Source organism: Odontesthes bonariensis, chromosome 16 (genome assembly GCF_027942865.1).
Source record: "Odontesthes bonariensis isolate fOdoBon6 chromosome 16, fOdoBon6.hap1, whole genome shotgun sequence".
NCBI lineage: Eukaryota > Metazoa > Chordata > Actinopteri > Atheriniformes > Atherinopsidae > Odontesthes > Odontesthes bonariensis.
In genome coordinates this window covers 16,572,039-16,633,319 of record NC_134521.1, presented here as the reverse complement: position 1 = coordinate 16,633,319, position 61,281 = coordinate 16,572,039, and the positions used below count along the sequence as shown (strand labels likewise).

Here is a 61,281-nt window from a genome sequence, read left to right as displayed (position 1 = left end):
AAAAGAAAAACTAAGATGAATATTTTGGTAAATATGTTCCTTGGATGTTGTTTGTCCTTTTTAGTCTCAACCTGCATCTTTTCATCAAAGCAACAGAAAATCAATAGCTGTTTTTTCATCTAATAATGTGGATCAACCTGAATGCTGTTACAAACTGTGTTTGTTTCATACAAATCATACCTTGGCAGACATTTGTTTAGCATGTATAAGCTGAAAAAAAGAAACAATAGCCAGGTTTTCATTCACCAAAAAAAAAAAACCCTGAAGCAATCTCTTGAAAAGCCACAAAAACTAAATATGAATCAGGCAGATTTCTATTGACTGGTTTGAAACAAATAAACAGGGCTGTAGACTGTTACCAGACGTGGTGGTATAAGCTATGTTGCTTGTGGTTGTAATTCAGTAGAAGAAGTGGTTGTCATAATAGGAAACACACCTTGATGAGGAAAATAACAACTGTGACGGCATGCACAAAAGGAAAATGAATAGAACTGTTCTTCGAGAATAATGGGATTTCAGATTTAGATATCTGGGAAGACACTTTGTGGTTTGCTCGCTCATTCTTACCTTTGCCACAACCTTCGTAGAACAGGAACTACCCTTAAATGGGACATATCATGCTTCATAACATATATTTGGGTGTCGGAAGTCGCTACCAACTCAGAAACTTGAAAAAAACGCATCCCTTTTTGTTTTGGGCTACCTATATCTGAAAATGCCATTCAATGAGCCAATCAGATTTGAATAGGAAACACATGTGACCCCATAAGGTTATCCAGCTTCCTCCCTTTGTATCTCAGCCTAACGTCTACCTCAGACTTAGGAAGTTGAAAATGTTTTGCTCTTGATTTATTTTTCCTTCGCTGTTAACCTCACATTTCATCATCAGTTACAGAGTTCATCTAACTGAGTCAATAAAGTCCAGTAAAGAAATCTGACTTCTAATTGATATTCTTAAATGGAAAATCCATCATCCCATTTGTCGATGAATGCACCGTGAGTACAGTACAAGTCACGGCTGTACTGTAAACAAAAAATAAACACTGGTGACATACTGGCGATATAAGCAACATTTTTTTTAATGTTAGCTTCTAAAACTTAAATAAAACACAGAAATAGGGTGACAGGGGAGCACAGAATTTGGAGCCAATATGTGATTAATACATTTTGATGCGAGTTCTCAATGGTTTTACATTCTACCATGCACATTTTAACTGTTTGGACAAGTTCAACATATGACTTGCAACAACACTGTGCCTAAAAGAGAGATCAGTGTCCCATGGTCTAGATGCACAAGAGGGAAATGTAAGTAATTACACATTGAGTTGCCTGTGGTACGAAATGCGCTATGCTATATAAATAAAGATTGATTGATTGATGATTGATAATTGTGAACAAAATTGCCAGTCAAGTATTTTTCTATCAGTTTATTGTGTGGTCTGAGCTCTCAGGCTATTTACTATATTCTCTCACACCTTGATAACATAGTGAAAGCTTTATTGAGTACTACAAAGCTCAAAAGAGGGCCAGTGCGGAGTCAAGTGCGTCAGTTCACGTCCCTTAAATGATTCTCTTGAATAGAGCTGTAAATTCATGGACGAAAAAAGCAGCTGTTGTATAGTCTTTCTATGTTATTCTAACCCTTTTGAGAAAATGGGCAGCAAAAACCACATTATCGGTGCAAACATTTGTCTGAATTGGTAGGATGCAAAAGACTTCAGTGTAACTGCTCTGAGTTTTTAATAGTGAATGCAAAGTCCAGCTCTTTAATTGTAAAGGTTCAGACAATTTTGGAAATAGAAAGAAGTTTAGTTTGAAGTTTAATACTGGTTAAACCAAAAGGCAAATATAGACTTCACTAACAACTAAAAAAGGATTGAAGGACGTCAGAGGAGTAGAGTGAATGCTAAATAATTTATGAAAAATGTTCCTCAAGTTCTAATAAGCCTTTTTTTTTGGGCCAAGTGGACATTCTATGACAATCTTGCATGTAATTATTTTCAAACCAGCAAGTGAGCCAAGCTATACTTAAATCAGCGCGGGCAGCAGAATAAAATCACCTCAAGCCCCCACTTGTATTATCGTGACAGAATGAAACATTTGCTAACACAAGGACTCCAGAAAGCTTGTTCCAAATAACAAAAATAATTTTAAATACTTTTTCTGTTGTGTAGTTTGTAGTTTTTACAAACTAGTAACAACTTCTAACTGGTGAGTTAATACCCCTTTCAACCCGTTAATAATGGTTTGCGTTTCTCTGATCCTTTGCGATTGTGAAGAAGCTTTAGTCATAAGTAGAAGGTCTCGATGGTCTTCACATCCAATACAACTTGAGATGATACTTTGCCCTCATGAGGACCAAAAGGTTTCACGAAAGTTGTCATTGTCCTGATGACCTGGTGACCTGATCCTCCACTGAAACATGGCATGTTAGCATCAAACTCATTTTGAGTGTACCTCCAGTTTTTGTAATTTCTCTAGAGAATGTACTGGCTACCTCTGCCTCCCTATCACCTCCATTAATAGTTTTAAGTGAAATGGCTCAAAACTATTAAATGATTTTGGTATAACCAAATAACCAAGAATGGATGACTGAGGTTTTTTAAGGATGTATAATGATGGGCTGCACAGTGGTGTGGTGGTTGCCTCAAGAGGGTTCCTGGTTCTACTGTCGGCTGGGGCCTTTACAGTGTGGAGTTTGCATGTTCTCTCAAGGTGCTCCAGCTTCCTTCCCCTGCCCAAAAAAATGCATGTCCGGTTAAATGGCGACTCAAACTTGTACCAAGGAGTAAATGTGAGCATGGATGGTTGTTTGTGACTATCTGGCGACCTGTCCAGGGTGTAACCCCGCCTCTCGCCCAAAGACAGCTGGGGTAGGCTCCAGCCACTCAGCGACCCTGAGTTGGATTAAGCGGGTATAGAAAATGGATGGATGGATGGAGCCTCCAGCTTGTGTTGGAGTCTCTAAATTTGAAAAATGCTGTAAACTGGAAGCCCATGTGTAATTTGTTCCATTAAACACATCTGCATGTCTCTAGAAGCCACTTGAAGTTAATGTTTCATGAATGCTGCTGTCATGTCTCTCTCTACTTTATAAGCAGGTACACAAACAAACTTGGAGCTTAACTGGAAAGAGACCGTCAAAGATACAGGCTCAATTCTGAATGCTATAATTAGGCTCAGTTGTTAATGAGAGTTAGCTGTGTCGTGTAATCTTGGCTGTCACACATGCTCCAGTTATTTCACTGGAACTGTGGCATCAGCTTTGCCTTGACAGGAAAGAAAAATCTGATGAGGACTTAAAGCATTTGGTCAACAGTACTTCTTGTCATTGTTTAGCTTGTAAATATTTAACACTCACGCTTTTGATTAGAGCTAAATTAACTGGATTGTCAGCTCAGCTCCCACCCCTCCCAGACACCTTTTCCTGCCTTTGTTTCTTTTGCCTGTCAAACACGTCCTCTCCGTTCTCCTTCTCTGCACCATCTCCTCACATATAGCTGAGAGGATGCCAAATGAAAGTCAGTTCAGGGAGTGTATTTAGAGGGATTTCTGCTGAAGGAAATACATATTTTATGACATCTGCAACATGTCTGTTCTAACCTTACCCCTTCAGCCACCTCATTTCTTACTCCTTCACCTGTTTGGGGATGGAGAGACAGGTTGGAAGGGACATCACCCTCCCTATCACTTGTGAGTGGAGGGCACTCATGTACTTGCCTGTTTTACAACAAAGGCTTTAGCAGCAGCACACAAAATGCAGGAGCCTACGTCCAGCTTTTTGCAGTGCGCCTTTATTTATTTATTTATTTGCCTTTCAACAACTGATTAGTCTCCCATGGCCCTCGGAGTTTCATGCTACACTTAGCATTTCAATTCAGCACACATCAAGCTTTATCCCGGAGCCAAATAAGTGTCTTACTCCAGTGGGAGTTTCAGCCCACAAGAGCGCAACCACTTCTGAGCATGGTGGAGGGGTGTGTGAGGGAGACGGGAGGGAAGGCAAAGATGAAAAATGACAATGAGTGATCATCGTGAGGGGACCGAGGTCTTCTGGTGTATACGGCAATGCAATTACAGCCGACAAACTTGACAACACATAATACCGTTCCCTTTTTTTGTGAGCCACATGCAACTGGAGAACCAAGGATCTTCTCTTCTTCTGCTCTCCAAAACACGGGCTCAGAAGCAGCAGCAGCAGCAGAGACCAGAGGCTAAGGGAGCTGAGAAAGGCTATTTGTAACAGGAAAACACCTTACCAGTACATCTTAATGACAGGTGACAAATGAGCCTCAAGTTCGGCTGGGTTATTCCCTGTTCATAAATCAAGGCAAACTGCAGACAGGGGTGTATGTAAGAAGATTGGTTTACTCACTGCTCCAGAACAAACCTAAATGACACCAATGAAGCAAGCAATCTAGATCACAGATGTAGGCAGGGGAGATGTAAAATTCTGCCTGTAAGCACTCTGTCACACCAACAGTAGCTCACCTTTTATGTCCCACAGAGTGCAGGCCCAAGTAAAACACACTGCATATCCATTTAAATGTTCTCATCATTACAGTAAATGGATTGCTGCCGTCATGAATATAGGCGTTTCTTCAATTTCTACAGTCTTCTGTTTTTTTTCAAGCTAGAAGAAGAAAAATAATTTCTTCTGAATCACACAGGAATTAACCCTTTTTTTTAAGGATGGGTTGTGGTTATGCACATCTGGAACACACACTTCTGTAATATGCAAAGACTTAGAAAAAAAATGTGAGAGAAAAAGCTTGTGATTTAAAGCCTTTTCGTCTGGCCATCTATCCTCCCAGAGTCCCATTTTTACACCTCCCTTGTTCTCTTACCTCAGGCTGTGTTGGATGAGACGGATTCTTTTTGCTGGACTTTTCATTTGCCAGTAAGCTTGGCACAGGAATAATTACCTGTCTCTATGATCAATTACCTGATTACTCACTAGAGACGTGCAAGATGTCTGAAGAAGAGAGTCTGGGTTGTGCTCTAGCAGAGGACGGGATTTCTGCACTGCATGCATGCGCAGAACACATGAAAAATAAGCACATAAAAGGGTCCTACATGTATATTAAGCTTGAATGCACAATCTATATAGACACCTCTCTCATTTGCAAACACATCTCTCTCCCACACACATACAGCACAGGATCACAATCTCTTAATGTTCACCAGGAAACCAAGGCGCTGACAGAGTCAAGGACGCACTGACTGGTGGACCACTGAAAACACAAGGAAGTCATTATGAACAATCCTGACACACATCGCTGCAACACCGTGTCCCTATGCGGAGCAAAAATATCCCCAAACTGCCTTGTTATGATGAGAAATGTTTACTCAAGGGCAATACATAAGAAGAGAATAAGTTGTCAAAGGGAAGCCCTGGACGATGTTATGTGATATTCAGATATTATACCCATGGTCTGAATTCAAATCAGATTACCATCTTGTTGTGCAAGACCCAAGCAGTCTCACTCATGATATACAGCTTAACCTCTAAATAAGATGCATTGTACATACCCATACGTAACTCTCTTGATCTACACAACGCAAGCAGGGTCACCATGACATCTCCTCCACCCACCGCCATGTCACCGCTAATCCCATATAGAAGTAGCTTGTCAAAGGCTCGCTTTTGAAGCGAAAGAGATGGGCTTTTCCCTGACAAATATAAAGGAAAATATTTGTTCATGCGCTGTGCACATATTTATCTTCTACTTGTCATGTGGTGCACCACACAGTCTGTTTCTCCATATCAAAGTTAATCCAGTCTGTCTTTTATCGAATTTACCATACCTCACAGGAAATGTACAGCCAAACATCAGAAGAACTTGGAACGGTACAGCAAATTTAAATAGCGTAAAGCATTGTTTTTTTCCATTTACCCTACATTTCGGGCCTGCAAAATATTCCAGAAGAAATTGGAATGAGGGGAATTTAGGGTAATAAATTAGGTAAAAAATATTAAATAATGATGTTTCAAACAGATTATGTCAATGGGTAATTGTATTCATTATTTGGTATAAATGCAGCATCTACAAAGGCATCAAATCATCCCGACTTTTTGAGCTGGGATATTGATTGAGTGTGAGGTGAAAATGTGCCTTAAAAAATTTCAACTCAAGTTCTCTTTGGATCTGAGATTGGCATTTGAACTGCAGTACTTTTATAGGAGCTGAAGCATTTATCTACAGTGGGTCACCAAATCAGAATGTTATTGTAATATTCCATTCACCTCCTTGGCAATGGGTGGACAAAATAACAGTTTGCAATCCAATGACAGCTTCAAAATTGACAATGTAATATTTGTAAGTCCAAAATAAGATAGAACTGTGCTGTGGTTCTTGGAAAAACTTTCAGTTTTTCTAAAAATATTTCACTACTTGTTCACATCGGTCCTGTTTCTCCCCATATGAGTGCCTGAAGTTCAACAATGAACTAAGTGCCAGATGGTATCATTTCAGAGCTGCTATATTGGATTAGCCTATATTCTCATTTTGTCTTATTAACTTATCCAGTCACTGCACATGTGCACACATCATTAAAACTATATAGCTCATTCAAAAACATAAATAGACTCCCAGGGAGACAGCACTTTCACACAAAGAAAATAACTAAATATTTCCAATCGATTTACTTCATATCAACCTGAAATGAAGACTGGCAGGTTTGAAGACAACAGCTTTCTTCCAGTCAATGCTGAGCAAAAAAATCCCAAGGCCATAGTGGGAATGCAGAGCAGCATTCACAAAATACAGCCTAACTCACTTTTTCTGGCTTTGACAGCGAGCCTTGCTAAAAAACTTATGTTATCTTGCAGGGGTGAATTCACGTCACTCCAGATTCCTGAAAAGAATGACCAGAAATGAGTGATTTTTTTCTTTTTAAAGATTTTCCTCAACCAAACAAACACACAGCCTGTCCTCAGACATATTGCACTGTTTGCTAAGTCAGTCATACAGACAAAGCTCAGCTCAGGGGCAATCACAGCTATGAATAGCTGTGGTTAGTAGGCAGAAAGTGAAAACCTTGAAGCTGACTACTTTCTTGAGAGGCAGGCTGAGTGGAAAAAAATACTATTCCACAATATTTTCTTCTCCTCTAGTAGACACCAGATTAACATAATATTGCCTGCTTGGATTCCTACGTCTCCACACAATTATGACTCCCTATTTAGGCTTGTACGCTAGTCAATAAATCCACGGAAGTGAGTCAGAGCTACCCTCTCTGGCTCCTAGATATGCAGAAGTTATGAACCAGAGGTTCTCTTATTTCTTTCTATGGGAGAAGCAATTGACATTTTCCAGTCCCTCAATGCAACAATGCAAACAACAACAAAGCAGTAAAGGCACTGTGCCCCCCCCCCCGAAGCCTGTCATCATTCAGGGGCTAATCATAGAGGAATTTAGAGCACAATGAGGGTAGCATGCCTTTATTAGAGTCAAGAATATAAAAAAATATTGGAGTCAAAGGTTTTGTTCAGGGATGTGAGAGCAGACTGAGTGAGCAAATACAAGAAACAGAAGAAGAAACAGCCTCAGGGTGAGACAAGAGGCTTGTTCAATTCCAAGGATTTCTCCAGCCTTCTATCCTCTGATGATCCCGGACTGATGGGACTGGAGCTGTCAATCTATCTAGATTTTATAACAGTCAAATTAAAGAGCCATGCTACATAAAGAAATTCAAGATCCTGAGACAAAGCTGTCAAAAGCCTGTTGAGTGGGAGGTTACCATTTCTGTTCTGTAATAGGTGTACATTTCCAGTCAACTACTGGATCACACAACACAAACACAAATTCTGGATGTAGGCTGCAGTGATATCATAGCAGCGCTGCTTATTTTCTAAATGTAAGTTTTGAAGTGGTTGAAGGTTTGCTTTCATGTCTTAACTGGCTTCCTTTTGTCTACCCAAATCCACATGCAGCCCCAGTAACCAACCTCACTGTGAGAGTGAGGTGTGCTTCCAATAACCATCAGAGTAGGTGGTGCAGTTCTATGGATGCTGTCTCTACAAGCAGCGTGAGTCACTGCAGTTCCACTGTGAAGGTGGAGATGCTCAATTACACAGAGATTCAGGAAGGGATGGGGATGGGGATGGGGAGGGGAAGGGGGAGGGTTTGGCGCCTGTTTCACTGCACGCCGCACGCCTTCCTGGGAGCTTTCCGCCTGCTTTGATTCTTGACACTGTGAGATGCCAGTGAGAACCCCCCATTAGGAAAGAGGAAGAGAGGAGGGGCCAGGAGAGAAGGAGGTGAGGGAAATGGGAACGTAGATAGTGAGAGAAAAGCTGACAGGGGGGTAAAGACAGGCAGAGATAAGAAGAGGGGAAGAAAACCCCCTTTTGCGATACAGATTGTCTCACCAATCAGAGCGCTAATAGTCATCTAATTATCACAGAACGTCTCCATGGAGAGCAGAAAGCAAAATGCAACTCTCAAGATGTACTTTCCTCTTGATTAGAGCTGCATAGATTTTTGATGCTTTGCACAGTTTGCATCCCTGATTGTATTTAGTTATAGTATAGATAGTAGATATAGTTCTGTTGGGCCTTTGGTCCCAAGGAGATGACCCTTGTACCCTTGGTAGGAACCTTTGTACTTGTACTTTTAAAATATAATCAGATCAAATGATCTCTTCATTCAGTCACTTGATCTCTAAGTTAAGGACTTTAAAACCAATTTCACAACTGATAATTTCAGCCACCTTTTTTTTATATATATTTGTTTAAACATGGAATAGAATTTTGATGTTTACACTGTAAAAACCTGTTTTTTTTTTTTTTTATTTGTTTTTTACCCATGTCCTGTCCAGCATTATGGCAGCAGAATTGTAATCTGAATACCGTTTATGCTAAACACATTTGCTATGCCAAGGGAAGCTTTATGAATGTAAAGCTCCCCTTGATGCCCATCAACTCCTCATTTTTATTTATTTGTTTTTGTTACAATATTTAACATGATATGATAATAGTGCTGAACCGGACCGGGGGACAGAGAGACAGGGAGAGCGAAGAGGAGAAAAAAGGAACAGAAACATGAAGAGACAAACATAAAAAAACAATGAAAAATCAGACAACCAGCTGCTACACCTGTAAAAACAAAACTGAAGACAATTCATGGCTTTCGTGGGGAATCCAGCCTTAGAAGCACCAGAAGCACTTGTAGGCAGACAAGCAAAGAACAAACACACAAACAAACAAAAAAACAAAAAAACACAAGCAGCAGCAATCTCATATAATACACAGGTGACCTTAAACCACAGGACAGCACAACAACTGCTTAGTGAGCATGCTACTGGGCTAATGAATGTGTGTGTAAGAGTGTGTGTGTGTGTGCATGAACATGCAATACACATAGATGATGTAAAAACCTGTTTGAATAGAAAATATAAGTTCTGTAAGTGCGACAGTCTGTTTGCGGTGATTAGCTTTGTAACAGAAGGAGCTCTGAAACTAACGAATAAAGCTATGATCGTATGCCCTTTTACCTTTCAATAAACAAATTCTGAACAGCATAGACTAAAAACAAACTGATTGGAGTCCAATCAAAGAGTGTTTTTTGCATAGTTAAGTCCTTAACTGAGCAAAATGACCTCGCAGCATCTAAGCGGCAGCTATGATAAAAACAGTTTGAATTCTCTGAATCCTAAGGAGAGGACCCTCAGTGCTTCTGTCAGTACCCTACCTCGCTATAGCAAACTAAACACTGGACCATCGTTTGGAAAGGGAAAAGAAAGAAGCTCGTTCTGTCCCAAAATTCCTTGTAACAGCTCAATACGGTCATCCTGACTGGGATTCACGTTCATAAATGTTAGAACAAGAAGGTGAGTAGACCGCATCAGTGAAAAGCCCGTGACAACATCTTTCACTTTTGTTGCTTTTCCTTTCCTTGTTTGAATTGTCAACCTTTTTAATGAAGTAGTATTTTCTAATGAATGTTGATATACATATAAATGTATGTATTATAGCCCCCATGAAACAATGTCATGAGATTGCATTCGCCAATGTATTGTCTGTGCCTCTTGTTGAATACTTTCAAAACACTTGTAGTTTATTATCCACAAGATCCACATCGTATCTTAGAGTGACTTAAGTTAGAATCCAGATGAGCACGGTTGTTTTTTTTTAATCAAAGAAAAGATTATAGGATATTATAAGATTTTTTGACAACTTCACCATACTCATGGTTATTCGTTGTAAAGAAAGTGCCTTAAAAGAGCAAGAACATGTGACGAGCACTAAGCGCTGGCTCCGAAACATCTCTGGCTCCTATAGACTCCCAATCGACAAATAAAAACTTTCATAAAAACTAAGTCAACACATTCAACACGTTTAGCACGTGTACATAATATGCAGTGGGTGGTTTTGAAAACCACCGTCACTTCTTTCTGCAAAACACCTAAAAATGACAACAGCCAAATGCAGAACTTTGAGGATGTCCATTCATAAACTAACAGATAATCTCACAGTGACTTCCGTAATCCATCTTTTATTTACAGTCTGTAGCTTCAAGATAGGAGGACACTAATGAGAAAAGCTGTCCAGAGAAGACAATAAAAAGCAGAGACGCATTTAATCCTGTAACACAGGTAACAATATTATTTGCTGAAGCCTAAAAGATTATATTTCTGGAAATAGTGACAACTAACAAATGTTCATAATCATAAGCTTCCTTCTGATATCAATGTGCAACCGTTGTCATTGTAAACACATCAGCATGACAGTGGCTGACAGAATCCAGCTCAAAGGACAGCAGCACAGAGACCATCTCTTCATCTCTCATAAGATCAAGAATCGAGGTTACCAGAGAGGAGGACCCAAATACAGACTGAACCACACAGGAACAGTTCAAATAAGGTTTGTTAAAAAAATAATAATAATAGAAGCTTACAGGTAGCATAGAAGGCATGCAAACAAAACCAGAGGGTGATGCAGAGGTTTTTATTCTAAAAGAAAAAATAAGGTCATACAGGACATGTTGACAAACAGGCAGAAGCTCAGGAGAGGTGGCTGCAGACAGCAGGTGCATTTGGGCACAGGTGAAGTGGGCGTGGCAGACAGCTGACAGGGAAAGAGACACTGAGGACATCTGATGGGAGAACGGGGTGACACATGGAACATGAAAACAGGGCTCAGAGCGACAGCCAATCAGAGCTGGAGTTCAGCTTCATCAAGACACGCTGTCCTTACTTGGACTGGACAAGACTAGCGATTGGGCTGATGGAAAGTGAGTGGGTGTTCTTTTTTTGGGTAGCTTGCAGGGTGGGGTATGAAGAGGGGGGTAAGACTGATTACACAAGCAGCTGCACAAGCATACTCCCCCCTGGCACTGTTGGTTCTGCCTGATTATTTAACAGGAGCAACTGGAAGTGGTTGACATGGTTTCATGGGCTTTGTGCAGTGCACACTCCTCAATTATGGATGGGAAAAGTGACACTGTGACAGCTGTAGCTCTCAGGGGGTCGGAGAGGGAGGCGAAGTGAGAGACGTGGAGAGCGCAAGCGGGAAGATATGAGAACAGTCTTCTGGATAGACGTGACATACACACAAAGAAACACGCACAAATACACACACACACAAACCTTCTCACTATTCTTGTTCAATTAAATATGCCCTGAAAATGGCGGGAGGGGTGGGGGTAATGAGGAAATTATTCACAGTCCTTGACATACTTTAAATCAGATTATATTTTCCCCCAGCCTCACCGGGCCCAGTCTAAAGACACAGAGCAATCCATTTCTTCCTTAAGGCACACCCACACCCACACGCACACACAATGAGATGTATAGAAAAGCTCATCTGCATCCATCTCAGTTAGAGACAGGGGAGTGAGGAGAGGCAAATTATCCACAGCTTTTCCTATGTCTGGATGCAAAGTGGGTAGCGGGCTCGAATCTGCTGCCATCTTGGAGAATCATAATGTCCAATCGTGCAGGGAGCCATAGTGAGAGTGGAGGAGACATGCCAAAAGAGCATGGTTGTCTAATGAAATGCATATTAGCCAGTCGAGCAGGAGGCAGGGAAAGAGAAAGGAGAAGGGTGGGTGGGAGAGACATCACAGGCACCAGCCCACACCCCTTTTCCATGCCATCACATACCTTCACAGAGGAAACAGAGGGCCCATTGTTTAGCATTAAGGGCTCTCATACCCGGAGAGACATCCTCGCTGGTGCACCCGGCAATTATGAGCTAATGAGGTCTATGTATTTCACATGTCATAGCTGGCAGCAGGGACAGTGCAGGAACAGTTGCACAGAGCACAATGCAGTGTCAAATCTTGGGCAGAATAGCTCCCGAGGCAAATCTACAGTAAACCGTTTCAGCTGTCATACATGCTATCTTGTTTAATATGAGGGATTCTTTTTAGCAGTGACCTTGCAGGCAGCCTTAACACGTTTGATTTATGGTAATGTATGTAAATGATGAGCACTGATTGCATAAATTAAAGCTTAAGATGTGTGTTTAGAGATGTGTGTGCACAGCTGATGTGGTGGGCCACACAGCCCACAGCAGCTTGGGTTAAAGTCTGCAGCTGGAGGCGCTGGATATGCCAGGTCTCAGAGGCAATAATAGTCAACTTAAGCAAACAGGACGAAGTGAAAACAGTCACATTTACACACCTTACCCTTCATAACCTGTATGAAGGGTAAACTGGGACATGCAGGATCAAATGCACAAGCACACACATTTGTGATTCCTATTCGAGTCCTGCATGTGTATGTATGCATGCACAGATGCACGAATCTGTGTGGAAGAGAGACATTTTGCCATTCAATAAAAAGTATCCACTCAGTTGGGATAAAGCCATGTGTACGACTGTGCAGGTTAGCAGGTCAGTAACATAATTGTGTATCAAATTAGTCTTTCACGAGTTAAGGTTTAGCGATGGGCAAAATACTGCCTCAACATTTTCAGAAGAATCTATTTCATGAGATTTGCAAATCATTGTATTCTGATTCTAAATACATTTCACACAGTGTCCCAACTTTTTAGGAATTGGGGCTGTGTGATTGGTGTGATCGTATTCTGCATTTTAACACATTAGAATTTCCAGTCATGCCATTTGTTATTCTGTTTTACTTGAGAGACATCTGAAACTGGGACTCAAATGCAGCCCGTTAATATTGCACATTAACTTTTGATTTTATAAAAGCAGTTGACAAAGGCTGTAAGGAAGCTCACTGCTGTGTGATCAGCTATATGTGGTGCTGTCACCTAACAGGGCAGACAGAGGGGTGTAGGAGGAAATGCAAGTCCTCATGCTCACAGAACTTTCTTGACAATCCTCTTCAAGGTGCTATGTTTGTCAAGAAGATTGTGAGCTCTTCTTCTGAGGAATTGCTCACGGATACAGTGTAAACACTGGTACAGTTTTACAGATGTAACAGGTTGTCTAACAAAGCATCAAACTATATCAATATAAAGGGAATTGGATTATTTTGTTTAATCTAATGTGGAAAAAGTTGTCATAAAATTAAGAAATACCACTCATCCCAAATAGGTACATGTAGTATGTGAAGGGCTTGCAAGATTGAGTGCAAACTTTTACATTCTACTTCTTCCACTATCACCTTAGAAGATGTCACTCTTAAACCAAATTTCGTGACCATTTTGAGCTTTCCAGCAGTGCATAATAAGCAGGACAGTCTCCCCCACAGCAGGGGCAGAACACAGCTGGGGAGGTGAAATGGTCAGCTGACTGATCAATCCTTCCTGCGGCATCCTTAAATGATGCGAGTGAAAATACTGCCATTTCAGTCCCAGCAGAAAACACATTTAGATTCGACCAAAAGTCTCTGCCAGAGGCAAGTTGGTAAGGTTAACGGTTGTGATGGAAGAGCCGAACATAGATACGGATCAAACTGTAAGGTGCAGTATATTGATGGAGCATATGTGTGCACACGAGATTACTTTTACATCAGATGTGGCGGATATTGCACCGAATCCCTTGTAGCATACGTTTGTTAGTGTGCAAACTGCACAAAGTCTACACCACATACGTATAACACCTTTTCTTCACTGTACATAAATGAGAAGTGATGCCATGTGTTCAGAGGTTTGGTCGGATCTAAAGACATTTTAAGTCAGCAGTAGTGTGGCGGAAAACTGTTTGACACTTCATATCTAAAAATGATGTCAGCAGTCTATATGTTTAGAGTCACACCCACATACACACATGCAAGCTGTATCAATGCCTCATAATTCTGGATAAATATGCATAAAGTATTTTTCTATTTTTTCTATTCTATACAAATGTGTGTAAATAACCACACGAGCATATGCATGTGCATTTTATCCTCTGTGTCCTTTTCAGCCATTGTGCTTCACACATGCTCGCACACACGCAGATGCAAAGACAAATGCATATACACAAGGAAAATTTACCGTAGTTTCTACCCACTCAAACACTCATCTAATTCATCTAAATTTGCAGCTGGACGTCCTCTGACTATACAGTTCTTGAAGGGTGCTGCTTATACCTGGCATTCACTCCCAGCTGAGCTAGGAATCTTGGCTCTATCGCCTTTCTTTATCCCTCTTATTCTCTTTTATTTTCACTTTTAATCTTACTTTGTTTTATATTGAATGATTAGTATCCCTTGTGTTGTATTTGTTGTTGTAGTGTTTATGATTATTTTATTATGGTTTTGCTTCTGTACAGCACTTTGGTCGACTGAGGTTGTTTTAAATGTGCTCTATCACCACTTACTCTAGCACTAGTCATGCTCTTAGCTGTTTGGTTTTGGAAGGAAATGCACTTATGATTTCTTGTGACCTGAAATTCTTTTGCCTACCGATGTGGAACACACTTATTGTAAGTCGCTTTGGATAAAAGCGTCTGAAAAATGACCGTAATGTAATGTAATGTAAATAAACTATGACTATACCTCCATCTTTTTTCCTGCATGGAGGTATTATCTTCAGGTACTGGGGTAAATTTCGCATTCATTCTGGTTATCAGGATGCATCGTAGAATGCATGTAAAATACACTAAGCAGAAGGACTGAAAACAAATTATTTTAAAACCAGAATTAATCTGCTCAAACAGGAATGTTAACCATCCTGCTGTTTTCTGAGGTCACGAGCATCCGTGTAGGTCTGTCATGGAGGACTGTGAAGGAGAGGCAGTCTAAGCTGTTATCTCTGACATCTCTCACCACAGCTGAGGCCAAGGGCAATGACAACAACCGAAAAAATGCTAAAGTCATAGAGGAATTGGAGCAAGGGGACAAATGACGAACGCGTAAAAAAAAAAGAAAGGGATTCAGAGAAATGCTAGAAATATTTTCCTTTAGTGTGGTCAATAAGAAAAGATTCATTGCTGTGGGTGGCTGTCCTGGAATAACTGTAGACACTCATGATGATTCAATAGCTGTACAAATTTTCACAATCTGGAATTTTGTAGGAGCGCTTTATATTATTGTATCACAAACTTATACATAACATTACATTACGGTCATTTTGCAGACGCTTTTATCCAAAGCTACTTACAATAAGTGCATTCTACATCGGTAGGCAATAGAACTTCAGGTCACAAGAAATCATAAGTGCATATCCTTCCAAAACCAAACAGCTAAGAGCATAACTAGTGCTAGAGTAAGTGAGTACTTATTGTGAGTAGTGAGTAGAGTAACTTATAGGTTTAAAAGCCCTTGGATTTATTGTTTAATGTCATTTCTGACCAAATGGCATATATTTCTCCATCAAAAAAAAATCAAATCAAATTTATTTATATAGCACATTTCATGTACAAACAATTCAAAGTGCTTTACATGAAATAAAAGCATTGCAGCAGGGAGTGGAAGAAACATTAAAAATACATAAAAGAATATAAAGAGAAACAAATAAAATCATTTAAATGAATTTAAAAACAAGTAACAGTCAAGATAAGTTAAAAGATATTTCATGCATAGACACATTAGAACAGAAATGTCTTTAACCTGGATTTAAAAATTGCTACATTTGGTGAAAGTTTAATCTCCACTGGCAGTTTGTTCCACTTGTTTGCTCCATGTCAAAGTAACAGTACAGCAACGTAAGCAAATGCACGTCTGGAAACGTTAAATATGATTCTATGAGTAGAATGTTTTTTTGAATCGATTTTTACAATTCATTTCCAATCTGCTATTACACAGAAAGTTTGTTAAAATTTGTATTTTAAGTCAGTACTTTTAGCTGCAAAACATCAACAAAGATACAAAAAAAAACATAACATAAGTCAGATTTAAAGAGATTATTATTTTTTTTTACACTGTGGTTGTACAAAGTACTTATGAGAAGTCAGTGTCTTACCTGCAGTCGACAGCTGTTGAGTGCTCCGACAGGTGAAAGCTCAACGTTACTCAGTAAGCGGCCAATAGAAAAGCACATTTTTCATCATCTAAAGAAACTTAAACCTAAAAAATGATATAAGGGTTTGAACAAAAGCTATATTGTGCATATTTAAACTGTGTCACTTCCGTAATTTCCTCTGGCACAGAACGTCCATGTAGCAACTGTCCAAAGTGGACTCAAGAACAGTCCGGTTTGCATCACCATGTGGACCGTGTTACGCAGACGGTCTCCATATAACTATCACATGCAGAAGGTTGTTTAGATTGTGAATGTTTTTTCATGAAGTGATGCACAAACAATATATGGAATGATGCCGCCCTTAAAATATTTTGGGATTGAATATTTCACACACACACGTTTTCAGTGAAGAGTTGAGGCAAGCTGATACCACAGTGTGACAACTATAGATGAAGGTTTTCACAGTCAACATCTGGGATTTACATTCCTCCTTTAGCACTCAGTTTTGTCAAAAAGGTAACAAATCAGTAATTAATTCATGACTTCACATGAGGGCTTTGATAGTTGTGAACGGTTAACTTGGCTTACCAAGATTTAATCGTGAGTGAAGCTACCTCCTCAGGGATCCCATCAAAGATTCTCACCTTTGAGGATCTGAATCTCTCAGCAAAGATTTGAGCACTAAGAATTTCTATTAATAGCCTCTCTGAAGATATTGCTTTGATTTTGTGCATTAAAGCTAAGATGATCTTCACTCAGTGCCCTCATTGGTTATTCCTAACTGACTGAGCTAAATAGACCTGCTTTTACACCGTCTCACTGTGTCATTTGCTCAGATGATATCTCTCAAGGAGTAGCTGCAGGTATGGCTTGAGGTCACTCTTAACGCTATCAATTGGTAAATCTGCGAAAACAGTCTGGAGGAGCATTAACAATACAAGGACAGGATCATATTTTAGAGCTGACTCAATCTCTTGTGCGGCATAAAGGATGTTTTGCCACAAGTTAAGCGCTCAAATCAAAATGTTTTCAGCATTAATGGCCTATTAACATTCAGGGCGATGTCAAAAAAATGTCGGCTCTGCATTTTTTAATTACCGCAGCTGACGAATTGAGCTGTTTTCCATTTTCCGACAGCTCTTTTTAACATAAACAGCTACGTGTGAAATTTGACGAAGCCAAGATTTCCTGTTTTTGTTACACCTTTACAAAGACAATAATGCATACTTTCAATAGCCAGCAGCTGCAGGGAAAATGAAGCGTTTCATCAGTTTATTGTGTCATGTTGTATTAAAGCATCTGTTATGACTGGAAACTGTTTATTATGCTGATGTTGTATGTTTTTTTATTCTAATCTTCTAAGGCACAGAGGTTGTGTGGCATCAGCTTACAGGAATACGTTAACATGTAAGGTCAATCAAGTCTGCAGCTTTGAGCGACAGTGAATGAAAAGCGCTATATATGTATCGTTTCTGCAAGACAAAGTCAGCAATATTCATGAGGATTATAAAGAAAATATTGAGAGAGGAGCAGCTTCTCTAAAAGCTTGTCAGCTCTACCTGCACAGCTGTTATATTGCATATCACACGGAAGATTTCAGCAGTGACTAGTTTAATTAGCTTGTTGCGATCAACACAAGATTATTTGATGAGAAAAACAAACGATATGCATCTTACTTGCACAGGAGCTTTAAAGCAATCAACCACAGAACATCATTAGGAAGCCTGCTTTACACTTCAAATTATCATGAAACAGCTCAGACATAATTAAGCTGAGGCAGAGGTTAGTCCTACTGGAGGTGGAGATTTTGAGCAAATAATTGCAGTGTCATTAATGAAGATGGGACCAGTTCAACACCACGTGGCAGGTCCTGGAGAAAGGGACTGCAAAAGCCATCGCAACTAATACATTTTTCTTGTATTAAGATGGGTTCTTCATGGTTGATGAGTCTACTTACTCTCACCCAATGTGAGCATTGAAATCCCCTTAAGGACTCAACGGAAAGCAAAGAGGTGTGGGGTGAAGGCAACTGTCCCGTTCTCTCCTATAAGTGGACATTTCAGAGCTTGAACCATAGTTGTAGAGTTCAATGATGAAAACGAAGGTGTCAAGCACAAGTTGTACATTTTAAATTATCGTTGAGAATTCAGTGTTTAGAGAACCACAAAGTTGCGTGGCATTGCTTCTGGGTGATCACAGTCTGGGAAGGTTTAGCAATCTCCCTGCGTAGCCTCCATTCTGTCCGTGAGTGTGTGACAGGTGAGTGCTAAAAGCATCTGGTTATCATGATTTAAACAAAGGTGGAAGATGTGTACCCTAATAGATCGGATGAAAGAAGGTGGGGATGAGAATGTGATAGTGAGAGTTAGTGTCTGGGTATATTCAGAGGGTTTATCAGAGAGAGCCGACACTCATTTGCATTCACCGCAGACTGACAGCGGCGGGGCACACCAAACCAAACCCCCCACCCCCACCTCCACCATGCTGCTTAACATGAGATGCTTGGTTTCCTCTGCTGATGAGCAAGGGTGATTTCTTTTAAAAAAAACAAAAAAAACAAAGAGATAAGAAGACAAATCATAGACTGAGGGTTGTCCTGAGAACATAAACTCCTTTGGTGTGTCATGCAAGAGGTGGGGTACACACTGGACAGGTGGCCAGTTCTGTAAACACGTTTTTATTATGCAAGGAAGCTCCAATCTGAGAGAATCCATCTGGCTAGGCTCTAAGATACATGCTTTGTTGTTTGCAAATGACTGGGGACTTTAGCATCTTTACATCACTACTTATATCAGACACTGAGTGTATTAATCAAATGAAGGGCAAAAAAACAAAAAATGGCATAAACAGTCTTTCTACATAGCTGCTCTAGAACATTTAAAGCCAACTTAGTCTCCCCTCCCCTTAGCCTACGTGAGAATTAGAAACGTTGCTATTACTTAGCTTAGAGTGGATAAACCAGGCTTCAAAGTGTCATCGGAGGGCAGTGGTACAGGCTGGGATAAAGCTGCAGAAACTGTCAGGGTTTGTAGATCTTTGGACTTTGGTTTTCATGTCTTGGTTTCTCTGTGTTTTGTTTCTATTCAGCTCAGAAGGAAGAGGAGTTGTCTGTCAATCGCAAGTCGGAAGTTCAATTCCCAGCTTCCCTGGACCAAATACCGAAGCGCCTTTGGGCAAAACCCTAACCCCCACATTGCCTCACTGTGATTATGTCTGACAGGGAAAAGACTACGACGTGCTGCATGAGTAAGTGTGTGAATGGGTGAATGTGGTTTGTGGCGTAAAAGTGCTTGGAGTGGTCAGCCACACAAGAAAATCGGTATATAAGTACAGTCCCGTTACCATTTACGTCTCCTGTGTGACAAATTAAATATATTCCAAGAAAAGTGCCATTAAAAAGATGGTTTCATTACCTATGAAATGTAAAGGAGTGGAACTGAATAATAGAAAAAAATGGAAATAACATGCACGTGCCTAAAAATCACATTGTTGAAAATAAATGCACAAAAATATATTCCCTTCATTTCTTTTTACATTGATGAACGTGAAAGTTATCTGGAATCATCATTTAAAACAGTCAAAAAGACAATTTACTCTGGCTAGCCGCAGAAGAGCACAGTTCACAAAGACAAACACTTGGACTCTTGGTATAAAGACAGGAAGGTAATACATTAAGTCCTACACAGAGCGTATCAGGGCCAGAAGTGTCAGTGGATGCCAAAGCTCTTTGGTGGATCCTCCCATTCCTGCAGGATCCCGCTGGGCCATCCAACATCCACCCACTGCAGTAATTAAACATGGGCCACAAGGATATACACTCACACACACACTCATGCGCTCATGCACTAATTGCAGACAGGAGGCTCCTACTCATTTTAGTCCAAATTAAAGCAATCAATTGAAACTAGAGATCAGCAGTAAGGAATTCATTCACGGGGGCCTGATCTCTGCTGTAAAGATTACACAGGCTGTGTCAGCTATATATATCTTGACATAACCTTGCCTATTGACCAGGGCCTGACACACAATCACCCCATTAATCACCCTCACAGTCAGCTAATGGGATGCACTTAAAGAAATGCAAATACATTTCAGGTATCCCACAATGAGTAAGGAATCCTTCAAAGTCGTTTACGAGACAGACTTGTGTTGCTCTTATTGCCAACAAAATCTCCTGGCTGATGCAAGTGGCTGCATTGCTGCACACATCTGCAAGGCATTTCCTAGTCCAGTGCCTCTCCGAGTCTTTTCGTGCACCAGAAGGGATCGAACTGTCAAATATCACTGGAAAAAAAACACAAGTGTGGCTGGTGGGGTAATGTTTTCTGTTTGTCTCCGTCTTTAGCAAAGGGCGCTAGAGAAAATGAACACATCTGCCAAAATCAGCCTCTGAATCTCTATGCAGGACGGCTTAAGGGAAAGCAGGAGCCTGAGTGTGTCCAACTCCAACATTTCTGTGTTTTTACAAACGCATTATGCTTCTATCACCAAGGAGCCCCCTCCTCTTCTCTCCCATCCCTGCCAGCTAGGCCAACTGTTGCTCCAACTCTGGGGCAGATTTAAGGGAAGTGCTGGCTCCATAAGAATGCAGGCCTGCTGCTGCCGCCACCGCTCTCAGCTGAGGATTTATTAGGACTGGCGTAGCAGCACAGGCTTTTGGCCTCCAGCTATCAGAGGAGAGGAGAGGAGAGGAGAGGAGAGGGCAGTGGTAGAGGAGGACCTCTGCTGAGACAGTACATGCCATCAATAGAAAACATCATGGTGCCTCTTAAAGGACCGCAGTAGCTTTTCAGACTCTGTTGGAGCTCATTGTGATGCCTTCTTCAGACTGTTTTTCTTCACTTCGAGTGCCGAAAATAGCTATCAAACATTTAAGTCAAACAAACAGAGTTCTGGCAAACAGGCAAGGTCGATTTTTGCTGCTTGGTATCATTAGAAATGAAAACTAGTAAATAGTGTAAAGAATGGAACGGGAATTGTTGGTAAGTGGATGTTTTACGGCGTCTCAAGTCACAGTGACACAGAACAAATGTACCAGGTCAAGAAAATTAAGCTGTCCGGTGCTATGTGAACGTTTAAATTAAACTCTGTCTGAGCTGCAATAACGACACAATTACACCGCAACAGCAACAAGATGTGAGCACTGATGGGTATCCACAGTGAGCGGCTAAGAGCCTCCATGACTAATGCAGTGGCCTGGATCCAGGCTGCTCACATTGATCAGATTGACAACTGAGAGGCTGGTAAGGCGTTTTTCTTTTTTTTTGTTTGTTTTGTTTTCCACACAGCGGCTTGTTTGTAGCACATCTATAAAGACAAGAGGGAAAAGAACAAAAAATATGGAGCCGTGTCAGTGGCATTGGGACAAACTTGAGTGAGAGGCGAGCAAGCCTCGAGAGGAGAAGGATCTGGAAGATGGGGCATGTTTTGAACAAGTAGTGACACAGAGGGGTCACAGAGGAGAGATTATTTTCACCTTGGTGGCCCACTGGTGTGCTGTGGAGATGAGCCAAGAAGATTAACATTAATCTGTTATTCACCCCTCTCTGAGGCCACTTTCATGGCATTTCAGCGGCTCATGAAGCATGCAAACCCTCACGTTTTGTGACGACTCAGACAGCTAATTTGTAAAAGAAGCACCACTGTTTGCATCTACAAAGCACAGGTAGGTATAAGCCTCTTCGGTTATTGATTACTTTCAATCAGGGGCGTGGGACTATTTTTTTAGCAGAAGCTGATATGTAGTGTTACAGTGTGTGGCAAAAACAATAATTCATCAGAGCTTAGGTTGCCTTCCCTTTCATCACTTATCAAACAGCACCACCTGCTGGATGTCAAAGAAAACGACAAAGAATCTGTTGTATCAGGTAAACTGTCCTTCAGTGTCTTTGAATGATCTGCAATTCAGTTTTTATGATGCACACAATTTACATAATATTACCTGAGATAATAATTGGTGCTGCTGCACACTGCGACCCTTCTTTTTTATGTCTGTACTGAATAGATTAAATTCTTTCAATCCATTTGGGGATTTGTGAGTGAAATCTAATCATTTAGAGCTGGATGGCTACAACAGTAACACAGTGACAGTTTAACTGCATGGATTATGCGAGTAACAAAAAAAAAAAAAATCCTGTTTTCGGACATAAAGAAAATACTTCAACTGCATGTTCATCGGATTATTGAAACTTGGGATTTCGTCAGAGGACAGAAAAAGAAACAAGTAGAGATCAGTCGGCAGGACGTTGGCGAAAATTAAATCTTCCTTCATGAACAATCAAACAATCTGCTAATTAGATCAAGTTTAGAATCCACTTTTTCATTTTTTGCATCTATCTGGATAAGAAATCATGAAACAACGATAACTGATTAATAAATTAACATTGGAGGGCAGAAAACAACACACTGGAGTCTGTAAGATCGCCACTGCATCAATAGGTTGAACATATAAGTAAGTGAAATTTAAGCAATATCATTTGAAAACCCAATACGTTTAGATTACTGCCTACGCTTGCTACGATTCAGTAGAATAAGACTTCGGTAATGTGGTGGAACAAGCTATATGCCATTAAATAAGACAGCCTTAATAGGTTTTTTCACAGCAGACATTTTGACAAATCACCACAGTAAGGGTACAGGTGGAATTAATAATGCTAATGATGGCTCTGTTCCCTCGAGCGTCCCAGTAAACCATGACAACAAACCAGCATGCGCAACAGCAGGACCTCCCATTAATAACGTGCAGCCATCATCAGTTCACATGTGCGTCTCCTGCTACACTTTCGTCTCTTTCTCATAGTCCTAAATTAATGTTCTTATGATAAAGTTACCATATGAAGACTGTAGCAAAATAGCTACATAGGGATTCAGAGTTCACTTTCTAGATAGAAACTAATGTGGCACTCAAAAAAAAAAAAAAAAGGGGGACATTTTTGGGGTGAGGGATTTACTCAAATAATACTGTGTTTTCAGGGGTATAAACATAATGGGAATTTCTGTAGGTGTGAATTATTACTGGCCCTTTGTTCTGTAACATGGGAGTATGAAAGGAATATCTGATCTGTAGCTCTTCTTAAGACACCATGATAGGATTGTTGTCTCATTTAAAATGAGGTCAACAGTCTGAATTTAGCTGTGCATGGAAGTGCAGCCGTTCATTTTGCAACAGTGCTGAACACCACATGGAAGGGTGTAAAATGGTTTGCATTCTTTATACAGTATGCAGCTCGTTCCCTCTATGATAACACACTGATGAGCATATAGGGGGCATTGTGGGGACCAGGGCCTCTCAGGTAATAAGACCATCAACCTCTGAATCGGGGGATGAGCACTCTACCCCCTGGGCCACAGCCACCCCATGGTAATGACCTCTTGACAAAGCAAATGTTTCTGGACAGATCAGGTAATGCTATGACATATGTGGCTCTTGAATTTGGTATTTTTGAAATCATATAGTATTAGTAAAATAGTATTTAACTAAGGTGTCAGGATAATGTCAAGCAATCCTCTATGATCTGTCTTACCAGTAGTAAGCAGTAAAACTAAATTCAATACTTCGGTCAAGACAAAACAATGACTGATATGAATGATTTCTAAAAGACCAGCAAATTTTCAGCTTTCCATTCTCTGAATATCACAAAGACTGCGGTTGTTGTACAGTTGTGTATACAGTGTAGCATAAAACACAAACAAGATTGAACTACTTGTCAAAAACTAAAAAAAGGTGGAAATAAACAGAGTGAAATCATTTACAAAGCATTTAAACCCCATCTTTAATTCAGAATAGTAAAAAAAAAACAACATGTCTGATGTTGGATACGTGATAATTTTCAATTTGATGCTAGCATTACTTTAGAAAAAAATGAGATGTGAGCACATGTCAAAGACTAAAAAAGTTATGTAATTCTTAAAGAATTTAACAACCAACAGGTTTGTAATATGACTGGATATGAAAAGAGAGTGGCAGAAAGTCCAAACTCCGACTGTGTTGACAAACAGATTAACAATTAAAGAATATCTCAACATAAAAATCGCAAAAAATACTTGTACTACAGTGCGTACTATCATTATTATTCTCAAGGAGGGCCATGCCAGACCACATTCTGCATGCATGAGAACAGCACGAGTCCAGGGGCCAGATGCATAAAACTCTACAGACTCATGTGTAAAACTGTGTATACGCACAAAGGCAGAAATGTGCATATGCCTTCTTCTTGCCAGATTTACAAAACTGTGCGTATGTGTTGTTCTATTTTGTAAACCTTAATCATCTTGAAAGTATACGAACATGCACAAACGTTATTTCCACAATCGTCGTTTTCATATCACACCATCATTTGAACCACAGCTAAACGGAGCTAGCAGATGAAAGCAGCAGCAGAGAAGAAGCGCACTTAACTGAATGTGAAACTGAGACACTCAGAGAGGAAGAGAAAAAAGGAAATCTGTTTTACTTTGTGATCTCAGTTCTGTAATGACGAAAACAAAACATAATCTGCTGAATTAAAAGAAAAAATAAACAAGAAACAATCTGTTTTCTAAAGGACAACATATCAGAGTCACAGGTGGAGAACCTGCATCCCTTTAACTGATAAACACAGAGATGATTAAGAGGGAAGCACAGATGTTCCCGAGGATGGCGGTACGTCGGCTGTTTTATCAAAAAGCTTTTGGAAGCCTATAGCAGGTTATGAGCCAATATTGTGCCAGAAAATCATGATGATATCTAAACACTTACTCCCTTTTCAAAGCCTCATTAGCAAGGTCTTCCACAGCCGCTGTGACTGTGGTGCATGGCAGCAGCTCTTTACAGCACTCACAGTTAATTATGAGTACATTATATATACATTAAAAAAAAAAAAAAAAAAAAAAAAATCAGGAGAAAAAACCCCATCAATTTTCAAAAACGTGTGAATATTTCAGTTTCGTTTTATGTTATATTCTGTTGCCTGTTCTTTTCCACCTCTTATCGATATAACGTCGCTCTTAAAACGTGTATATGCATGTGCTGAAGGATGCGTAAGGTGCACACACTGTGACAACACACTCTTTATTTATATATACCGGCTTGTGTGGATAAAAACGGGTACCCAGGGTTCTTGTTTGTGAGCGGTTTGTGCATCTGTTGCGGAACTGGCCTGCGTGCAGTCCAAACCTGTCGCGCACTGAAAACATTTGGCTCGTTATGACACGAAAAATACCCACGACAAAGAAAACTTTGAGCTGTTTAACAGCTGAAATCCCTAATTAATAGTTAACAGTTAACGAATAATTGTTGGAAAATTAGTGGAGTTTTTCCTGTTGTGGGAATAACTCCAAAGAACAAACTAATATGCATTTGACACATAATATGACTTTTAACTTTTTGTATCATAGGAGAAAGTGATCAGTTCAAAACCATGAAACAGTGTGTTGTGTCTGCACTCACGTATGCGTGCACACATAGTAGTACCACAAAATCTCTGGCAGCGAGACATCAGAGGAGGCAGCGAGCACTGTGTGTAGAGAAAGGAGGGGAGAAAGATGACTGGGGATATACTGAGTCTGTCAGAAGCGATGTCAGGTCACTGCTCTCCTCATCTGCTCTCTGCTGAGCCCTATTCATCTTGGCATATAGCAATTTATATGTCAAGTTAACCTCTCTCCACTGACTTGCCTCAGATGTCTTGACTGGGGCAGTACAGCCCCACTGACAATTCTATAGAGCAATAACACAATTACCAGGAGTGGAACAGAGCTGGGGAACACATCTCACAGACACACTACATTAACCTCCTTTAACCACAGTGTCTCACTTCATCCTCATACTTTGTCTACTCTACACCAAAGCAGACGTTAGAGAAAACAAATCCTCCTGAACTAAGGTAGGCCATACAGTTTAAAAACAATGAAAAGAAACTCAGAACCCAGCATGTGAAAAGGCTTTGGCTGCATGTTACTTTAGATGTTTTGTTGAGATTCTTCATGGTGGTTTTAGCTTAATAAACAATGTTGACATTTAAAATCCATCAATTACATAAACAAATGACTGACAATGTACAATGCTTGGTGTCTCCAGCTGATGAGTAATCATGTTAAAGAATCTTGATTGTGATTATATCTGCCATAATCAAGGAGTCTCACTGTGAGGCAGCTGACACAAATGAGCTAATCATATAACTGAACTACAAGCCTCTCTCTTATAGATTCATTTAACATGTAAACATAACTAAATAAAAGCTCTTTGTCTTGTATCTGTGCTGAATTTGTGAGATGTCATAGTTACAAAATCAAGACTTAGCGATGCAGAGCAGCAGCTCGGAGGTGACTGCTGGTTATCACATATTCTTAAATAACTTTCTTTCTGCTTCAGAGCATGTATTTGGAAGTCTGCAGTCAGTATCCACTCAGAGAAGAAATATCCATCCTCCACATCTTTTTTTCCCACTAAATTTCAACTTCAAATCATGTTGCATTCGCTCTACCTTAGAAGTGCAAAAGGGAAACTTTTTCTCTTGCTTTTTGCTCTGCTAACAGCAAATCCTCACTGTCTGTGGTATTGTTACCCTAATCTAAAAAAGAGATAAGCAAATTGTGCTCTAGCAGGTCTTTGTCAAATGTTTTACATCCTAACTTGCAAATTAAACTTCTTATTTGCATTCTTACATATTTTCTCCAGATTTTGAAAATTTAGATTTTCCATTTGTCACCGAGTTCAGCACTATACAGGAACCTGTACAAAAACTGTAAACTTTGAGCCTTCAAGCTATATTTATTAATGTTAGTTCTAACAAACCTACACAGAACACATAGGAATGAACTTACCATTGAGCCCAGGGCTTATCAAGATGATATGCAACGAAAAGTATCAACAGCTGCTGAACCTTTGCGAGAGGAATGTCGTCCCATTCTTGTCTGAGCATTGGTGCCTTTCCAGATGAGCAAGTTGCCAGTTCCATGGACCATAATGCACACCCATACCAAAAACTGCTCTCCTCAATTCCCAGATGTTTACAGACTGCTGTTAAAAGGGGGATGCTACACAGTGGGGAACATGTCCCATGCTGAGATGCTGCCAGTAAATTCAAGATGACCTAATATTTGTCATGAAATAGTGAAGTATCTCACATTGCACATTTGATATGTTCTCTATGTTCGAGTGTGAATATAATATTGGTTTATAAGATTTACAAATCATTGCATTCCTTTTTATTTATATTTTTTTGCCAAAAGTACAAATAGTTACCTCACTGTTTTGAAAAGGAGACGGATATAAAGAAGCACTGCCCGAATAAAGTGCACTCTCACGGGAAACTTTTGTGAACTAAAAGTCAGCCCCATCTGATGACGTCAGCCCGAAAGTGCACACAGCTCCTCTTCAGAAACTTCAATCAAACAGGACACTTTAGTTTAGAGTCATCATCCAAAACCATCCCAACCTTCTTCCTTCTCCTTTGTCCTTTTTCTCAGGGTATTTAGGTGTGTTTGAATGAGCCTTTGGCTGCTTGTGAATTACTACGTGTGGACGATAACTGCTGGCAATTTAAAAAAAAAAAATTACAATAATTATTAAAATGATAGAAATTGCCATGACCTCCGCAAGAACAACACCGACCAAAAGGCTCAATATCAGTATTTACTGGTAAATTCTTAAGTTCTGGAAGACATCATACATTACCTAAAATCCTACACCTCTTCACTTGGTCCTATTCCCACCAAACTTTCCAAATGTGTTTTTTTTAATGGCTTTATAAAATTATATATTAAATATTTCCAATAGCTCTCCACACTCTGCATACTTTTCCCCTGTTTCTCTAAAGTGTGCTGAAAACACACCTCAAATTAATAACCACAGACAGGTATGCAATCTTCCTTTTCTTGGTAAAACACTTGTATAAACAACCAGATGAATATTTTTTAAATAACATAATTCACGATGTGCACCAGTCTGGTTTCAGGGCCAACCATAGCACAGAAACAGTCCCACTCAAAATAATCAATTAGCTAAAGATCGGAACAGTGATTCACAGATAAGTTAACTTTTAGTTCCGTTAGCTCTCACAGCTGCCTCTGGCACCATTTTTCATTACATTGGAAATCAATCGAGCTGTGAATAACAGGCCAGATTTCCAACTGGCTTTCATCATACTTAACTTTTTACAATTTTTTTATTTGACCAGGAAAGGCTTCATTGAGATTTAAAATCTCTTTTTCAAGAGTGTCCAGGCCAAATCAGCAGCACAGAGATAAAAATTTAAAGACAGACATATCAACACACATCCAAACTGACTCGAATCCGAAAATCAGACAGAACATCTACAACCAGATGTATCTGCCTCCAAGTCATCCAGCATTTTTTTTTTTTTTTAAAAGCCTCTAACGGGACCATGTCGTGAAGTTTCACGTCTTTTTGCAGTTCGTTCCAGGTAAAGGGAGCAGCATACATAAAAGCCCCCCCCCCCCCCCATCTCAGTTTGTACCGTTGGAACTGAAAATAATAATCAAAAATCCTGTGAACGAAGTCTTCGGATGGAGGAAGTTCAAGAGGTAAGACGGAAGCAGACCAAGAACAGTCTTGTAATCAAGAATATTCCAATGTCTTAGCCTACGTACTGACAAGTAGGACCATCCAACATGTTGGTATAATAAACAGTGATGGGTGAGAGATGTAAAATGAGTGATGAGCATCAAAGTCCCATGATATACAATATCAAGAGCACAAAGACATTGAGACGAGGCATGTGTGCACAAAACATCACTGTCATCCAACCGACAGAAAGGTTGCAGCAACCAACCTCTCTTTGGATTCATATGAAAGACAGACAGATGACGGATCATTTCAAATCAAAAGATAATCATTTTATGTCTGTGGACACATATATATGTGTATGTTTGTCTGTGCTCATGCAAGAATGTGTTATATGTTGTTTGCTTTCTCATGTTTTATTTGTGAAACATGCTGCTGTATTTAAATAAAGTTATCATTGCAAAACAAGAAAAAAAATCCTTCTCACCCAGGAAATACCAGCTCCTTATTGCTGGTCAGATCAGTGCCCAATTTCCAAATATCACAAAAATATACCCCTCTAAATATGAACTAAAAACATTTATCTAATTTAACAGTTGTGTTCTCATAAATTCCTATTTTTGTAATATCCTCAAATCAATCAACAAGCTTAAATCAAAAGGCTCGATGTAGTTTGGTGGCCTATAATATCCAGTCAGGCTCAGTCAGAGACACCGGGGACCCTCGACATCAGCAGCTGATCTGTGATTCAGTTTGTGAGGTGTGGCTTCAAACCAAGGTCAAACCAGGTTGTGGCATAACACTTTCCAGGCAGCAGCTGAGTGTAAGGAAACTTCCACATATAACTGAGCAAGATGAGAGATTCAAACCCAGCATCCGTGGCCTTAACTCTAAGGAGAGGAAAACTATCACGGCAGTTCAGTATTCAGCCTTCTTGAATTAAGGTGTGACTGCAAAGACCAGGGTGGTGGTGGCCATTTATAAGAAAGGGGACTAGAGATTGTGTGCCAGATATTGGACATCACCAACAGTCATGAGTTTTGTTTATTTTAGCACCAGTTTCAATAAAGGACAGAAAGCCTACAGACTAACACTGAATCCACAAAGATATTATTTCTGTATCGGCACTGCACTTTTTCAAAGGTGCTTTCAGCTACTCTAGTTAAGCCTCTTTATTGTAAGTAAAATACCTCTAAGCATCATATTAAGGAACATAAGTTACAACAAAGTGAAAATGCCTTGAGTGTTGCTAAGTTAACAAGAAAAGGACACAATGCTTACCTGAAGCCCAGCTTAGTTAGGCGATCTAACCCTCCAGCTGTCATTCGTATAGTTCATCCCAGGACTTTGTAGTTGGTTCTCTTCTCCCTATAACACAGGTACGGAGCTCATAGTTGTTTAATTTGATAATAAGAGTGCATCATGCTCTCCACAAGAGTTACACACTGCAAGAGGACCCTCTTGAAAAAAATAGTCAACTGAGAGGCCATACAAAGCTGTGTATAAGTTTAACTGGATACCAGAAGAAATATTTAAATCTTGTCAGCAGTTCATTTGCTAACTTGCATCGAGGACAAATTGGATGCTAATATCAGAAAGTGAATGCATCATTTGTTAAGTTACTGGCTCTAATGCCATCAATTTGATGAAATTGATATGAACTATGTGAGAAACTTCCACGCTAAAATCCGCTACAGATGGGTTGTGGTTTTTCCATTATGTTGCAACTGTAGAATAAAATCATGAGGAGATAAAATACATTGCAGGAATATAATATCAGAATGGCCTCTGGTGTTTGAAGTTAATGCTTTCTCCATATCTGTCCTGTGAATGACTGATTTCTAGACGTGTGCCGTGTGAACAAAAATCTACTAAGAGCTATGGCTGTTACTCAGCACTAGATTTCCATTCAAAGCAAAAATCCATGACAAAACCCTACACTTTGGACAAAAAACATGACTCTAAACCTGAAATTCTGCAGCTTCTTTCTCTGTTTTCCTCTTATGAAACAAGCCACTCATAACATATCCAGATTCAGAGGGCTTAAAGGCAAGACAAGCTTCCAGTGCACAAAGGAGAGGGCTTTTCTATCAAGTGGGCAGGTAATGACCCCTGAAGTTGATATGAATTCTAACAATGATGTATGGAAGAGGCAATGCTTGAAAGACAGACAGAAATGGATCCTTAAGAGACTGCAAAGCAACAGCTTGCTTGTTAGGATCAGCGCCGCAATTTGTAATGTTGCTGAGGGTAACCTCTAAGGCAACATAAACCTGCATCATCTCATCCAACTACAAACTCTCTACTCAGCATCCCATCCTACTAGAAAATGGGAAACTTTCTCTGGTTGTTGAGCTGCTGCAATATTAATCTGAATCGTCCTCCTTGTTACTCATTTTTTTATGGGGATAACTACCTGTGTCAAGAAAGGAGAATAATTATGATGATGAACACTGAGGTGACATCAGTTCAATAAAGACATGTCTAAGAAATATCAGTAAGGCCCTCAGCACCAGCTTATCTACAAAAATAACGGAAAATTATGATGGGCTCCAGTAATCGGAGATAATGAGGATATGCGGGAATACTGAATTGGATTGAATTAGGTCGCATGTTATTGGATTTGAACTAAACTTGCTTCATTTATTTGTAAAGTGCCTTCAGATAAGCACTGATAAGTAGCACCATAAAAAAAACTGAATTGAATACAACAGCAAAATGGCAAAAAACGATGGAATCACTACGTTTTGAGGATGTTCATTCGGATTTTTTTTTTTAAATATTTTATTTATAAACTTTTACAGTCGTTTATAATAACAACAAGAACAGAAACAGTGCCGACTGGTCAGAGATACAATGGTTACAGTGGTAACACAGCGTCCAAGAACAGCAGATCAGGTCCAAAGTGGTTGCCCATTTAGGTCTCTATTGCATTCAACTCCCATTGTTTCCAGAGGTTTCCTCCAAGTGTCTATAAATAACTGAGTTTTGCCATCAATAATAGTGTCCAAGTTTCAGCATGGTCGACAATCAAGGACTTCCATACAGAAATAGATGGAGGGTCTTCCCACACCCACTTCAACATTATACTTTTCCTAGCTAGCATTAATAGTGATTGAACCACCTTCTCATTTTTTTTTTAATTGAAACAGGGACGTGACCAAGCAAACACATCATTGGATTTTCAATCACTTGTTGTCCTATTGCTTTACTTATATCAGAGCAAACTTTGTTCTAAAATTTCTGAATGTAAACACATTCCCAAAGGCAATGGTACCTTGTACCCACATGAAATTTACATTTTTGACAATTTGGTGACATACCCACATTATATTTACTGAAAATGTTTGGAGAAATTTAAACATTATGCATAATATTGTACTCCAATTCTTTAAACTTGTTGCAGATTGAGATTTTAGATGGTAAAGCAAGAATTCTGTCCCAAACCTGTACACTTATTTCACATTTAAATAGCACTCCCCACAATTTCCTCAACCAAGAAAGTTTGTCCACACTGAGGGAGTAAAATTTAGAAATAAAATGTTTATGTTCTTTATTATTGATTGGGAAAATTTCTAAGTGATATGAATCTGGTGTAAACTTAAGAGATTTATTTTTTTGTTGTACATAATGCCTTATCTGCAAATATTTATGAAAATCCTAATTTGGCAAAGAATATTGTTCCTTGAGAGATTCAAAAGATTTGAACTCTCCTTGTTTGAATAGGTCAGAAAATCTATGGATCTCGGCCGAGTGCCAGTCTGCAAAACTTGTTCCTAAAGTTTGTGGAGGGCAGTTTGGGTTAAATGAACGATTGTCTTTAAAGAGTTTTCGAAGTTTATCCCATGCCTGGAATACATTGCCTAATAAAAAAATATTTTTAATTCTACTTGATAGTGCATTTAATTTGGTGCCAATTAAGTTGGCGATGATGGTTTACAAAGCACTAGTTCAATATTAAGCCATGGTGAGTCTGAATTTTCGTGTATCCACGCACTTCATATCCTAGCTTGTACTGAAAGAACATAATATTCTATATTGGGTAGGTTCCATCCGCCCAATTCTTTAGGCAATTGAAGTGTCTTCAATTTGATTTTTGGTTTTCTTCCTGCTCATATTAAGTCTGCCATAGCTTTATTAATTATTTTAATGTCCTCAGATTTTAATATAACAAACAACATTGATATAGGATATAGTATCTTTGGTAGCATAACCATTTTTATAAGATTAATTCGGCCTAGAAAAGATATTGGAAGAGCCTTCCACCTTGTCATTGTTTCACATACACCCTTGATCGTTCCATTTATATTTTCTGTGTATAACTGATTTAACTGTGGGGTAACTCTGACTCCCAGATATGTAAATCCCAGTGGTTCCCAACGGAAGGGCTTAACATATAAAGGTTCTACATTTCCCGTGTCAGATAAGGTCATAATGACTGACTTGTCAAAATTCACTTTGTAACCAGATATTAGACCAAACTCCCTAATGCATCCAATCAGGACCGGTAAAGAATTAGAAGGCTCCGTCAATGTCAACAATATATCATCGGCGTATAGTAGTATCTTATGTTCTATCTCCCCAATCCCAACACCATGAATATTTGAATTTTGCCTGATAGAAGGCTGATAGGTCTGTATGATGAGCATAGTTCAGAATTTTTGCCCTTTTTAGCAATTAGTGTTATATTGGCCTGGTACATAGAATTTGGGAGCCTGGCTTCTTCAAAGGATCTGTTGTAAACTCTAAGCAAAACAAAAAGCAAAAACTGCTAATTTTCCCTTTCATAGTCTTAAAAAATTCTACTGGATAACCGTCCGGGCCAGGACTTTTCGCAGATTGAAGCGAAGCAATTGCAGTGTCAATCTCTAACTGGGATATAGGAGACTCCAAAAAATTAGCTTGAGCATCAGACAATTTAGGAAATTTCAGATCATTCAGAAGGAAGCCAGAATTAAGTTTTAAAATGTCCATCTCGGAGCTGTAAAGATTTGAGTAGAACTCCCTAAAATTATTATTAATTTCTCGATTTCCTATATGGCTTACATTATTGTGGTCCTTAATGGCAGTTATATATGTACTTGAGGGGGCATTTTTTGCAATTTTGGCCAGAAATCTGTTGGGTTTATTGGCTGATTCAAAGAGCCTTTGTTTGGCAAATAAAACATCCTTTTCAGCTTTACGTTGTACCAAGTTATTTAAAACTGTTCTAGTACCTTTGAGCTCAGGTGATTGTGTATTATAATAATGTTTCTCCAACTTTTTTATGTTATTTTCCAGTTCTGATTGCTGTGGAAGCCTTTGCTTTTTCTTATAAGCTGTAAATGAAATGATTATACCTCTCATAAAAGCCTTATAGCAATCCCATAAGATTCTTGGGTCACTGTCTTCAGTGTCATTAATCTCTAAAAATAATGTTGTTTGCTCTACTAAAAGATTAATAAATTTATCGTCCAAGAAAAGCAATGTGCTCATTCTCCAGGATCTGGAGCGCTCAATAGCCCGTAAGGGATGCATACTGAGAGATACTGGAGCATGATCTGAGAGACTTATAATACCTATGTTTACCTGTGTAATCAGCTGACAAATATGTTTAGACATAAAGATGTAGTCTATACGGGATGCAGAAAGATGAGGATTTGAAAAAAAAGTCAAATGTTTCACCAGTGGATTGTGAAGGCGCCAAGTATCTACCAAATCAAGATCCGCAAGTATCTGCAACAATAATTTAGAATTTTTGGTCAAAACTGATTGTGGGGGGAGTCTATCGGATTCTGGACAAACTGTACAATTAAAATCCCCCGCCAATATCACATTATCACACACTCCATGTTTACCAGTTCTGTTAGCAGCGTTATATAAAATTCCTCATCCGGCACGTTTGGAGCATATACATTTCCGAGAAGGACATTTTCGCCATGCAACACCCCTTTGACTAGTATATATCTCCCTTCTTTGTCCTTATGCCAGGAGATAGCAGTAAATGGGATATTTTTGTGTATTAGAATTATAACCCCTCTTTTATTTGTAGAATAAGATGAATAAAATACTTGCCCCACCCATTCTCTGCAGTATTTCTTATGCTCTTCATCAGTTAAATGAGTCTCCTGCAAGAAAGCAATATGAACTGACTCTTTTTTCAGATAATTCAAAATTGACTTTTTCTTAATCACGTTATTGGACCCTTTAATATTCCAAGTAATTATCTTAAATGTCATTTGCAAAAAATATGATGCATTTCACCCATATTCTCCACTTAAAGTAAACCCTAATACAGATAGACCAGTCCGCAGCATTGAACATAAACTCAAAAAAAACAGGAGCCAGGCAAAACCTAAACAACAGGCCTAGGTCCAAAACACTTCTCATTGGGAATGAGAATGAAAATAAAATAAAAAACAAAACAAAACCAAACCAAACCAAACCAAACCAAACCAAACCAAACCAAACCAAACCAAACCAAAACAAAACTGGAACAAAAGAGGAACTTTGCATACAAAGAAAACGTATTAGGTGCACTCTGCGCTCGAGTACAACTAAAGGAGAGTCCAGAACCCCACACTGAATTAACTTAAATATGAACCCAGTGGCTCACTAATATTCAAATTATACTGAAACAATAATCAGCCCCGAAAATTCAACCTACTTCACATGTTAAAGTATTACTATGTAACTTCTCAAAAAGCCCATTATGGAGCTCCCCCTACAGGCTGTTCCGAGAGCAACTCTAGTCCGGTCTCTTGCTTTGTCGGCCTCTCTCTTTCTCTTCCTTGCTTCATCAGTCAACGTCTTCTTCTGTTTCTTCGGTGCCTCTTCCATGATGATCGTACTGACAATGTTGCGCTAGCTTAGCCTTATTGACCCTTCCCAGTCACGTGACTTTCGTAAAGCAACCGCCATTTTGGACGTATAGAAGACAACGATATGCGAGTAACGATAGTAACAGTAACGATACAGACAGACTGAAAATTGAATAAAAGAAGAAAGAACAAGATGCAGAAAAAAACTCCACTATCCAGCGAGGTCGGGCATTTAGTGGGCCAGCAGAGGGAGAGGTATTTGGAGAAGCTGAAAATTGGAGGTTTAGAAAACGACGTGTACTTGCTTCCACTAGGGCTGTTTACAGACGTCCGACAGCATGCCACCGCCTCGTCTTTACCCGACTTCTGCCCCCACGACCTTTATATTTATGTTGTAAAAAACCCATCGCCATACACGGGAAAGGATCTAAAGGCATACAAGAGTTTGGATGCCTACAAATATTTTGTGTCGGGCTATGTGACCTGCCTTTACCAGTGGATCGTCCCTGGAGCCGGTGGGCGCCATCTTTTTACAGCTAAGGTTTGTTTACATTTTTCATTTAACGTTGTTCACCAGGATAAACGACATGTAAACCCGTTGACACGGTGTTATAATCTTGCTATTACGAGAATTGCAATGACCAAGTCGTAGTGCTTTACTAAAGGCGCTGTGTTATGTTTTATCTCAAAGAAAGGCAACCCTGAAATGGCACGGGGGAACACTAGTGTGCCGTGAGAGATCATCTGGTGTGCCGTGGAAAATCCCTCTCAGGCTTTATCTTTATTTTGCATGTATATGTATATGTTGCCCCTGGCAACCATTAGCGTCTTCTGCCAACATGGCCGACCGGCCGACCGGAGTCACGTGACTCCTCATTCTCAATAGTTCAGTAGCAATGTCGTAGCAATGTTACGTGGTGCTGTCATTTGGATGATTAAAACGTTTCCCTGTATCGGTGAGCAGCACTATGAGCAGTGTTCGAATTACGGGGGGTACCGGGGGGGTCTGACCCCCCCCCGATTGAGACTTGATACCCCCCAAATGGGACTAAATTACACTTTTGGGGGGGTACTGAAAAAATGTATCTATTATTAAAATCAGGTGTTGAAAATGTCTTGTTACTTAGTATTTTTCAAATCAGACTAATATTATTTCAACTTTAAAGCACTGAACAAACATTCAAGACAGGTGACCGCCCTTCCCTTTCTCCCATGAGAAAAAAGTTAGCCTAGGACTACATCAGAAGAATTCCATCGAGTCAACATGCACAAGTAGTCTCAGTTCAAAGACAGAGGCGGACTGCTCTAATCCAGAATACACCAACCAACATACTTGATGTCAGAAAATAAAGTACAAGGCTTATCATGTGTTTAAAGCACAATTGGAATAATATTTTTTAACTAAGTTAGAAGAAGGCAAATGGATAGTGTGACTCCACCAAGCAAGAAGCAAGGATAGCTGTGTCTAGCAAGGAGGCAAAAAGGATAGCATGCCCACAAAGAGGTAGGAAAAATAGGATTCCTTACCATATGTCTGCCGTGACAAGCCATTTCATGTAGCAGCTAGCAGTATACCATGACTACTAGCACCACGGGGCTGTCTGATAGCACTTTTCAATCTCAAGAAAAGCGCACACTGTTTACAGCGGACATTACAAGCTATGTTGAATTTGGCAGTTGTAGTCTGATAATTTACAGCTTGATTCTGTATGCGTCATTGGGTTCACTTTGCTGATTGACATTTCTTGATTGCGTCTCATGGGCACTACATAATGTAGGCTAGTTGCTAGTGGGCTTTTGGTAAGCCATACAGCTGTTTGAAGTTGGGTCGTTGCTAGGTTTAATATTTATGTATTATTCTGCATGTGTTGGTCCTGCTGCAGCAACGTGTGTGAGACAAACTTTGGCTAGGTGGTTGAACTTGACAGTGCTGCGTGCAGATTTGAGCTGAATTCACCTGCGGCTGCGCAGCACGGATTTTGGAGGGTTGCCAGATGATGACGTCATCAATTGATCCGCAAAAAGTCCGACCCCGAAGCCCGGTGGATAATTCGAACACTGACTATGAGGGTACAGTTACAGAAAGTAATGTTGGCTTTTTTACGTTCATATTGCAGGTTCATCACTCGTGCGCGCTCTCTACCGAAGTGCTGAAACCATGGGTTGTGATCGAAAAGGATGGTTCTGTCTGGACATTGTACTTGCAAGGCAGGGCTTGGTGAAGTGTGCTCGCACATAGCATCGTTACTTCTGGGAGCTTCAAAGTAAGATGAGGGTTGATCTACTACTGTAGACAACAAAGTATATGCTATATTCTACATGTTTTTTTTATGAATTTTTATGTTGTAGAGTTGTGAAATTATTTTATCAATGGAGAAATTGAGCAGCCTTGCTTTGTTGTCTACAGTAGTAGATCAACCCTCATCTTACTTTGAAGCTCCCAGCTCCCAGAAGTGACGTCGACGCAGCTTTAGCAGCAGAAAAGCTATCAGGCTTGTGTTGATAATAATAAACTCCTGGACTATTTTCAAACTTCCAAATGCATCGTTTTGTGAGTACAGACCATATTTGTACTACTGTAGAAGTTTGGTGTCATGGCATGTGATTTTAGTGTGGTAATTTTGGAGATACTGCCAGGATCCATTAGCGCTTGTACGAAGCTATTCGGGATAACTCAGTAACTCAGCTGATGTTCAGCCAATATCGGAAAAACTGCGGGTGGGCTACTTGGCTGGATGTCACGGTTCAAATGACCCCAGGTTGAATCTACTCCGGAGTATCGCTTTAATACTATGCATTTAGTTTTTTACATATGCATTTCAGATGGGGATGTGACAATGAGGAGCAAGCAAGACAGTGCTACGTGGAGCTGCAAAGCAAGATCCATACACACCTCAAAGTGGAGCAGTCTGGACTTCAGATCAACCCAGCTTTTCCGTTCCTGGGGGCATCTCATGATGGCCTCGTTTCCTGTGCTTGCTGTGGTGATGGACTGCTGGAAATAAAGTGTCCTTTCAGTGGCAAGGACGTTGGACTCCAGGCAGCTGCAGAGAACCGGGGCTTCTGCCTGCAACTGAGCAATGGCGCCTACAACCTGCAGCGAGACCACGGGTACTACTACAAGGTACAGGCTCAGTTGTTTGTCACAGGAAAACAGCACTGTGACTTTGTAGTTTGGTGCACCAAGGAGGGAAACCAGGAGCTCTTCATTGAGCGCATTGCCGCGGACCACCAGTTTTTCAGCTCTGCCCCAGCTGCTGCCACCACCTTCTTTAAACAAGGAATTCTTCCAGAGCTGTTAGCCAAGGCTTTTACAAGCCCACAAATCCTACCCCCGCCACAACCAACTGCCTCACAAGCTACATGGTGCTACTGCAAAGCAACAGTGCAGACTACAGGCATGATTACATGCCACTCCGAGCAGTGCCAGATCAAACTATTTCACTTGAAGTGTCTCGGGTTGAAAAATATCCCCAAGAGGAAATGGCTGTGTCACAACTGCAGAGTCTTGGCATCAGTTGGCAAGACGGCGTAATGTTTGAGGGTCTGACAAATGTACCCAGTATGCTTGCCACTTTAGACAGTTGGCTCTTATTTTTTTATATATATATAAATCTTGTATTTTATTCTTAATCTTCTATTTTATTCTATTGTCTGTAAATAGCACTATTATATACATGTAATTATCCTTTTAAATAACTTGTTTGACTGTAAATTCTGCTTCTAAATGATTACATTAAAAGACATTCTATTCCCTATGAGCTGAGACCAGAGTTAATTGCACTGGCATTTTCACACAGTATGCAACTTAAATTAAATATCACAGACCAGAAGTTGTTGAAGTATATGTACATGGATTTATTCTTCACAGCAAAAGGATAAGAGAAGATTGGATTGAAAAAGTCATGTCACTCATTTACAGAAATGTACATTTTTACAGAGTGTGACAATATTTACAGGGAGGATCTCAGATAATGATCTAGTCAAAAGGAATTACAGAAGGACAGATGTTAGTCAGAGCACAGGCAACCCGTACCATTTTGTCAAGAGTAGTAAACAAAGCATCATCATCAGTGTTGTACAGTAGCGATATTGGTACAGGACCCTGCAGCACTGTATATTTTGACCTTGCAAACCCAATCACTCGTTCCACGTGAATGCGCACAGAGGCTAACTTCCGAGTATCCTCCAACTCCACAGGACTCAGCTGCTTTTTACCTCTGGTGAATGCAGGAACTACTACTTTGGCACAATAAAGGCCCACTTGTTCTCCAATTGTAAAACCTCTGTCTGCTAAGATAACGTCACCAGGTAGTAAATTATCTAAAAAGCCACTGTTTTCTGTAATATGGGGATCTGTTGTTCTTCCTCCATATCCCCTCGAAATGAATGAGATCACACCCTGTGGAGTAATTCCTATCAAGTATTTCATTGTGTTATGAGATTTATACTTTGAGTATGTTTGATATTTTGCTCTCATGTCTGAAGGTGTTTCTGTAAAGATTTCAAAACAATCAATCACACTGATGCAGTCAGGAAAATGTTTCCTGAAACACATAGGTAGTGATGTCTTTACATCTTCTCTTTCAGGCCAAATCACACACTTAGGGACCATGTTTTCATCCATGATGGAAAGTACATTTTCAACCACTCGTGAAACTGTTGAACTACTCACATTAAACAGATAGCCTAGGAACTGCTTTGTCAGATTCATACGCAATCGCATACAGGTTAACAACACTTGCTGAAAACATGTCATGGTCAGGGTATCTTTCACGTGCAAACGGACAAGACTTAACACGGACAGTAGAAGCGTAAAACTCGGCAAACCAGTCAAACATCTCACTTTCTCGTCATTGCTCTGAAGAGATTCTTCGGACAGCAGATCACAGGAAACCAGCTTTGACTTCAAGTCCATGTTGTCAACCCGTAGATTTTGACACTCCATCTCCAAAGCAGCAATGTCAGCCATAGTGAGATCTGTTTGGCAACACGCACTACAGTGAGCTACATCATCATCAGCATCAAAATCCAGGTTCCCCTGTTCGTTGTCACAGTAGGACAGTTCCAGCAGGGAATGAGCAGCGGCGATCTTGCCCTCTGCCTCGCGTTTTTTCCTCTTGAGATGCTGACGTTGGTTAAACTTCCCTAAGCTGGTTTTTGCCCGTCGTTTTTGATGAGGCGTCATGTACTGGAACACACTGGGCACGTAGTCCGGATATAAGGGGTTGTTGCTTTTCTTGCCTGCAATGACAACATCAACACATTAGCAACGCCATACAGACATAGCAGTTTATGGCACAGACCCGGTCGTTTTTTTGCGCACATCTAGGTCCTACCTGACTGCAACAATAGTACTTAAAAAGTTTAAGTATCCATTGTTAAGACGTGAAACACGTCGAGTGGCCAGTGTGTTTACTGATGCGCTAGCGCTATGTAAAAGTAGCCAGACAGCCGGCCACCACACTGCCCTCGTTGATTTTCATTATTTTCTCCAACCATTGTTACAGGAAACTGAGGGGATTGAAAAGAAAAATGTTCCTCTTGTTTACAACATTTATTTGTGGGGCATTACGCCTGATATGCCCTCACATACACAACAAGGGCAAACAAAGGGCAAACAAAGGAACGCAAGGTTAGCTAGTCCTTAGCTAATGGTGTTGGCTACTACAGAAACAACGGTGTTAGTGGGTTGTTTTAACCTATTTGGTTAAACACACTGGCCGCCATGCAATGTAAAGCCTTGCGAGGTAAATGTATAAGCAATGTAAAGCCTTTGCATGATATCTTTATTCGACACTTACCTCCAACAAAGTGGTCACTACACAACCGCTGGTATACTGAAGGTTGCCAGTCTTTCCTGTTGATCGCCGCGATCCATCTTGTCCGTCTCTCAAGGTCAGTGGGGATCCGGTAAAAAGACAAATCTTTCCTCGTCTGCTGACTGTTGGTACACCCAGGCGCGCAACAATATGCCGGCATGATGTAAACCTTACTGATCGAATCGATATTTTCCTTTGAATGTTCCTCGCTCCTCCGTTGTTGGCTGTGGTAGACTACTCGTTTTCACGTCCAAAATGGCTGACGCTATTGTTGTGACGTCACGTGGGATGGATCAATACCTGGGAGCGTGAGAGGGGTCTATTTGTTTTTGCGGTAGGTGTGCCAGAAAGCAAGTCAAAGTACTTCCGCTCAGCTCCTGGGCCGGTCGAGCAAAGTTACATAGCGCAGTTTTTCCAACTCAGACCCCCGAAGGGCATAGGAGACAGGCCAATCATAATATTAAAACTCATTCTAGCTGCACATTTTTTTTTCAAGCTGTTATTTTAAGGTAGAAATGTTACATAAGGTCGTTTAAGGTCGTTGCAGTCCCAATTACTTGGCTCCAGGCAGCCTCATCACAAAGTCATTCACTTCCTTCGTAGTCTTGAGAGTGAGACTGGTTCCATCAGAATTGAAGATCTTGACAGTGGCGGGATATAGGAAGGCATATTTGATCCCTGCATCTCGGAGCGCTCTGCGTGCACCGGCTGACTGTCTCTTCTTTGCCACTGCAGCGGAGAAATCTTGATTGAATGACCTGCCGCGGTGACCACCGTGCCTTTTACCCTGGCAGCCCGAAGAATCTTCTGTGCGTCAGTGTAGTAATGCAGCCGAACCAGAACTGCTCGTGGTCCCATCGCCCCCGCAAGCCTCGTCTGTGGCCCGCTGCGATGGGCCCTGTCCATTCGGATTTTTTAAAGAAAAATAAAAAATAAAACAGATATATGACAAAAAAAATAATATTTTTTTGTGTAATAGCTTTGCATTTTGGCTTCGTAAAACACACCTAAAAATTTAATAAAGTGTGGTGATTTGTTGCATTGTTCTTCCTCAGATGAAGTAAAAAAGTGAGTCGTTTTTTACACATTGGATAGTTTTTATGCCAGCGAGAATTCCTCGAGAACTTCACCAATGTAAAAACAATATTCTTCATCAGTCAGGTTCCAACTTTCTTGTATAACAGCCGACAGATCAGCTTTGCAGGAGAATCAGCTTTCTTGAATCCCCAAATGTTCTATTTTCGTGCATATTGCTTTTGACTTTTCTGTCCTGACAATTCAGCGTCTTCCTTGGTCGACCTGTACGTTTCCCTTTTTAAACCGTCCCATTTTGTTTGTACATTTTTGGTTGTAAATTTAAGACACAGCTGACTAAGAACAGCCAACATCTTTTGCCACATTTGAACTGTATTACTACCTTCAGGAGGGAAATTCATAATCCTTTCCATTGTTTCCACCGACAGCTCTCTTGTTGGGCTATGTTTCTTGCCAATCAGCCATATGCAATAGCTCGTTAACTTCTGTAAGCACTCCATGTAACTGAGACCTCATTTGCATATTTAGACTATATCAAGAAATATAAACGTGGTTATTCCTTAATATTTTACTAATAATAAAGTGATTCCATATTAATTTACTCTACCTGATCTAAAAATTGCAAAAAACAAACAAACAAACAAACAAACAAACATTTTGTTCAGTAATAACAGTTTTTCTTATGCTAACAAGTTACAAAAAAAAAAAACCTGAATGAACATCCTCCAAAGTGTGGCGATTCCACTACATAATTTTTGACAGGGGTACTGTTACTCGATTTCCATGAGAGCAGTAACGAAATCCTCCAGTAGATGGGGGTAACTGGTGATTTTACACCCGATACGCCGTTAAAAAAAACAGAAGAAGCTAGCTCTAACGTCAAAATGTCTTGTAGGGCTTAGTTTCGGTGCTAACAGCTTAGTTTTGTTTTTAGGTTTACTTAAGCTTTCGTTTCGTTTTGGCGACTTGGGTTTGTACTCAATGGGGACCAGGAAATTACCATGAAACTCCGGGTGCAGAATGATAGGTGAGCTGGAGCCAGTGGAGACTAATAGAAAACATCTGTTGACGGCTAAAGCTAACGGCTAGCTCCGCGCAGGAAACGGTCAGCTGTCTGTTTATCCGTCTCTGTCACTATGCAGCTACTTGTGGGTCTATTGCCTGGAGGCACCTGATTTAACCGAAAGTTAAAGTTAATCGGCATAACTAGATAAACTAAATGGTTTGAGGAAATGCCATTTTAGTTTAGTTTATGACTACTGGTCGAGATTTCGATAAAACCTAAGCTAACCAAACAAGTGTCTGGTTTCGAAACTCTCACAGTAGACTGTCAGCAAGGTGGCCCCATATATTTAAGCCAAATCTAATAGATAAAAACAACGACTTTAAACCGAATAATACATGTTTATTAATTTGAGAATGATTAACAAGCTGGAAATGCCCTGTTTTTTTTTAACCTGCTAACCAAAGTTTATACATGTGTTTCCACAGGAGTGATTCCAGAAGTGCACTGAAACTGAGGGATTATCGAACTGCAATGCAGCCAGATTCAAGTGAGCGGGGTGCTCATGCAGGAAATGGTTTGTCCCTAACTCTGCAACCAGAGCCCCTCACCAGGGCACCAGCCGCCGCAGCCGCCGGTGGTCCTGAGAGCAGTGAGGTTCGGGTGTCCATGACCGGAGGCCCTGGGGAGTCAAGTGGAGGCGCATCGTCCAGGAGATCCAGGATCCACTCCCACAGCCACTCCCATTCCCATGGACATAATAGGGTGCAGCACCACTCCAATTCAGAGCCTGAGCTTGACTCACCGGACTCTGACTTGGACTCTGGAGAACCCAGCACCTCCCTGTCGGAGCTTCGTTGTCTGTTCCGTTGGCTCCAGAAGAGTCTTCCTTTCCTTATCATACTGTGTGCTAAACTGGTCATCCAACATGCTCTAGGTGCGGATGAGTCACACTAACACCATTATCGCCATACTGAACACAGAACAAGTTTGTCATAATCCTTCTCTTCGTTTTCCAGGTTTAGCTGTTGGGGTTGGCCTCTTCACAACTTTTTTATATGTGAATAAAAACATTCAAACCCAAGTCTTCCTTCAGGTAAGTTAGGAACTCAGAGGCCACTCTTGAGTTCTGATGCGTTCGTGAACATTGCTGATAAAATGGGATTTTTGCCTGTGTGCACCCTCAGGATCGTCACTCGAAGCTGCAGTGCATGTGGCTGCTTCTCTTCCTGAGCTCTTCCACCCTCCTCCTTTACTACACCTTTTTCACTGAGACACTTTACCACTGGTAAGGACGACTCACTTGTCTTCATATTCATTTTCTTGCCTGTTTTTGGAATCGGGGGTTCCTTCTCAGTATTTAAAAGTAAAGGACAAAATTCAGAATTTCAGAAAATTAATTAATCAAAGAAGCAGGGTCCTTTTCACATAGTTTATATCCATATTGTAAGACTACACGTATTAAGTGACTGACTGAGAACCCAGAGAATAGGCACACCCATAAGGTTGAAGGCTGAGTCTCAGGTGGAAGAACAGGTTGCTCCCTTACTGTGAGGTGTAGCTTTGGACTGCTATTTGCTGAAGTGTCTTTGGAAGGCTTAATAGATGCCTTAACTTTACATTTCCCAATACCGTGACTAAGAGAGGCTGAACAGACGCTATAAGTATGTGTTTTCTTTATTGCTGATAAGTGATTCTTATAAAAGATTGTTTATTGAATGTATTTAGACATTCATTTCCTCTATTGGGCAGCGATGTTGTTGCTTTTCTGTTGTTCACTGTTTGAGCGTTGGGATCTGAGGGGAAAAAAAAGATGTGCATTTATTCAGATTTTCATTGATTTGTATGAGCTAAGGTGCCTCGAATTAAAATTGTTTGGCAAAGATTTAACGGCATGCAGAGCCAGAGTTTAGATTTTTGAGGATTTTTTGATAAATCCTTAATAAATCAAATATGACCTGTAAAACTAACTGACAAATCTGGAAAAGTACGTAATTTTGAATTGGAAAATGAGTAAGAACCGGCTGACACTATTTAATTAGCAGATTCAAGAATTAAGTTACAAAGTCTTCACGGGTGTTTTTTCATCACATGCCTTCTTAAACTGTTAATTCAGTTTGTGTCCTTTTAATGCGTTTTGGCATCTTAACTCTATTGTGAGATCACTGAAATTTAGCTTGACTTTTTTTTTTTTTTTTTTAAACTATGAAAGTAAACAGCTAAACCAGAAATGCAGCTCAAACGTTAGGAAGATGATGATCATTTAAGGTAACCTGAGCACTCCCCTTCCCCCTTAGCCTCATCTTCCTCAGTCCAACCATCGAGCCGCTGGGTTTCTGGGAGATTCTTTGGGTAGTTGGCATCACCAACTTCATAATAAAGTTCTCCTTTATGGGTATTAAGTGCCTTATCCTGCTGCTGCCCTCCTGCCTGGTAAACTACAGAACCCAGGTATGACTGACAGACTCCTTCAGATTGTTGATCAAGAATAGCAAATATACCGCTGTGTACTGGTTGTATTCTTGAGCTTGTTTACGTAATCAGGGGCGGTGGCTGATGTTGACTGAGGAACTGGGTCAAGTGCACCAGGCTACAGCGCCCGTTCCATTGTGGTTCCGCTACCTGGTCACCTACCAGGAGACTGACGGCGCCACTGCACTCACAGTGGGCGTCCTGCTGGCTTTGCTCTACCTCATATTAAAGGTGTGATCCTACAAACTGGCAACAGTTTCAGTAAAAATGTATAAAACCTCCTTCCATCGTGACGGTTAAAATATAAAGTGTTTTCCTTTCAGCTTTTAGGATTGTACAGCCAGTGGACGTCTCTACTGAAAACTGTGAGGATGTTTCTAGCTGGCGAGGTCAGTGGTTGACTATTTCATCAGAAATTGTTCAGATGGTTGAGGAGTGTTGTTGAAGTGTATTTGTTTTTATTTTTTCAGCATACAGGCACAGCTGCAACAAGGGGTCAGTGCAGTGAAGCTGGGGATGTGTGTCCCATCTGCCAGGGACAGTACAGGGAGCCTCGGACTTTACTCTGTCAGGTAAAACCACACGTGTGCACAAGGCTGTAAGAGCTCTGAGATGATGGATCGTGGTCCACTTTGACGTCTTGTCTCTCTTTTCTGTTGTCTGTTATTGGTTTTCCCTACGGATACATGTTATTTCTCAATGATTCACAGAGTAACTGGGCCTTAACATTCTTTTAGAACGTATATCTGTTGATTTACTGTGGTTCTCTCCGCATGTACAGAAGTATTACTTCAAAGAAACAGCTTTCTAAAACTTCTTTACCACTCTTTGTTGGTCGTTCCTGCAATTATGATCCAGGCTTACTCTCCATCTTAACTGAACCTTCATCTTCTTGAGTCAGCTAAGCAAAAGTACGAGTGCAGGACACGCTGACATGTTTTTGCCTTTGTGCCGTGCAGCATATATTCTGTGACGAGTGCATCGCTCTGTGGTTTAACCGGGAGAAGAGCTGCCCCCTCTGCCGCACAGTGATCACAGAGAAGGTCTACAAGTGGAGGGACGGAGCCACATCTCCCCACCTGCAGATTTATTGATGAAGAATCCTGGGTGTGGGCCATTGGTATTAGCTCGTGTGTAACATGGTTTTTCAAACCTCACTGACGGGTAATGTCGTGACACACTGTTTAAGTCATCCAATAAGGGCTCAGCTCTCTGTGGGTCCAGGTCAGAAAGGACCTTGCACAGTGAGCTTGTTTTTTTTTTTGTTTGTTTTTTTACTTCTTTGCCGGTACATCCGCACATCCAACTGAAAATTTATTTTTACGTATTTTTTGGGGGATTTTCCCCATTTAAAGTTATTTCCTTTTAGTGTTGTTTTTGTTTTAGTGTTGTTTTTGTTTTAATATACGTTTTCCTTCTTCCTGTAAATATGGAAGCATAAGAGAATTATATATATATATATATTTAAAAAAAGTATTTTAAACAGACCTTTCCTTTTTCATACACTTGAACAAACACATCACAAGAACCCTGACTTATCCAGCGTTTGATTACTTTAAAGTATAAATGCGTAAAAGTGCTTCTGAATGCTTGTAAAGTTTCAATTCAAACCAGTTGTTCAGCTTGAATAAAAGAAATGTGATTGGAGGGCTGACGCACTGCAAAGGCTCTTGGGATGTCCAGTACACAGTAACGTATCCCGTGTGATGGGATGGGTTTGCATTTTGCTTCCAGCTCTTTAAAAAAAAAAATATTATTCTTTATGTATGATGAAAAGGATGCAACTTGTGATATTGATTTACACATAAATTATTTTTCTAAAGGGGGTGACTTTACTGTTTTCGTAATAAACCAAAGATCGGGATCTATTTTATGTATGGAAAAAAAACATTTCACTTTTATTTTTAGCCATAAACTATCTAAATAAAGAGCTACATTTGAACGACTGTAGAGTTCTGACTTGTTGCTTTATGTTGCAAACTGGGAGCATTTCAATGCAGAACAGCAAAGAGGTGAAATAAAGCGAAAGCTTCAGCACTCTGTTGCTCTCTGCTGTGGTGAAGAAACATCAATGAATTCCATGTATTTATTTTGATTCCATTATGTACATGATACATGTCATTCTCAGACCTGCCTCTTCAAATGAGGAATGCTAAAAAAAAATCCTGTTCAATGCCCACCTGTGATGAAGTGAACTGAATAAGATGGTTATTCTCAAACATCTCATCGTGGAAGGACAACCTCAAGCATGTCTGAACAGAAGTAAAATGTATCCGTTTACCAACTCTTAACCACGTCATAGTGAATCGGTAAAGCAAAGATACAAGAGAGAGTTAACCGAAAGTGAAAGTTTGGAATAAATCTCAGCCTATTCCACGCACACACTTTTAGAATTTACAGCTAACTGTACATACAAAATGTACACGGTAACCAAAGGCACAATGCCACTCCCAGTTAGTTTTAGTTTCTTCTATACAATATGCCATCCTCGCTTCAAGCACTGCAAAACAAACCAAAAAAGAGGAAAATGTTTTGAGTAAGAAAAGTCTTAAATATCAAAATGTCGTTAGGAATATCTCGTTTGAATGTGATATGGCACAAAATAAATACTGTAAGACGTATAAGCCAATTTTAAATTAAAAATGCTGCGTTTGAGGTTGTGTGTTGTGTGGAAATAAAAATCAAACTATACATGATTACTGACAAAAGAACTGAAATCACACATTCTGCTGCCTTATCCTCATAATAAATACATAGTTTGCATAGTGTGCATAATGCAGCGGAAGCACAATGGCACTTGAAATAAATAAACTAAGTAAATCAAAGTGACGTGACTGCTCTTGGATTTAGTAGTTTTGGAATGGCAGAAGAAGAAAGTCAGTTCAGCCTGACACTGATCCGTTATTACGACCTCCTGCTGAAACGAGCCTCAACGATTTAAAAAGGAGGGGAAAAAAACATCTGCAATGTTTAACTTTGTATAAAAACAAAGTGTGAAAAAAAAAAAAAAAAGAAGACAGGAATAAACTGAAATTCTTTGATAAATCAGTGACTCGTCTCAGTTGTTTCCAACTCGACCAAAAACAAAACATTTAGCTCAGTGAAACAGTGAGTTTGGCCTAGTCAGTATTCTCCAAGTATTTGGATTTAAACAAAAGACAATTCCCCGATATCTGTTTTCCAGTAACACTATGGGAATATGTATCCAACGGTTTTTACATGAGGCGTCGGGGACTCTCATATCAGAGCACCACATCACAAACAACTCAAACATCTCAACTCGGACAGGGTTCCGTGGATGGTCCACTAACGTAACTTCAGGTTTATCCCAAAACCAACACTGAGAGGCGTGTTGCTGCCCAAAAACAATACCCAGAGCACCAAAGACATGAACACAGCCGGAATCAGTAAAAGGCAGTGATACCAGTCAGAGTACTTTGGGTCATCAAGTATGCTGGTCTCAAGCCAAACCAGTGGCAATGAGACTGCAGGAGTAACATAAGCACAGGAGATTTAAGCGACACAAAAAAAAGGCTTCTGGAGTGTTTACATTCAAAACAAAGAAACTGAGCAGTGCTTCTGGACAAAGGTCCTACAGCAAACATTCCAGTCATACAAGTGAAGCAGTGCCAGTATTTGGTCATGGTTGTGGTGGAGGTGACGGCCTCGGCTGAAATTTTCACTCGTCTTTTTATAGATGCTTTTCCCATTCGTTGTGCTCCTCCAACTCCTCCTGACCCATGCTGCCATGACAAAGGCAATGCGATGCGGCGCTCGATGTGAAAATGCTGTCCAATAACTCCTACCTACTGAAAGCGTGGCCTGAAAAGTTCTCATCACAGAACAGATGGATCTGCAGACCAACGAGCTCCCAGATGGGATTTTATTTACAGCAAATAAAATCCTTTATGGGAGGTCTTTCTCCATGCTGACTTTAATTTGGATCCAGTACCAAATGCAGTAGATTTCTGGATGTTTCTGTCTTCTCTCAGGTAACCAGTTGGAACAGGTAACACAGCGCAGACTTGACAATTAAGGAGCACCAGTGAATCATATGATAATGTCAGATAAGTACACCAAAGCCACCTCAGCCAGAAGAAGAAATCAGCAGACAGTCCACATCAGGCTGAAAAAGCTAGGCTGAGTAAAGAGAACTGGGGAGGCCAAGGAGGGGAAGGCGCTACTGGAAGAGCTGGTGATCAGCGTTGACAGTGTCAGTCAAAAAAAAACTACAAGTCTCAAAAAGATAATAGTAAAAAGGAACGGGAGGAGAAATTAAAAGACAGCTAAAGTTCATGTGCAAGCCAAGCGTCATAGGTTCATTCGCAGGTGCTCAGGCCGCTTGGAGTTCATGGGGTAGGCTTGCTTTTTGTAGGGCCCTGCATTGACGCCTGAAGGGTGCCTGATGGGAAGTGGAGCAGATACCTCGGAGGTGCCACTGCTGCTCGTGTCCATTTGCTCCGACACGTCCATGGGTTGGTCCACAAAGCTGCCGTGGGAAGGCAGGGATGGGCCGCCAGTCAGTAAGGGTCCCCGGGGCCAGCAGTCCCCTCCTGCAAACTTCAATGGACTAAAAGAAAAGGTACTCGTATTATACCTCAGGGTCTTGAATCAAATCAAATCAAATTTATTTATATAGCACATTTCATGTACAAACAATTCAAAGTGCTTTACATAAAATAAAAGACAAATTAGGTCACAGAAGCAGTCAAATGTTTCACAGATCTTTAACTTGATGAGTGATGACTGCTGTTAAAAACAATAACTGTAAAACCTCCATGACTTTCCCATCATCTGCCTGACAAGCAAGACACCTCCTCTCTATTTCCCCTCACAATTTCCACAACTGGCCACTGCTTATTTCTCCCATACTGACAGCATACAGCTGTTGCACCACTGGAAAGAAAAGTTACACTTTTCCCACTGACAATAGATTCATGTGGGCTACGCAGGCTAAATTTACAAGGTCAGCAAATGAGTCATCGAAGAGGGGGAGACTTGTTTTGGAAAGGTTTGCTGATGACCAACGTGATTCAACATATCTAAAGATAAGAAAAAAACATGCTGTTACCTCACAGGTGTTCTTGGGCTTCCAGGAAACTTCCGTGGTGAGCGGAGCTTTGGCTCAAAGGAGAACTTCTCTTTAACATTTTCAAGCACAGATGGAGCTACGTATGTGAAACCCTGGGGATAAAGTGGGGGACAAAAAAAAAAACAACAACAAAACATTGAGATCCAAGTCCACCTCTTCAAAGGCCATCTTTCCAAAAACAACCCACAGCTGATGATGAGCAATGAAACACCAAGTAAACCATATCATGCAATGTGGTGGAACAGTGAGTGAAGCTTCCAGGAAAAGCCAGCAGGAGTAAAACAGATGGGATGCATTAACTGATTCTCGTAAGGCCAACTTGTTGAAAAAGAAACAGGCAAATTGTCTTGAGCTGGCCTTTGTTTTTTAGGTTATATAAAGACTAAAAAAATAAAAAATTCAGCAACATCACCTTCAAGACTTCCAATTCTGCAGTGAAACTAGATTTTCACGAGAACGACAATCTTCTTCATTTATCATATACACTCACTTACTTCGTTCAAGATGGATGCACTCTGAAACTTGCCAACAAGATCCTGAAATATTAATTAACAAGAGCTCCACATGGCTACACTAAAGCAAACACATCGTCTTTCATCCTTTGAATCAGAATAATCTCCTATATCCGAGTAATTTCCCAACTGAGATCAATTGGTGCCAATTCTTTCTTCTTCCAGCTAACTAAAAAGAATTTCACATCTCTTCTGCTAATTGCACCTAATAATATGCATATTCTTATTGGGAAGGCTCACTGGAAGACACAAACCGTCACATACGGTCCACACTGATGATAGTGCAGATGTCATCACCAGAGAGCGATACCCAGAGATACCCACCAGAAAGACTTGATTAGCACTTTCGCTGAGCGTGGAGTCATCAGGGCTGTCTACTGGAGTCTGGCTGGTGAACTTGGAGTCAAACTGGCTGACATCATCAGCCGATTGCTGTCAAAAAAGAAATGAGTCACTTAATTACCGTACAGGGACAGGGACCGCGCCAGGCTGGGACCATTAGGAGCAGTTTGACATCATGTGAAACGCCAGGCGGGAGCAAAAACTAAAACTAATGCCTGTGTCTGTTTGTCAGGCAGTACGATTGCATCCTTAGTTGAGTAGAGCAACGGTTACAGCTCCACTCTGCCATTTAATTGGCCCACTGCCCTGGTCTCACTGTACGTCTACGGGACAGGAATCAAGTTATTTTCGGATAAAACGCTCAAGTTTTTCTGCTTTTAACTTTCTTGGCCTGCAAGTATGGCTGAATTCATGGCACAGACGTTGTCTTTAAGTTACTTGAATGGTGGTTTTCTCAGATGACGGTAGGCCTTAGCTTTAAGCTTTAAGCAGTCTTAATGAGCTGATTGCTGACACGTTTAGCCGTCTGACAAAAGAAACAGAAAAATATGTGAATGAGAGCATATCTATTAGGAATTCAGCTGTATTAGTGTACACTTAGGCTTTATTGTTTTAACTAAATTAATCAAAAAGATGGAACTTAGGAGCATGTGTGGAGCACCTAGTCCCATTCGAGTCCAGTTGATCGTATACATGCAGCGATTTCATTTGAATTTCTTCTTCAATCACGAATTCAATGTGACATTTTCCTTTAAAGATGTCTATTAGTAAAACTAAGACTGAAAAAAATTGAATGTGTTGCAATGAATGTCTAGTTAAGTGATGCCAGGGGGGAGGAGCCAGTGTTGCTCGTGGAAACAGTTGATCTGCAAGTTGCCACAAAGAAGCCAAACTCACCAGAAATGGTTTGAATGGAGGCTCGACTTTGCGAGCAAGAAGGTCGTCCCAGTTTATATGCCGGAAGAATGGGTGGGCCTGGAAGAGCAAATCACATGGCATCAAGCTTTTTATATTCCATAAACATCAGCAGATCCTCAAAGGTTTTCATTTCCAGATATTGTATTACATCCCGAACCAGAGTGTTTACCCACCTGGACCTCAGCAGAATCTCCTGGTCCAGCCCCGAGTCGCGTTGAGGCACTTCGTTTCAGCAGCTGAAAACAAACAAACAAAAAAAAAACGTTATTTATGAGAATATCCTTCTACCTTTCCAGATGTTTCAATAAAGGCCAGTGAAACAAAAGGTTTTAATCAGCTCACCTTTTTTAGGAGGTCCCTGGCTTCTTGTGTGAGGTAAGGTGGAAGGCTGAGTTTGCATTTCAAGATTTTGTCAATCGTCTTTTTACGGTTTTCACCAGTGAATGGAGGCTAAGAGAAAGAAGCAGGTCAAAAACAAAGATCCAGCTCCAAGCAATGCCTCCTTCAGTGCTCTCTTGCATTAACAATGTGACAACACGATTGACCATTGGCCATGCACTTACTGCTCCCGTCAGCATGTCGTACATGAGCGCTCCCAGGCTCCACCAGTCCACAGCGCGATTGTGTCCGCTCCTCATTAGGATCTCTGGGGCCCTGAGGAAGGAGGACGAAGGACACGGTGATGCAGCGGACACATCACACCCAATACATCTGAATATGAAGATGTCTTTTGTGTGCCATACATGTATTCGATGGTTCCACAGAAAGTGTGGGTGACTGTTCCGTCATGGATGGACTCTTTGCACAAACCAAAGTCTGTCAGCTTCACATGTCCTGAAATGTAGATGCAAGTTACATGAAATGTGTGACTGTCCAATCTCCCTATTGCATGGTACTCTTTAAGCTTTATGTACCGGTGTTGCTGAGCATGATGTTCTCAGGCTTCAAGTCTCGGTAGATGATGCCCTTCTGGTGGAGATGACCCAGCGCCATAGAGATTTCAGCCAGATAGAAACTGTGCACAGAAAAGAGAATACTCAAGGTGTCAAACACAATGTTCCTCAAAGTGATGGCAGCTATGATACTGTGTGCACAATAAACACTTCCTAAAAATATGTTGGTGAACAATAAAGTAAAATGTCACACAATATAAGAATCTGATGTCTGGTTGTGAGGACATAAAGCAAAAAGCTCTGCCTCTGATGCCAGGGAAACTATATTGAGACCATAAAAATGTGTTCAAAGTGTGAGCAAAAAAAGTTGGCTAAAAGAAGTCAAACTGACGTGAGTAATTTACAAACCCTCTCTCTTCCCTTTATATTCATCTCGCTTGTATATTCAACAGTGATCACTTTAAGCCCCGCAAAAGAACATGTGAACAAGAGTTTCAAACTCTAAAGTTATCTCTGTGCAGATGGTTCTGGTTCTTTACGAGCGAGAAGCTAACTCACCACGCTGTGTCTTCCATGAAAATGCCCTCCCTCTCCAGCTGCATGAACAGCTCCCCACCTGCAATCATGACACACAAAAGTTACAATTCCAATTCCAAAAAAAAAGTTGGGACGCTGTGTAAAACGTCAATAAAAACAGAATGGCTGCATTCTGTTTTTATTGACGTTTCCCAAATCTCACAATCCAATATCTCATTCACAACAGAACACAGAAAACATATAAAACGTTGACAAGTTTTACTATTTCATGAAAAATATTCAATCGTCTTCAATTTAATGGCAGCAACAGGTCAGAAAAAAGTTGAAATGGGGTCAATAAAAGGCTGGAAAAGTAAGAAACAGCTGAATGAACAACTAATTAGGTTAACTAGCAACAGGTCAGTCATGTGATAAGAAATATAAATGGAAGGAGGTTCAGCAGTCGGATATCATCCACTTCCAGGAATCATTGTCTGTGAGCGCAGCTCATGGTGCCATCCACAAATGCAGGTTAAAGCTCTGCCATGCAGAGAAGAAGCCACATGTGAACATGATCCACAGACGCTGCTGTCTCCTTTGCTGTAAAGCTATTTTAAATGGACTGAGCCAAAGTGGAAAACTGTTTTGAGATCAGATTAGTCAAAACTAATTTAAATTTTCTTGGAAATCGTGGAAACGGTTCCCTCGAGACTAAAGGGGATAGGGACCAGCTTGTTATCAGTGCTCAGTTCAAAAGCCTGCATATAAACAGGTTTTAGAGCAGCATATGCTCCAATCCTGATGATGTCTTTTTCAGGGACATTTCTATATTTCAGCAAGACCATGTTAAACCACATACTGCATCTATTCCAGCTGCATGGCTTCATAGTAAAAGAGTCCAGATGCTGGGTTGTCCTGTCTGTCTGCTGTCCAGACCTTTCCATTTTCTATACCCACTTAATTCAGGGTCTCACGGCACCTAGAGCCTATCCTAGTTGCCATTGGGCAAGAGGCAGGGTCAATTTACAATCAGCAGTTAACCTGAAATGCATGTTTTTTGGACAGAGGCAGGAAGCCGGAGTACCCACACATAGACGGGGAGAACATGCAAACCCCACACAGAAAGGCCAAGACCAGGAACCCTCGTAATGTACCCCACATTAACTCATTGGCTGCCATTGACGTCTATAGACGTCAATTTAAATACAACCGTTGACTGCCAAAGACATCTATAGACGTCAATTGCGTTTTTTAACGGAGCGGGCTGGGGAACAATCTAGCGGAGTTTGTCACTAAATCTTAGGCTTGTAAACACTAAACAGAGAACATACTGGCAAAATTACCCGCAAAGTGGCAGCAGTGCCACTTTGGATGGGAGATGAGTAAAGATCACATAGATTGTAGAAGAAGACTGAAGCGGCTTTGAAGTCAATGAGACTAATCAAAATGTTTGTAAACTATAATTGCCAAGATCGGAGAAGGAGAAAATGTCGCCGGCGAGACAAAACAAAAAATTTAGGCAGCTAACGCTCGAACAGAGCCTTCTGTGCAGCAGAAGTAGTGTACCACTACTATCCACCGACGAGATACCCGGGCCAAGCGGAGAGAGTCGTCGGCATGCGCGTATTTCACCTCAGCGGAGCGCACCACCAGACAGTTCTGATGACTCAGACAATGCTATGCTATAAAAATACCTTCTCAGTGTTGTTTTTGCTGTTTTATGGAAGGAAACCACTTTTCAGATGTTTGAGGTGTCACTAAAGCAAAAAATGTTAGCATCAAAGTCACTGTTCTGCTTGACTGGTTTCTTTGCACAAAAAGCTTGTTTTCTCCATTTTTTGGTCAAAAACAGCTGTTTTTGGTGAAACCAACCTATGTTCTACTGTCTATTACTAAAGGACTGAAAATGGTAGAAACAAACTTTTTTTTCCTGATGAAAGAAGAGAGTCTACTCTTTCTTTTGGTAATTTCGGTGTGTACATAGTCAGAATACACACTTTTCTGTGGGTCTTGGAAAATCAGTCAAAATACTGTAAAACACTTGGCAGTATGGGTCTCTCTGCACTGAAAATGGCTGGCAGCCAATGAGTTAAAAGGGTTCCTGGTCGGGGAGGGGTGCCCACCACCACGCAGCCCAGTCCAGACCTTTCACCAACTGAAAACGTTTCAAATACAATGGGATGACATTCCTCTCCCAGAGGGCCAACAACAGGTTTTCCTCAGCAGATTGTTGTTGAAGGAAGATGGGATGCTACACAGTGGGAAACATGGACCTGTTCCAACTTCTTTGAGATGTGCTGCTGCTGCCAGATAATTCAAGATTAGCTAATATGTTTCATGAAATGGTAAAAATGTCTCACTTACATCATTTGATTATCTTTTCTGTTCTATTGTGAATAAAATGTTGATGTATGAGATTTACAAATCACTGCTTTCTGTTGTAAATTACATTTTACACAGCGGCTCAACTTTTTTTTTGAGTTGGAGTCGTACTTCTCAAATGTGCAGAAAGAGAACGCACATTAAAATCCCTAAACTACATTATGTGATGATTCAAGAATATAAATGCGCTGTGCGTTATGTGTGATTTCTGTCCTCACCACTCAGATACTCCAGTATGAGGTACAATTTCCCCCCCGTCTGGAAGGCATAGATGAGGTCCACGATGAAAGGATGCTTCACCTCCTCTAAAATGTTCCTTTCAGCTTTGGTGTGCGCTGTGTCCTTCGCATTACGCACAATCATGGCCTGGCGATGGAGACAATAATACAGCCAGTGTGTTGAAGTATTCATGCAATAAACTGAATCCCATTAGTTTTTGTCAAAGCTTCAGCATCAGCTGCAGAGGCAAAGTAGGACTCAGGATGGCAGGATGATAACTCCAGTTGGCTCATTAAGCCAATAAACAAGGTCATTATCCAAAACCTCAAGCTTCTGGGAATATGAGTTGGCTTTCCAAGTAAAGACAGACATCGGGTCTGTGTAAACAGCGGAGAGGACGCAACGCTGAACAGAAAGAGCTGCTTGGAAAAGCCTGGTGGATCTACTTTGGGAAAGTTCATCCTTCATAGCAATATCCATAGTGGCCTCCTAGCTGAATAAACCAGTGTGATCATAGAAAAGACACTCAGTGTCTATTTGAAACATACACAGATAATCTGCATAAAGTCTGTAGTTCAACTAAATGTTCAAGGAGAAACTGCTTCTTTTTGCTCGCATGTGGATAAAAGACCTCAGACAGCATTTCTATAACATTATTACACTACCATGAATGTACACCAGGGGGCACCGTTGATAGGTGAGGAGAGGTCAGAGAGTCCACCAGATTTACTCACCTTCTTCAAAACCTTCATCGCAAATATCTTCCCAGAGGTGGCACCTGACACCTTCCGGACCTGAAACACCTGTAAAAATTCACACCATAAGATGCAGAATTCAAACATTTTTCCATGCTTTTCCACAAGGTTCACAAGGACTTTTAAACAGCTGAACGAGCTGATGTATGATCAACAATACTAGTGACGACACAACCTTCAATATGATTTGAGTTTTTCTGCCCTTCCCAAATGTAAATAACATCTCCAACTGATATCGTTACTCTAAATAACTTCATCTGTGCTTTCTAGTTTTTGGATTTGACTGCTCTTTACAGGCTGCTATTCTTCACAAGACTTTATAACAATTTTTTTAAGTGAGAATAACACTTCTTTATACTTCCCCCCCAAATAATGAAGTCATAAATCCTTTAGCTGTATAGTAAAATACATTTTTTACTTTAACATGAAAATCAGAAGTGGCTGTTTTGCACAATGTGTGTTCATTTAAGTAAGCAGGGAATAAATGGGATGTTTATGAAAATTAATATTACTTTTGTTCAGAGTAAAGTGCAACAAACAAACAAACTGCTCTGATTTTTTTAGAGTAAATGTTTTCAGTTCCCCCGACAGATTCCCCCTTGAAAAAACAGTTCAGCCGCCCACTTGTAAGACCTACGCACATCAAATGCTTTCAAAATCTAAACTGTCAGACAAAGATATCAAAACAAATGTAAAAAGAATGTTATTACTTTGTAATGCTCAGAAATTCCCAAGTTACAGAATAGGAAACCACTTCAAAAAAAAGTTAAGAGATGCATCTGCATGTTTCCAAAATAAAATGCGATGTCACTGTCGGGTTCAGAAAGAAACGAGGAGAGGAAGATTAACCGAGTCAGACTGCTAACATACAGGAACAAACATGGTTAAAAGGATGACTGATTTTAAGATTAGACACTAGGAGTACAGGGAATTAACTAACAGATAAACATTTGCAGGAGTTCAGAGAGTTTTTGATAAACAACTATGTAAAATAGAGCTGAAATTTCCAGCATGAAAAAAAATCCACTTCCAGTAACTTTGTTAAAGAAATTTCCCACCCACTGGAATTTGAAGCCCACTGCAATGACCTCTCCCACCTTCTGGTAATAGCCTTCCTCACGCCAAGAATAGCAAATGACAAAGTGGTAATTCCCTCAGTTTGAGAAATAATTATCAATTTTGTATATTTCAACAAAGTGGAGTCATAGTTCATGTCAACACTGACTTAAATAGTCATCTATTACCAACAGGTCTCATACAGTTCCCTCTATAAAGGCTTCACAATGAAAAACTGAGGTCATATTATATCTTATCACATCAGAAATTATTAAATATTATGCAGAACTTATTTGTGGAAGGAGTTTAGATTAAAGGTACCTTTCCATAGCCACCTTTCCCCAAAACTTTCAACAGCTCAAAGCATTCAGGTCTGATCTGCTCCGTTCCTTTGTTTACGCTGTTCTCCGAGATTTCAAACTTCTCACAGTCATCCATGTTACTGGCAAAACAAAGAGGGAGAAAAACATTCAAAACAATGACTCAACGTTTGGATTTACAACTTCCAGCACTACTGTAATAGATGAGTGTCACAAGAAGAACGTGAGCCTAAACATAGCAGTGGTGAATGGTTGAACCGAGGATGGTACAGACGTTTTATTTTCAAATGAACAGCTGACTGTGTGAGATGGGTGTGTGCTAAACTGGTTTTCAAACAAAGAGCCCTCTAATGGGATGCAGTGTTTGGCTTTGTAACAAAGATTTGTGTTTTCTGAGATTAAGTCACTAGATTATTAGAGATTAAGTGCACCGGTACACTTGGGCACCATTAAACCACATCAGCAATTCTTGTAGGTTAGGTTAGCTAGTCGGCCTACATGGACCTTTATCCTTAGACTTTACAGTATGAAGGACAACAAAGCGCATTTTTCCATGAGCTAAATCTATCAAACAGCTCTGGATGAGATGAGAATCCTGAGCTCATTTTTATTAGCTACACAACTCCAAGGGGTCACTGAGAAGTTTAAATTAATTGTTAAAAATATGAATTATTTCTTGTGTCTTCGAGTTACCAGATTTCAGCTCTGCTAAGTGGGTGTTAGTCTGTTAGTGCTTCTTTCTCTGGAGGCTTGTGATGCGCCAACATCTCTACAACATGAGCCGAATTGGTGCTACTAAATAGGAGAAAAACGGAGAAACAACAGCGGTCTACCAAAACATTGCTAATTAATTTGCGAGCTTTAAATACTAAATCCCGGTCATCCAAAGGGAAGGTTTGGCACTGTTGCTCGTTCGGGATGCAGTCAATCTCCGCACTTCATATACTCACAATTCAAAACTACTGCATTGGTCCATGTATTCGCCGAGCTGAGCCTGAAAACAAAGGACAACGTGGAAGCACATGAGAAAAAATACTTACATTTACAAAGAAATCTCAGTTATTTTTGATATATTTAACACACTTAAACTGTTTAAGCTGAACTTCTCGTCAGTTTTGTAGCCAAATGTTTTAACCACCCAAGTTAAACGAGCGGTTGAGCTAAGATTTCCAAGCTAGTTAAACAGATGGTTTGTACTTTGGTAGCATTATCCAGCTTAGCATACTTGAGAACTAACATGGCAAAGAACTAAGAAGAAACTTAAACTCCTAACCTCTTGTTAACATTAAAGCTAGCTAAGAGTGCAGAGCTTTTGGCCACAGTCTAGCTAGCATTCATCGGGTTTCAGGTTGTTGTTAGTCGACAACACAGCAAACTGATTTATATAGCATTTATACTAAATGTCCGACAATAAATGTCAGAGGAGCTGTCAAACTGAGCTTGTGTTCATGTTACTAACACGTTGTTACAAGGCCATGAACGCACACCCCACAGACATACCAATGCAAAATGCACAGCACTGCACTATTTATTCTTCCATTATCGGACAACTGTTCTGCTGGATGTACGATATACTAAGAGGCAAATCATTTCGATTTGGAGATGGGTGATAAAACTCAGTTTGTGGTCAGCAGTCATGTCAAATCTAGAAAACGCAATCAAATTTATTTTATTAGGTGGCAGTCGCCCATGAAAGGCACACAAGCAGAATCCGCGGGAATTGGATGGACGGTGACTTGTCCGATAATGGACACCTGGTCATTGACGCTAGCACCGCAGGCCTCATTGCTGCTAAGTGCTAGCTCTGGTGCTAGCTAACTCGTTAACAGCGGCAGCATTAGCTTAGCTGTTAACGTAAACTCACCCCATCCTCAAGTTCATCGTCGGAGACATTCTCATCCGGTTGATCCAAATCGATGTCGAAAACCCCGGCCATGTCAACGACACTTCACTTGGAGTTTAATCAGAAAACACAGCCCCGCTCCCCCACCTCATGGGAGAGCCATCACCGTTACAACCGGCTACAGCAGAAAGCATGAAGCTAGCCTCCTGCTAACCAAAACAACACAAGCACCGAGCAGCGGGATAAGCCTCTAGTGTCGGCCAACGGCACTACTCTGCTGGGGTTGGATACAAATGTTGGAAACATCAAACAACTTGTGGGTATAGCGACGTAGGGGACACATGTTTACACGATAAGGATTTAATTTGGTCAGCATTCCCTTTAAAGTCAAGTCAGGAAATAAAACGATTAATTTCTTAAGAAATTGAATTTTTTTTTACATACATAGGCTACATATATACATACACACATACATACATACATACATACATAT

The 61,281-nt window shown here is 40.4% G+C and overlaps 2 protein-coding genes across 3 annotated transcripts; one reads left to right on the top strand and one right to left on the bottom strand.

Moving 5' to 3' along the window:
• Positions 1-43,331: 43,331 nt before the first annotated feature.
• On the top strand, positions 43,332-48,955 carry rnft1 (ring finger protein, transmembrane 1). 2 transcript variants are annotated; one of them, XM_075486451.1, is made up of 9 exons: positions 43,332-43,492; positions 43,957-44,405; positions 44,488-44,564; positions 44,656-44,756; positions 45,766-45,919; positions 46,013-46,171; positions 46,264-46,329; positions 46,411-46,512; positions 46,900-48,955. In XM_075486451.1, the coding sequence occupies exons 1-9, from the start codon at positions 43,467-43,469 to the stop codon at positions 47,032-47,034; spliced, it is 1,269 nt and encodes a 422-aa protein (XP_075342566.1). In that variant the 5' UTR covers positions 43,332-43,466; the 3' UTR covers positions 47,035-48,955. The 2 variants fall into 2 exon arrangements, with proteins under 2 accessions (XP_075342566.1, XP_075342567.1); XM_075486452.1 differs by having other exon boundaries at positions 43,486-43,570.
• On the bottom strand, positions 48,013-61,063 carry rps6kb1a (ribosomal protein S6 kinase b, polypeptide 1a). Its single transcript, XM_075486450.1, has 15 exons — positions 60,810-61,063; positions 59,896-59,939; positions 58,947-59,067; positions 57,549-57,617; positions 56,814-56,961; positions 54,256-54,313; positions 53,719-53,819; positions 53,548-53,638; positions 53,368-53,458; positions 53,147-53,254; positions 52,978-53,040; positions 52,784-52,861; positions 51,869-51,976; positions 51,012-51,124; positions 48,013-50,510 (listed from the first exon to the last, which is right to left on the bottom strand). The coding sequence occupies exons 1-15, from the start codon at positions 60,879-60,881 to the stop codon at positions 50,252-50,254; spliced, it is 1,524 nt and encodes a 507-aa protein (XP_075342565.1). The 5' UTR covers positions 60,882-61,063; the 3' UTR covers positions 48,013-50,251.
• Between the last annotated feature and the right edge of the window lie 218 nt (positions 61,064-61,281).

Bases quoted from the DNA above. Each gene is read 5' to 3' on its own strand.
- rnft1 (XM_075486451.1), top strand. From the start codon at position 43,467: ATGAAACTCCGGGTGCAGAATGATAG. The intron at 45,920-46,012 runs GTATGACTGACA...TTACGTAATCAG, and splicing joins TGGTAAACTACAGAACCCAG to GGGCGGTGGCTGATGTTGAC. The intron at 46,172-46,263 runs GTGTGATCCTAC...TTTTCCTTTCAG, and splicing joins TGCTCTACCTCATATTAAAG to CTTTTAGGATTGTACAGCCA.
- rps6kb1a (XM_075486450.1), bottom strand. From the start codon at position 60,881: ATGGCCGGGGTTTTCGACATCGATTTGGATCAACCGGATGAGAATGTC. The intron at 56,962-57,548 runs GTGAGTAAATCT...CTCCATCGCCAG, and splicing joins CGATGAAGGTTTTGAAGAAG to GCCATGATTGTGCGTAATGC. The intron at 53,255-53,367 runs GTAAGTGCATGG...TCTTTCTCTTAG, and splicing joins ACGACATGCTGACGGGAGCA to CCTCCATTCACTGGTGAAAA.